This window comes from Danio aesculapii, chromosome 23 (genome assembly GCF_903798145.1).
Source record: "Danio aesculapii chromosome 23, fDanAes4.1, whole genome shotgun sequence".
Classification (NCBI taxonomy): Eukaryota; Metazoa; Chordata; class Actinopteri; order Cypriniformes; family Danionidae; genus Danio; species Danio aesculapii.
In genome coordinates, this window is record NC_079457.1 from 7,772,819 (window position 1) to 7,839,568 (window position 66,750).

The window sequence follows — 66,750 nt, forward strand, 5'->3', positions numbered from 1 at the left end:
GATATAAAGTCTGAATTTTAAGTCAGATTTGTGTGATATAAAGTCTAAATTAAGAAAAAAACTGAGTGGGAAGAAATAAAGTCAGGATTTTGAAAATATTAACCAGAAATGCAGTTATCATTCATTTTTCCCCTAAAATAAGAAAAATGTGGAATAAAAAAAATGCTGATAGAAGCTAAGATTTAGATTTGTTATCATTAAAATTTTCACCAAGTAAACGTCTTCATTTAGATTAAACACTGACGAAGAACATTTAGTGTAGTGCATGATTATGATCTTTAAATAATACCAAAAGAAAAAATCTGAATTGTAAGATATTAAGTCAGATTTGTGTGATATAAAGTCTGAATTCAGAAAAAAAAAATGGCAAGAAATAAAGTCAGAATTGTGGAAATATGAACCAGAAATGCAATTTTCATTTATTTTTTCCCCACAAATATCTAAACACTTACCAATTTATGCTTAAAATGAGAAAAATGTGGAATAAAAAATTTGCTGATTGAAGCTGAGATTTAGATTTGACAACGATTTGATATTTAAAATTTTCCCTTCAAGTAAACATCTTCATTTAGATCAAACACTGATGAAGAAAATTCAGTGTAATGCATGAATAATATCTGAATATCTAACAATTCTGACTTTTTTCGTCTTATTTTAGGTCAGAATTGTGTGATATAAAGTCTGAATTTTAAGAAGAAAAAACTGAATGGCAAGTCAGAATTGTGAAAATATCACTCATTTTTTCCCCACTCAAATATCTAAACACTTTCTTTTTTATGCTTAAAATGAGGAAAAAGTGTGGAATTAAAAATAAATTGCTGATAGAAGCTAAGATTTAGATTTGATAAAGATTTTATATCAATTAATAAAATTAGCTTCAAGTAAACATTTACATTTAGATGACAACACCGATGAAGAACATTGAGTGTCTTGCATGAATAATATCTAAATATCTAACAATTCTGATTTTTTTATTATTGTACGTCAAAATTGTGTAATAAAAAGTCTGAATTTTAAGAAAAAAAACTGAATGGCAAGAAATAAAGTCAGATTTCTAAACCAGAAATGTGATTATCATTTATTTTTCCCTCACACATATCTAAACACTTACTATTTTCATGCTTAAAATGAGGGGAAAAAATGTGGAATGAAAAAATAACTGATAGAAGCTAAGATTTAGATTTGATATTATAAAAAATTGCTTCAAGTAGACATTTTCATTTAGAGCAAACACTGACGAAGACAGTTTAGTGCAGTGCATGACTATCTTAATTTCTAACAATTCTGAATTTGTTTGGTAGCATTTTAGGTCAGAATTGTGTGATATAAAGTCTGAATTAAAACTGAATAGCAAGAAATAAAGTCAGAATTGTGAAAATATAAACCAGAAATGCAATTATTTTACCACAAATATCTAAACACCATTTTCTGCTTAAAGCATGGGGGAAAAAAAGCTAAATAAAAATTAAATTGCTGATAGAAGCTAAGATTTAGATTGGATAAAGATTTGAATAGCAAGAAATAAAGTCAGAATTGTGAAAATATTAACCAGAAACGCAATTATTTTACCACAAATATTTAAACACTTTCCATTTTCTGCTTAAAACATGGGGAAAAAATACTAATTAAAAATTAAATTGCTGATAGAAGCGAAGATTTAGATTGGATAAAGATTTGAATAGCAAGAAATAAAGTCAGAATTGTGAAAATAATAACAAAAAAATTGACTTATTATTTAGCTTTTTCTCCCTAAAATAAGAAAAAACAACATGAATACAAGAAAATTGCTGATAGAGATTTGATATGATTTTTAAAAAATTGATGACAAAACTGATGAAGAAAATGTAGTGCAGCACATGACATGATTTTTTTGTATTATTTTAAGTCAGATTTGTGTGATATAAAGACAGAATTAAAAAATAATAATAATAATGTCAAGAAATAAAGTCAGAATTATGGAAATATAATCTTTAATTTTTCCCCTACAAATATTTAAATCTTACTATTTTATGCTTCTAATGAGGAAAAAAAGGTGGAATAAGAAAAGTATTTAAGCATAAAGATTTGATATAAAAGTAAACATGTAGCTTCAAGTAAACATCTTCATTTGGATCAAACACTGAGGAAGAAAATGTAGTGCAGTGCATGATTAATATCTTTAAATAATACCCAAAACATCAGGTTTGCTAAAGGAGCCGGTCAGTCAGGGTTTGTGTGAACAGGTCTGGAGTCTGACGGTAAAATGACCCTCTGCTCGTCGATGCGTTTGGCTTGCGAGCGAAGAATGAGGCTGAAGAAGTCCTCATCAGGGACTGTAGGACCTCTGGTTGGAGGAGGAGGAGGAGCACATCTCTGATCATCCAGCCTGGATCCCTGAACGGTCACAAACAAACACGTAATGTCACAAGACGCTTTCAAAAGCTAAAATAGAAAGGGTTTCGCTGTTTTTTTTTTTTTTGTTTTGTTTTTTTGTGTGTAGGCTTGTATTTTAAAGCACTTCAAAAATGTCTGTCAATGTTTTCAAACAATTATATTTGATTTACCAAAGTCACACATTCATAACCAAGCTTTTTCCTCACAGCTAAATTGTCAAATAAAACCAATCATTTTTGTTCTTTACTATCTGAGAAAAGTCTTGTCTTGGATGCCAGTTGTTAAAAGCAGCAAATAATAACTTGACTTCTAGTTGATCCTTTGGAAAAGTGGCAATTTTTCTAATGAATCATCTGTTGAGCTGCATCCCAATCATCACATGTACTGTAGAAGACCTACTGGAGCCTGCATGGACCCAAGACTCTCACAGACATCAGTCAAGTTTGGTGAAGGAGAAATCATGGTTTGGGGTTACATTCAGTATGAAGGCGTGCGAGAGATCTGCAGAGTGTATGGCAACATCAACAGCCTGAGGTATCAAGACATTTGTGCTGTCCATTACATTACAAACCACAGGAGAGGGCAAATCCTTCAGCAGGATAGCGCTCCTTCTCATACTTCAACCTCCACATCAAAGCTCCTGAAAGCAAAGAAGGTCAAGAAGCTCCAGGATTGGCCAGCCCAGTCACCAAACATGAACATTATTGAGCATGTCTGGGCTAAGATGGAGGAGGAGGCATTGAAGATGAATTCAAAGAATCTTGATGAACTCTGGGAGTCCTGCATGAACGCTTTCTTTGCCATTCCAGATGACTTTATCAATAAGTGATTTGAGTCATTGCAGAGATGTCTGGATGCAGTCCTCCAAGCTCATGAGAGTCAGACACAATATTCATTCTGTTTCCACTGCAGCATGACTTTATATGCTATACTGGACATTATTTCTATTCAGTGATGTGACTTGTCCAAGTCACACTTAAAAGTCAGACCTTACTGTCCTAATTAAATCATTAAGAATCAAGGCATGATCATATTTTATTTGGGTAAAAGAAGCATAATCTAGAGGCCTTTGCCTTTCATACAAGTCACTTCTGATATCAAATGATCAACTAGATATCAAATGATTATTTGTTGTTTCTAAAACTTGGATAGGTGACAAGACTTTTGTCAGGTAGTGTATATTGAGCAGACTCTTATACCTCTGATTAGCATCGTTTCGTTTGAGTTGTGCAGTTTAATTGACAGAATTTCTTCAAAGTATGTTGTACACTGCAAACTCGCAGACTTTTCTAGTCACATCATCCATAATGCACGTTTCTTTTAATCATTTAAAATATAAAAAAAAAGGTTTACAGATTGATCTTTTTCTGGTCCCATAACTCTGTGGTCAGTAGTTTTGGAAAATATAAACCAATATTTCAATATAATGTCAACATATTCAATTCAATTCACCTTTATTTGTATAGCGCTTTTACAATGTAGATTGTGTCAAAGCAGCTTCACATGAAATATTATAGTAAATTGAAACAGTGTAGTTCAGTTTGTAGTGTTTAAGTTCAGTTCAGTTTAGCTCAGTTCAGTGTGGTTTAATAATCACTACTGAGAGTCCAAACACTGAAGAGCAAATCCATCAATGCGCGGCTCTACAGATCCCGAATATTTATACTTATACCGATCCCGAACATATACTTTCTATGTGAATTTATGTTAAGCTTTTACCACAAATGTGACATCCACAATGCTGGAACTGCCCATGTACAATACTAACATAGATTAATCGAAATGAAGTTGTAAATGTGACTGAGCAAAGCTGCGATCATGATGCACTACTTATCAGCAAAGATAAGCTCTTACATAGTCATAGCAGAAACGAAGCTTTTCAAAGCATCATAACAATTTGACCAAGATTCGTTGTTGTTAGATCTAGATCTTACAGAAGGATTTATTTCAAAAACATAAATAGAGTTGTGAAGTCTCATGTTAGTTTGGAGTACAAATATTATGTTATTAAAGAGATGACCCAAAAATGAACATTCGGTTATGATTTACTCACCAACTTGTTTTCAAAATTTTCAGTTTCCTTCTTCTGTTAAACACAAAAGAAGATATTTTGAAGAATGTTTGGAAACCTTTAACCATCGATTTCCATAGTATTGTTTTTTTCTACTACGGAAGCCAATGGTTACCAGTTTTCAGCTTTCTTTAAAATATCTTGAAGGTGAAGAAAATAGAAATTCAACAGAAGAAATAAACTCCTTAAGGTTTAAAAACAAGTTAATGGCAAGCAGGAGCTTTATTTTTGGGTGGATTTTCCCCTTTAATAACATATAATAATATTTGTATTATAAATAGACACTAATAAAGGTTTAAAACTATTTGAGGGTTAGTAAATAAAGACAATTTTCATTTGTGTGTGTGCTATCCCTTTGTACTATGTAAAAGATCATTTCACATACAAAGAGCCATTATTCACTTACAACCTATGCAAATTCATTATCATGTCATTGCAGAACGAATATCTTGATGTCATCACAGTCAGAATAATAAACTTTGAACATGATTTTGCATAGTTTCAGTGAACTATGACTCTTTAGTAAAAGCAGCACATGCTCTTAATTGGAGGTATTTACTAAAACTGGCTTTACTGACAAAACGCACCTGAAATCACACCTTGACTATGGCTTGGACTTACATGCAGCCTATTACTAATAATAAACAGCACTGACCTGGCATTTAATCAGCATGTCGAAGAAGTCTTCATCTGCCTCTCTGCTATTGCCCGTGGCCATGAGTTTGCTGAGGACGTCCTGGCTGTGGCGTTGATCCAGACGGAGACCCGGCAGACTGTCCACACTGACCCGCTGCTCGTCCAGCCGGCGGCTCTGAGAACTGGCCAGAAGGTCTAGAAAATGTCCTGGCTGTGCAGAGGCCTCGGTTTCGCACGCGGAAGTAGCTAAACAAAGTGAAAAACGGCTTTTAAATACTGTAGTCCATCCAATGATTACAGTACTGCACAGTACTGCTATAGGGACACTAAAGGTGAGATCAAAACTGAAACTCTAGAATGGGTGAGGTGGTGTTTCCAATTTGCATGAAGTTAATTTTAGCTCTTGCTGTTTTGCTATTTAAACAGCTGAGATTAACATTTCAAATTTCTAACTCATCCGTCAGCTTTAAAGAACCATCTGTCACACTCCGCTCAGACTAGTTTGACTAATATCTTGTTTTTGTTTTTATATACATATATCCAGTTATTTATTAAATGTTAGATCCATGTTAATCTGTCGATCAATTCATCCATCTATTACTAGGAACAGGACATGATATGTTCAAAGTTGTTAGCAGTACGTTAAATCAAACTATCAATGTGCTAAAACATAATAAAGCAAAATATGCTATCAACATTACAAAGCATGCTAGCATGTGTGCATGTTAAAACATGCTAAAACAATTACCAAAATTCACTCAACATGCTAAACCATACCAGCTAATATGGTAAATGCAAAGCATATACATGTAGACATTCTAACAAGAAACGATATGCAGTAATATGCATAAAATCCAGGTTAAACATGCTAGCAATGTGCTAGCAATGGGTAACACAAGCTAGAAATGTGCTACCAATGTAGTAAAATATGCATAAAATCCAGGTTATACCATGCTTACATGCTAAAATGTCTTAGTAGCATGCTAACAATCTAAAGACGTAGCAACAACATGCATAAATGTGTTATAATATGATAGCAAATTGTAAAACATGCTAGCAATGTGAACACAAGCTAGAAACATGCTAGCCATGTCCTAAAATGCGCTAAAAACATGTTAATCCTAGTACCATATTAGCAGTGTGCTAAAACATTGAGGTAAAATATTCTACCAACTTTACAAAGCATACTAGAACTTGTAGACATTACAACATGCTAAAACAATTACCAAAATCTAGTAAACATGCTAAATCATGCTAGTTAATATGCTAAATGCAAAGCATCCAAACACATGCAGACAACATTAGTACATTCTAACAACACACGATATGCAGTAAAATGCATAAAATCCAGGATGAACCATGCTAATGTGCTAAATGTGTTAACATGCCAACAATCTAAAGACTTAACAACAACATGCATAAATGTAACATCTTAGCAATGTGCTAAATCATGAAAGCAATGTGCTATCAATGTGAACACAAGCTGGAAACATGCTACCAATATACTAAAATATGCTAGCAATAGGTTAAACTATGGTTGTAAGATTTTAGCACAGAGCTATCATGATTTAGCACATTGCTATCAATATGAACACAAGTTAAAAACATGCTACCAATCTACTAAATACTTTAGCAATAGGTTGGAAGAAATGTCTTAATGTGCCGAATCATCATAGCAATGTGCTATCAATGTGAACAAGCTAGAAACATGCTACCAATGTTCTAAAATATGCTAGCAATAGGATAAAGTATGGATGTGACATTTTAATGTGCTAAATCATGATAGCAATGTGCTATCAATGTGAACACAAGCTAGAAAATTGCTACCAATGTACTAAAATATGCTAGCAATAGGTTAAACTATGGTTGTAACATCTTAGCAATGTGCTAAATCACACTAGCAATGTGCTATCAATGTGAACAATCTAGAAACATGCTACCAACGTTCTAAAATATGTTAGCAATAGGGTAAACTATGGATGTGACATTTTAATGTGCTAAATCATCATAGCAATGTGCTATCAATGTGAACACAAGCTAGAACATTGCTACCAATGTACTAAAATATGCATAAAATCCAGGTTATACCATGGTAACATGCTAAAATGTCTTAGTAGCATGCTAACAATCTAAAGACGTAGCAACAACATGCTAAATGTGTTATAATATGATAGCAAATTGTAAAACATGCTAGCAATGTGAACACAAGCAAGAAACATGCTAGCCATGTCCTAAAATATGCAAAAAAAAATGTTAATCCTAGTAACATATTAGCAGTGTGCTAAAACATAGAGGTAAAATATTCTACCAACTTTACAAAGCATACTAGCACTTGTAGACATTACAACATGCTAAAACAATTACCAAAATCTAGTACACATGCTAAATCATGCTAGTTAATATGCTAAATGCAAAGCATCCAAACACATGCAGACAACATTAGTACATTCTAACAACACACGATATGCAGTAAAATGCATAAAATCCAGGTTGAGCCATGCTAATGTGCTAAATGTGTTAACATGCCAACAATCTAAAGACTTAACAACAACATGCATAAACGTAACATCTTAGCAATGTGCTAAATCATGAAAGCAATGTGCTATCAATGTGAACACACGCTGGAAACATGCTACCAATAAACTAAAAGATGCTAGCAATAGGTTAAACTATGGTTGTAAGATTTTAGCACAGAGCTATGATGATTTAGCATATTGCTATCAATATGAACACAAGTTAAAAACATGCTACCAATCTACTAAATACTTTAGCAATAGGTTGGAAGAAATGTCTTAATGTGCTGAATCATCATAGCAATGTGCTATCAATGTGAACAAGCTAGAAACATGCTACCAATGTTCTAAAATATGCTAGCAATAGGGTAAACTATGGATGTGACATTTTAATGTGCTAAATCATCACAGCAATGTGCTATTAATGTGAACACAAGCTAGAAACATGCTACCAATATACTAAAATATGCTAGCAATAGGTTAAACTATGGTTGTAACATCTTAGCAATGCGCTAAATCATGCTAGCAATGTGCTATCAATGTGAACAAACTAGAAACATGCTACCAATATACTAAAATACGCTAGCAATAGGTAAAACGATGACAGTAACAACTTAACAATGTGCTAAATCATGCTAGCAATGTGCGATCAATGTGAACACAAACTAGAAACATGCTACTGATGTATTAAAATACGCTAGTAATAGGTTAAACCATGGTTGTAACATCTTAGCAATGTGCTGAATTATGATCGCAACAGATTAATACATTTTAAAACACGCTAGCACACTTTGCTACTGTAAATTAGCCTACCAATGTGTTTTCAATGTGGACAAGTTAGAAACGTGCTAGCCATGTACTAAAATACACTAGAAACATGTTAAACCATAGAAGCAGTTACATGTTAGCAATGTGCTGAATCATGATGGCAAGCAACAAGCTAAGAAGCAATAATGTTCCAAACAACAATTAGCTTGCTAAAAAGATGCTGCTAGCAATGTTTTATCAATGAGAACACTAATATTTCTAATACCAATAACACCAATAATCATTGTCTAATGTTGTTTAACATCTCAATAAAAGATGCTAAACAATATGAGTAACTTGAAAGCAATTTATGATCCATTGACAAGTGTTAGCAGTGTGCTAAAACACATTAGCAATGTGCCAAAACATTCTAGCAATGTGGTAAAAGAAGCATCGTTGTTAATGAATTCAACAACAAAATTAATGTTAAAACATGCTAGCATCATGCTAAATGACTAACATTTTAGCAACTTCCTATGGCATGCTATCAATGCACTTTTGCAATCACCCAGCAAGCCATAGCAAACAGCTAACAAGGTCCTTAAAACTACACAGAATGCCTTATCGCAACCACAAAATCTATATAAGAATTTGCAACTTCAATATACAGGTTTTTTTAGATATATATATATAATATTCAAGCTTTTAAAATGGCTTCTAGATCAACTACTTCAGACTGAACACCTTCAAACAATATGCTTTTTAAAACGTCTTTCACTTTTCTGGTGTTAGCACTGGTGTTAGCACTGGGCCTCTGCAAAGCGCAGCCAGTGTGAAAGCAGCCGAGGGAAGTTTTGCACAGGTCAGGGATGAAGAAGGACTCACGTTTCCTTAAGGCTACAGACGGGGTTTCACAGGGGAAGGAAGGGGCAGGAACACGGCGAGTGCCGTCCTCTAATGAGCACCTTTGGTCATCCATACGGCTCCCCTGAAAACGGCTGAGGAGGTCAAAGAAGCCATCGTCACCCAGAGTGTCTGGAGCACACTGTGGAAAAAAAACATTATGTAACAGTAAGGATGTTAATGCAAAAATAAATATATAGTGTAAAGCCACCTTTCCACTGCACGTGACATTTGGACACGACTGACGAAATACACTCTGTGGCAGACGCACAGAATTTTCAGTGTTGTCGTGCACCGTGGGAAAGAAGCTGATTCTTGTGGTGTCCGAAATAAAGTGCAAAAAGAGCCTTTATTCTCTGTGCTATTCTCTGTGCGTCCACCATGGTTGAATGAATGGATGAATGAATAAAATACTAGAAACTCATAGATGCATAACATTTTTTAAAGGGAATGTGGAGACAACAAAAGAAAAAATAAATAAATAAATAAAAAAAAATAATAATAAAAAATAATAATAATAATAAAATTATTACTCATTTATAAATAGAAATGTTTTTTTAATATAGACTTTTTTCTAATTAAAAAAAATAAAGAAAAAAAATAGTATTTCTCATCTCACGCACACGGACCTGCTTGGACAACACCATCACCTCCAGTCGGCCAGTCGCATACGGTCTAGTCCAGGGATGGGCAAACTCGATCCTGGAGGGCCGGTGTCCCTGCATAGTTTTGCATCAACCCTAATCAAACACACCTGCTTGTAGCTTTCTAGTGATCTTGAAGACACTAATTAGGGTGTTCAGGTGTGTTTGATTAGTGTTGGAGCAAAACTCTGCAGGGACACCGGACCTCGAGGATCGAGTTTGCCCATGCATGGTCTAGTCGCAGGAGCTCAAATATTTCAACGTATCCGCAGCTCAAATCGGATACAAATTTTCCACATACGGAGATGATCGGATCTCCACGCAGCTCCTGGACTACTCTCCAATGCAAATGAATGACTTCTGGTCTGTCGTTTGTCGTGTGCAGTGGAAAGCAGGCTTAACACTAAACTTATAATATGCTTTTGTCTGAGCTACAAATAAATGCTGTCAAATATTTTTTATGCATTTATTAAGTTTTGTTAAGTGTTTATTGATTAAAATGTTTGTTTACAGTACATTAAATGAGTTTTAAATAAAACAATTTAAGATCAAAAAACAACGGCAAAATACAGTAATTATATACAGTTGAAGTCAGAATTATTAGCCATCTTGAATATTCGAACACAGTTTTAATTAAAGCAGTGTTTTTAGATACCTGTGTTTCCAGAGGTGCTGAAGGAGTGCCGCTGCTACTGCTGCTGTTGTTATTATTCTCAGTAGGTGAACCGAGGCTTGAGCCGTTCGGTCTGTGCTTTTTACTTTTGAAGCGATTTATGAAGAAAAGCTTGGAAGAGGTCTTGGCTACGGTTGTTTTGGTTGGCGATTTGGTTTGTTGAGGGGTTTTAGTCTCCTCAGAGCTCTGACCCTAAGTAAAGAAATAGAAAAGATTTTATAGACACACTTTATGCAAAAGATTTCAAAAGGAAAATATTTACATGTGACAAAATGCACAATATGTGCAAATATTCATGCATGAATGTACAGTATATGAAAGTCTTTATTTCTTATTAAAGTCTAATATATGGGTCAGAAAAAAGCAGTTACAGAGTTGTAAATAATGCTCAGCTTTTTCCACAGACAATCATTTCATTTCATTAGACCTCTATGTATGGTCAGCAGCCCGAGGTAATCAATTTGTTTAGCCTGTATGTGTTTTCACTATAAAATATCAGAAGGCATTGACTTGCAGTTTATGAATCACCAGAGACCACAGTTTCAACTAAAAATCTTCAGTGCTCTACTGGAAAAAACAACAATCTACATCTAAGATGGTCTTAGAAAGAGTAAAATAACAACAAAACCTCCTTTTTGGATGAATTATCCCTTTAAAAGGGAAAATGTGTCATGTTTATGTTTTTTCTTGTTGTAAATTCATGCAATGAGTAATTGGGCTGAAAACTGTCATGAATTGGTGTCATGATATAATAATCATAACACATCAAAAATAAGTCTGATAGTTTGAGCAATAAAAAAAAAATATATATATACATATATAAATTTATATTATATAAGTTGTTTGCTGTTTGACTTATATTAACTATAATATATTATAATATTACAATTAAATTACTATTATAATATAATATATAATATAAAGTTGCAATAATACAAATTACACTCCTATTAGTGCAAAAAAAAATCAAACAGTTTGCAAACTGTATCAATTTGGAAAATAAGTGGAAAACATGGATGACATATCCTAATTCTTATCTTGAGGCATGACTGATTGTCTGAGACAGCGTTGTTGGGGGCTGAAGAGGCCAATATGGAAGAGGCACTCTTTGCCGCAGAAGTCACATTGATAGGTGGCTCCCTGGCTTTCGTTGTTTCACAACTTGTTTTAGAATAATAATAATAATACTAATAATAATATAATGATTATAACAACAACTTGTTGTTATAATCATTATATTTTTATTATTATTATTAATAAATCTTCCTAAATGGCTAGCCTTCTGTCTGTGATGTGCTGAAAGTCTCACCATATTTTTCTCTGAGGTCAGTTTCATGAGCTCCATGTTCTCCATGCTGAGTCTCCGGCTTCCTCTGGATCGTCCGTCTGCACATACACAAACAGCTGCTGAGAATCTCATTCTGCAGATCAGCTGTGCTAAGATATTATTGAAGCCACATGTTTTATTAGTTCAAAATGTAAAACTGTATGTTGTAAATTTCTTCGTTTATTCCAACATGATCCAGTAACGTGAAGGAAAGCAGATTTAAGCTAATAGATGCAGTATATGAACACATATATACAGCTTTTAACCAATAGGTGTCACCATTACCAAACCCATGCTAATCTCATGCATGATTGGAAAGCCAGTGTCTAGTTTATGGTTTTGAATAATTTAGTTTTGTACTGGTTTTAATGTGAAACGTTCTGTGCTGACATTTTAGAGATCTTGTATCTCAAATTGATTATCGTGGTAAAACATAGGACAATTTTTTCTTTAAATGTCAAAATATGGGTGAAATGATGTTGCAAACTACAAAATTAAAATTAACAGGCTGCAGTGATGGTTGACTTTCTACAACTCTCTCCCATCTCCTGATTGCATCTCAGGAGCTCAGCCACAGTGATCTTTGGGTTCTTCTTTACCTCTCTCACACCAAGGCTGTTCTCCCCTGTTAGCTCAGTTTGGCCGGACGGCAAGCTCTAGGAAGGGTTGGGTCATCCCAAACATCTTCCATTTAAGGGTTATGGAGGCCACTGTGCTCTCAGGAGCCTTAAGTGTAGCAGAAATTTGTTTGTAACCATGGCCAGATCTGTGCCTTGCCACAATTCTGTCTCTGAGCTCTTCAGGCAGTTCCTTTGACCTCATGATTCTCGTTTGCGCTGACATGCACTGTGAGCTGTAAGGTCTTATATAGACAGATGTGTGGGTTTCCTAATCAAGTCCAATCAGTATAATCAAACACAGCTGGCTCAAATGAAGGTGTAGAAGCATCTCAGGGGTGATCAGAGAAAGGGACAGCACCTGAGTTAACTAGATCAGAGTCACAGCAAAGGGTCTGAACACTGAGGACCATGTGATATTTCAGTTTTTCTTTAAGAAATCTGCAGAAATGTCAACAATTCTGCATTTTTCTCTCAATATGGGCTGCTGTGTGGACATTAATGACAAAAATAAACCTAAATGATTTTAGCAAATGGCTGCAATATAACAAAGAGTGAAAATTGTAAGAGTTTTTGAGAGACTTTGTGACCACTGTATGCATGTATGCATATAAATTTATATATATGTGTGTGTGTAAACATTTATTTTTTACAACTACAATTTAATCTTAAGTTAAACCACTTTTATATAAAAAAAATAAAGTGTACAAATAACAGCATATGTGGTTTGTGCAGTTACCGGTCAGACTGCTGTCAGCGGCCGGACTCCCAATTAACACAGAGCTGTTAGGGTTTGAGTTGTTTTGCACCAGTCCCAAAACTAACTGCAGATCAGAGACGTTCATTCTGGCTGTCAGCTCCCCACTGCGATCTCCAATCTGAGTGTTGAACACACACAAGAAGGAAAAAACATCAGTGAATTTGCATTATTGTTCCGCTAACTAAGCAGAAAAAAAAACCTTTTCTCTTCTGGAGATCTCTAATGCCCAGGCTTTATGTTCTAAACTAGTCAATTTAATAAAGCTGTATTCCAGCTGTATTTTAGTTCTGAATGTAACATTGTAAATGTCTCAATTATAAAGTCAGGACCCCTAGTTTTTCAGGATTTTGTGATCGCTGAATCCTACGCAAAATCAACAAAAAGTCAAAAATTTTAAGGATCCTGCAAAATTCTTAATTAAACACAAAACAATCACAAATAAAGTAAATAATCTCACAAAACATCCAATTCCAAACCATATAATCAAATGATATGTATTTCAGTTTGCCATTTATTGTTTTACATGACTTATAGACGTTGCATTCGCAGTGTTCGGGATGTATTTGAGTGTCTCTCGAAAAATCCTCACATTACATGGAAGGGGGGGAGAATTTTTTTGCAGCCTGTGCAGTAAGCAGACGCGGATGAAGTGCGAGTGATTTACATGTGAAGTCAATGAAAAGATTGGAATAGACATCCTCTGGCGCGAATTGGGCATTTTGTGAGTTTGACGTGCTTCAGACTGCAAAAGAAAGTGGGAAACATCTAACAAATGGAGCAATGGAGCAGACAGAACAGCAAACAGCTTATAATGAAGGAGATTGGTTAAAAAAATGACAGCCACTGGAGGTGACCAAATTGAAGGACATTATTTGTGTTTTAAATGTATGACTGGTTTTATGATGAGCGTTAAATCGATAAATTATTTTGTTTAACTTTTTCCCTGCAGTTAACGAGAGAAAGCACTTCCCTGTCATTGACGATATTTACAGCAATCCGTGTTTTAGGTGTATTGCAGTAGGGGAAGCCCTAACACATGTCCTGAGTGAAGTACATGTCAGATGCTCCGGGGAGTGAAATCTGAGAGTGAACGAATGAATCTCTTATTTATTTAGATTTTTTTTCGTTTCATTACATTAACAGAGGTGTCACTTTAAAAATGCACACATCTAACGTTATAATGAAAGCTTTCAATTGCTTTCCTAACTTTTTATGCTAATTTAAGACGAAATTAGTTGTTTGGAAAAAAAAAACCCACCAAGATCGACCACTTTAGATATTGATATTATTATTATTATTGTTATTGTTATTATTAATAATAATAATAATAATGTGTATATATCTGTTCAAACACGCACCTAAACCCAAACTTTCGCTCCGCTTCAAATTGCGTGCACAGAATCCTTTTGGGAAACAGCGTCTATTTATCACTATGGAGTGCGTCAGCTGACAGTCGTGCACCACTATATGACTGATTTGAGGATTGCATATGAAGGGAAGTTGGCACCTATAATGAAAAGGAAGGGGAATCCTGCCATTTTATTTTATTTCAAAGTGTTTTCATGCCTAAACAAAGCGAAAGCACAGAACAGACTCACATTTAAGACCATGGTGGTTCGGCGGTATGGGTTGCGTATAGGGAGGCTCGGCTCTTTAATGTTTATTTGCCACGCTTCAGAGAAAGACTGAAAATACGGGAGAAATACGGGAAAATACTTTTACGGGATGATAGTGGGATAGCACTGTAAAATACGGGAGAATCCCGGGAAAAATGGAAGGGTTGACAGGTATGAGATACAAATAATATAAATAATTATATTATGAGATATAAATATTTAAATAAAATTTTTAAAAAATGCTAAATTGTCTGCAAATTTCTGGGAATTACCACCACAAAATCAATTATTTTTAAATCGCGCAAAAACATCTGATCATGACAATAAATAAATTAATATTGTGTGATAAAGCACAAACAGTTCTTATTGCAAAGAAGAGAAATTTTAATTTAGTTTGTTTGTTTATAACCTTTAAAAATGTCTTCAAAAGTAAAAAGTCTCCAAGATCTGTCTGTCAAACAGCGCCTAAATACAGAACTAAGTCATCTTTAAAATCTGATCATAGAACCATCTCAGGGGTGATCAGAGAAATGGACAGCACCTGAGTTAACTAGATCAGTGTCACAGCAAAGGGTCTGAACACTGAGGACCATGTGATATTTCAGTTTTTCTTTAAGAAATCTGCAGAAATGTTAACAATTCTGCATTTTTCTCTCAATATGGGCTGCTGTGTGGACATTAATGACAAAAATAAACCTAAATAATTTTAGCAAATGGCTGCAATATAACAGAGTGAAAAATTTAAGAGTTTTTAAGAGAATTTGTGACCACTGTATGCATGTATGTAAATAAATTTATATGTATGTGTGTGTGTGTGTGTGTGTGTGTGTGTGTGTGTGTGTGTGTGTAACATTTATTTTTTACTACTACAATTTAATCTTAAGTTAAACCACTTTTATATAAAAAGAAAAAAGTGTACAAATAACAGCATATGTGATTTGTGCAGTTAAGATAAAGCACAAACAGTTCTTACTCCAAAGAAGAGAAAATTAAATTTAGTTTGTTTGTTTATAACCTTTAAAAATGTCTTCAAAAGTAAAAAGTCTCCAAGATCTGTCTGTCAAACAGCGCCTAAATACAGAACTAAGTCATCTTTAAAATCTGATCAAGCCAAAACACATTTGATTGCATCTAAAGTGAAAGTGGAAGGGAATAGTTGACAGAAAAAAGGATATGTGCACTGCGCAGGTCTTAAAGGGATAGTTCACCCTGAATTGAAAATGTACAGACTATTTATCTACTTACTACTTTCCCTCAAATGATTCCAAACCTTTTTGAGTTTCTTTCTTCTGCTGAACACAAAAGAATATACTTTGACGAAAGCTGAAAACCTGTAACCATTGACTTCCATAGTAGGCACAGTTACAGGTTTCTAACATTTAAAAAAGTAAATAAAGACCAGTTTTATTTTTGGGTGAAGTAAAAACGCTATAATAAAACTACAATACCCTTGGTTTCCACCACAGACCTGCATCATCACTGTCTAATTTTAACAATCAATTCAAATTCACCTCAAACTTTTATTTCTGTCAATATTTGCCCACTCTGATGATGTCCCTAATCTGTATTCATTCATTTCTTGTGCTAAAACACTCACAAAAAAGATAGAGAATCAATACAGAATCAGTAGAAAAAAGGATTGCAAAGCATCGATTACTTTTATTTATTTGTTTATTCCAACATTAACGCACGCACGCACCTCTTTGGAAATCTCCAGATGCTTTTCAGCAAAGCTCATGGCCTGTTCGTGGTTTCCCAAAGCGGTGTAAGCGTTCCCTAAACTCCAGCAGGCTCTTCCTTCACCAATCCTACACAGACAGAGGATCAGACATCAGAAACAACAGACACATACACACACATATACGCACAACCGTGGTCCTGTACCTGTCCTTCAGGTCCTGAGCGATTATCAGATGTTTGAGGTGATAGTCGATGGCTCTCTCGTAGTCCTGCAGGAGTGTGTATGTGTTTCCCAGACTGTAGCAGGCCTGAGCCTCCACTGCCCGGTCCTTCAGCTGACGCGCCAACTGAAGAGTCCGTCTGAGGAAAAACGGGAAAAAAACCACGCACACTACGTTTAAAAAGTGATGTGGTTTTAAAAGCTGCTGTTAAAACTGTGCTGTTAAAAGGATAGTTCAACCAAAATAACAAATTCAGTCATCTGTAAAGATTTCGAAGCTTCATGAAGCAGTTCCTCAAAAGCAGCCATCACTACTCTCACATGGAAAAATCAGAAAATCCGCATAGCGTTGCATTGTAATGATGTATAAATGTAACTTCTTTCAGTAAAACAGTGTGACTAATGAGTAGGGCCAGGACATTTTTTGTTATTTCTGCTGAGAATTTTGGTAAAAATCTGTGGATTTCTGCCTAATTATTTTGGGAGTATCATAACTAAAACCTTAATATGTGAAATAAAAAATAATATCTTTTTAACTTTTATTTAATGTTTAAAATGTAAATCCAACTAGATTTACTTTATTTGGTAAACAAAGCAAGTTTCACATACAATGTATCTACTAAAAGACAGAAACTATTTCTGTAGAAACTGCATTGTACATAAATCAGATGAACATTTTCGTATTAGTCAATAATATTACTGTAATTAATTTAATAACTGAATAAATATAGATTTACACACGTTTACTCAAGTAAATAAACAGAATTAATGGCGGGCTAAAACTCTGTGGAAATCTGCGGAATTCAGTGCAGATTTTTAGCCCATCATTACATTACAATAAAAAGTATTTGGAAATGCACAGGCTGTCAAAATATTGTACTGTCACCAATGACTCCTTGACAAAAAATAAATAAATGGAAAAAAAATAAAATAAAATAAAATAAAAAAAATAAATAAATGGGAAAAAAAAAATAAATAAATAAATAAATAAAATAAAATAAAATAAATAAATAAATAAATGGAAAATATAAATAAATAAATAAAATAAATAAATAAATAAATAAATAAAATCGCATTAATGGTTCTTGGCGAAGCAATTTTTTTTCTTTTTGCCCTGGAAAAGTAAATGAAGGCCAAAAGATTACATTTAAAATAATTATTGCTTTTGCTATTGTTTATCTTTGAATACTTTATTATATAAAAAAATTATGAAAAAGTAAAAAATATATAAAAGGAAAAACATTATCTGCGGTTGTTATTATTCCTTCCTTTGCATATTATGCTAAAAAATCTTGATATATTTAAGTCAAAAAAATAAAAAGCAAACTGACTTGTAATGCTCTGCAGCGACTTCAAACTTTCCAAGGAATATGTATGCATTTCCAAGATTGCAATATGCTCTCCTCTCTGCAGCCCGGTCTCCAAACTCCTTTGCAATGAGGAGACGCTGAAAAAAAAAGACAGCATTATTCATCTTTACATTAAGCCTGAATCAATAATAACCCATGCTGATATACACATCCTAAGCTGGTTCTGAACTACTGATATTAAATGTACAATTTCCAATTTATAGTATATGTATAGTTAGTACTTTTACCACTCTGGCATGTTAGTTATTTATAGGTACTAAAATAGCTCTTATGTCCAATGTCGTGTTCATATTTATGATTATGTTTATCTATGTAGTACTATAGTCCTGCGAGACATGACATTTCATTCCACTTTATGTCCACACATGTAGCAGAATGAAAGTAAAACTCAACTTGACTTGACTGTTGTTCTGCAATAATAGTTACAACAATTGTTCTGACCTTTTGATATGGCCGCAAAAGCATGTTTGTTTTCTTTCGAACACACTTAATTCCACCCACATTTATTCAATCATCTATTTTATTAAAATTGATCAACAAAAAATATCAAAATTAAGACAAATGATATCAAATTAAACCAAAAAACAAGTTTATTTCAGCAACAAAAATGTATGAAGTGGTCAAAAATTGTATTTGACCCACTTCCTTTCCTCCTGTGTACAATTTACCATGCTTCTGTCTCATGTAAAAGCCCTCTTCTCTCTATATGCACCAGACGCTTTACCTATAGAGAGTGTTCTTTACATATCGAGAGAAGAGGGTTTCTACAGGTGGTTTATCAAGCCCACTCACCTGTAGAAACCCTCTTCTCTTTATATGCACTCTCTATATGTAAAAGGCACTCTCTATAGGTAAAGTGACCGTGCATATAGAGAAAAGAGCATTTCTACAGGTGGATTATAAAGCCCACTCACCTATAGAAACCCTTTTCTGTCTATATGCACTCTCTATATGTTAAGTGCACTCTCTATAGGTAAAGTGACGATGCATATAGGGAGAAGAGTGCTTCTACAGCTGGTTTGTCAAGCCCACTCCCCTATAGAAACCCTCTTCTGTCTATATGCACTCTCTATATGTAAAGTGACGATGAATATAGAGAGAAGAGTGCTTCTACAGCTGGTTTGTCAAGCCCACTCACCTATAGAAACCCTCTTCTGTCTATATGCACTCTCTATATGTAAAGTGACGATGAATATAGAGAGAAGAGTGCTTCTACAGCTGGTTTGTCAAGCCCACTCCCCTATAGAAACCCTCTTCTCTCTATATGCGCTATATGTAAAGTAAACTCTCTATAGGTAAAGTGTCCAGTGCATATAGAGAGAGAATCGTGTTTCTACGGGTGGTTTATCAAGCCCACTCACCTGTAGAAACCCTCTTCTCTCTATATGCACTCTCTATATGTAAAAGGCACTCTCTATAGGTTAAGTGACCGTGCATATAGAGAGAAGAGCATTTCTACAGGTGGATTATAAAGCCCACTCACCTATAGAAACCCTTTTCTGTCTTTATGCACACTCTATATGTAAAGTGCACTCTCTATAGGTAAAGTGACGATGCATATAGAGAGAAGAGTGCTTGTACAGCTGGTTTGTCAAGCCCACTCCCCTATAGAAACCCTCTTCTGTCTATATGCACTCTCTATAGCTAAAGTGTCCGGTGCATATAGAGAGAATAGTGTTTCTACAGGTAGATTATCAAGCCCTCTCACTTATAGAAACCCTCTTCTGTCTAAATGCATTTTCTATATGTAAAGTGCACTCTATATAGGTAAAGTGACAATGCATATAGAGAGAAGAGTGCTTCTACAGGTAGTTTGTCAAGCCCAGTCACCTATAGACATCCTCTTCTGTCTATATGCACTCTCTATACGTAAAGTGCACACTCTATAGGTAAAGTGTCCAACACATAAAGAGAGAAGAGTGCTTCTAAAGGTAAGTGGGCTTAACAAACCACCTGTTTTAGGACGTTTTATGATATTTTCAACAAAAAAAAATTAACAACAAATCAAAACAAAACCACTAAGAAGTAATATTTAAACTAAATAATGGTACACTTAAAAAAAAATGGCTATAACATTTATGAAAAAATGTCACATCTTTTAATCAATTATTATATGCAGGGTGCCATCTTAAAAAGTACCACACAACTGCTGAGAGAGCCAATCAATATCCCTCGAAACTGAAAACTTAAACACGGTTTACTAATAAATTCAATTAAATATACATTTGGTTCACTGAGGCATATTAAACAAAATAACATTACTGAAATATCTGACCTCCCTCCTCGATAGTCAATGTATAATTCGCACCCTGATTATTTGCTCTATTAATTGAATAAATGTATTCAATTTATTTAATTATTTATTTTTAGTTTGTAACACTTAAAACATAAACCATATGCATGTTAATGATTAATCTAGCAAGTTATTTCAGTAGGCTCTCTCAGTATGAAATACCTGCTCATGTGCAAGAACAGCATCCTGGAAGTTTCCAAGCAAATAGTGTGAGTTGCCAAGGTTACCATAGGTCCTGCCTTGAGCCGCTCTGTCGCCCAACTCTTTCACAATGGCCAGATTCGCTCTTCAAAAAGAAACGTGCAAAAGATACAGCGCGAGAGAAAATTAGCAGTCGTCTGGACTTTCTCCAGAAGAAAAAATATTATAGGGAAGAGTGTGAAAAATTCCTTGCTCTGTTAACCAATGGCTGGAAAATATATATTATTAAAATAATATTATATATTATTAGAAATAAATATTAAACAGGAGGGTTAATTGTTAACGTTTATCCAGATTTTCACTCTATGGTACCTTTAATAAAAAAATAAAAAATAAAAAAACAAGTGTGTGTCTCACTCATATAACTCTGTCGCTTTCTTCAGCGCGATGTGTGCCTCTTCTGGAAATTCTCCAGGGTCCATCCCACTCCAACATATGTTCTTCCCTTTGGCGTGGTACACATTCCCATAATTATAGAGCGCTCGAGCCTGCCCCACCTAACAAAACCACACACAGACACGCACACGGAGAGATAACACACAACAACCACCCATTACACACCGAAGACGCAGTGACCGCTTGCATTTCAGACTATGTTTATGATCTGTGAAAATAGATCAAGTGGCGTCTTTGGATAACTGGACAAATGTGACATCCAAAAAATCAGAGGACATCTTGATTTTTAACCTTTTAGGGTGAATTCTAGGAATAAACGAATTTAGATGACATTTAATCAACCATCGAGACATTGTATTTCAATAATAACTAGATATTAAAGTTTGAGGACAAACTTTATGGTGGCTTGAAAAGCCGAGTCTGAATTAGCATGTTACTAGCATGAATTAGCAAGTAACTGGCATGATTCTAACATAAATTAGCATGTAACTAGCATGATTCTAGCATGAATTAGCATGTTACTAGCATGTTTCTAGCATGAATTAGCATGATTCTAGCATGAATTAGCATGTTACTAGCATGTTTCTAGCATGAGTTAGCATGTTACTAGCATGTTTCTAGCATGAATTACCATGTTACTAGCATGATTCTAGCATGAATTAGCATGTTACTAGCATGTTTCTAGCATGAATTAGCATGTTACTAGCATGTTATTAGCATGATTCTAGCATGAATTAGCATGTTTCTAGCATGAATTAGCATGTTATTAGCATGATTCTAGCATGAATTAGCATGTTACTAGCATGATTCTAGCATGAATTAGCATGTTACTAGCATGATTCTAGCATGAATTAGCATGTTACTAGCATGTTTCTAGCACGAATTAGCATGTTACTAGCATGTTTCTAGCATGATTTAGCATGTTATTAGCATGATTCTAGCATGAATTAGCATGTTTCTAGCATGAATTAGCATGTTATTAGCATGATTCTAGCATGAATTAGCATGTTACTAGCATGATTCTAGCATGAATTAGCATGTTTCTAGCATGAATTAGCATGTTACTAGCATGATTCTAGCATGAATTAGCATGTTACTAGCATGATTCTAGCATGAATTAGCATGTTATTAGCATGATTCTAGCATGAATTAGCATGTTACTAGCATGATTCTAGCAGGAATTAGCATGTTACTAGCATGATTCTAGCAGGAATTAGCATGTTACTAGCATGATTCTAGCATGAATTAGCATGTTACTAGCATGTTTCTAGCACGAATTAGCATGTTACTAGCATGTTTCTAGCATGATTTAGCATGTTATTAGCATGATTCTAGCATGAATTAGCATGTTTCTAGCATGAATTAGCATGTTATTAGCATGATTCTAGCATGAATTAGCATGTTACTAGCATGATTCTAGCATTAATTAGCATGTTTCTAGCATGAATTAGCATGTTACTAGCATGATTCTAGCATGAATTAGCATGTTACTAGCATGATTCTAGCATGAATTAGCATGTTATTAGCATGATTCTAGCATGAATTAGCATGTTACTAGCATGATTCTAGCAGGAATTAGCATGTTACTAGCATGATTCTAGCAGGAATTAGCATGTTACTAGCATGATTCTAGCATGAATTAGCATGTTACTAGCATGATTCTAGCATGGATTAGCATGTAACTAGCATGATTCTAGCATGAATTAGCATGTTACTAGCATGTTTCTAGCATGAATTAGCATGTTATTAGCATGATTCTAGCATGAATTAGCATGTTACTAGCATGATTCTAGAATGAATTAGCATGTTACTAGCATGTTTCTAGCATGAATTAGCATGTTACTAGCATGATTCTAGCATGAATTAGCATGTTACTAGCATGTTTCTAGCATTAATTAGCATGTTACTAGCATGTTTCTAGCATGAATTAGTATGTTATTAGCATGATTCTAGCATGAATTAGCATGTTTCTAGCATGTTATTAGCATGATTCTAGCATGAATTAGCATGTTACTAGCATGATTCTAGCATGAATTAACATGTTACTAGCATGATTCTAGCATGAATTAGCATGTTACTAGCATGTTTCTAGCATGAATTAGCATGTTACTAGCATGATTCTAGCATGAATTAGCATGTTACTAGCATGATTCTAGCATGAATTAGCATTTTACTAGCATGATTCTAGCATGAATTAGCATGTTACTAGCATGATTCTAGCATGGATTAGCATGTTACTAGCATGTTTCTAGCATGAATTAGCATGTTACTAGCATGTTTCTAGCATGAATTAGCATGTTACTAGCATGAATTAGCATGTTACTAGCATGTTTCTAGCATGAATTAGCATGTTACTAGCATGATTCTAGCATGAATTAGCATGTTACTAGCATGATTCTAGCATGAATTAGCATGTTATTAGCATGATTCTAGCATGAATTAGCATGTTACTAGCATGTTTCTAGCATGAATTAGCATGTTATTAGCATGTTTCTAGCATGAATTAGCATGTTGTTAGCATGATTCTAGCATGAATTAGCATGTTTCTAGCATGAATTAGCATGTAACTAGCATGATTTTAGCATTAATTAGCATGTAACTAGCATGTTACTAGCATGATTCTAGCATGAGTCAGCTTGTTTCTAGCATGAATTAGCATGTTGGTAGCATGATTCTAGCATGAATTAGCATGTTACTAGCATGACTAGCATGTCACTATCGTGTTGCTAGCACCTTTCTAGCAAGATTAGCATGTCAGTAGGATGTTAAAACTGTTAGCGTGTGTTAGAATAGCTAGTCACAGTCTCTGGGACAGTTGCTAGGGTGCTGAAATTGGTTGCTAGGGAGTGGCTAGTAAGTTTAAAGGTAATCAGTGATTGGCTGCTGGCTAGACTGAGTTGAATGAGGCCGGACTCTAGTCTGTAGGACAGTCTGATGCAGAGTTATGAGCTCACAAAGTTTGACCCAATGTTAAGTAAATGGGAGTCTTTTACAATGGAAGTCTATGGGACAGTTGCTAGGGTGCTGTAAGTGGTTGCTAGGGAGTTTCTAGTAAGTTAAAAAAGTCATCAGTTATTGGCTGCTGGCTAGACTGAGTTAAATGAGTCCAGTTAGAAGTCTGTAGGACAGTCTGATGCAGAGTTATAAGCTCACAAAGTTTGACCCAATGTTAAGTCAATGAGACTTTTGGGTTTTTTCTGGGTCGTTTTTCGGAAAACCCAAGGTCGGATCAGTTAGAAAAGATATAGCAACCCGAGTCAGACCAGTTTGAAGGTTTGACGAAAGTTTGAAGTATGTAGCTTGAAAGGCCTAGGAGGAGATACACTTAGAAATTAGTCTCAGAAGAAGAAGAAGAAGAAGAAGAAGAAGAAGAAGAAGAAGAATAGACTATTAAAGTTTGAGGACAAACTTTGAGGCTGGCTTGACAAAGCCTTGGTAATAGTTTATTTAGTTTAAACAGTTTTAAAATGTATATATTTAAAATAGATAGATAGATAGATAGATAGATAGATAGATAGAGAGATAAAATAGTTTGAAAAAGGTTAGATAGATGAATTAGCATGGTATTAGTCTGATTCTAGCATGAATTAGCATGTTATTAGCATGAATTTAGCATAAATTAGCATGTTACTAGCATGATTCTAGCATGAATTAGCATGTTACTAGCAAAAATTAGCATGTTACTAGCATGATTCTAGTATGAATTAGCATGTTACTAGCATGATTCTAGCATGTTATTAGCATGATTATAGCATGAATTAGCATGTTATTAGCATGATTATAGCATGAATTAGCATGTTAGTAGCATGATTCTAGCACGAATTAGCATGTTACTAGCATGATTCTAGCACGAATTAACATGTTATTAGCATCAATCTAGCACGAATTAGCATGTTACTGGCATGATTCTAGCATGAATTAGCATGTTACTAGCATGATTCTAGCATGAATTAGCATGTTACTAGCATGGTTCTAGCATGAACTAGCATGTTACTAGCATCATTCTAGCATGAATTAGCATGTTGTTAGCATGATAGATAGATAGATAGATAGATAGATAGATAGATAGATAGATAGATAGATAGATAGATAGATAGATAGATAGATAGATAGATAGATAGATAGATAGATAGATAGATAGATAGATAGATAGATAGATAGATAGATAGATAGATAGATAAAAACAGTAGATAGATAGATAGATAGATAGATAGATAGATAGATAGATAGATAGATAGATAGATAGATAGATAGATAGATAGATAGATAGATAGATAGATAGATAGATAGATAGATAGATAAAAACAATTTATAGATAGATAGATAGATAGATAGATAGATAGATAGATAGATAGATAGATAGATAGATAGATAGATAGATAGATAGATAGATAGATAGATAGATAGATAGATAGATAGATAGATAGATAGATAGATAGATAGATAGATAGATAGATAGATAGAAACAGTTGGTAGATAGATAGATAGATAGATAGATAGATAGATAGATAGATAGATAGATAGATAGATAGATAGATAGATAGATAGATAGATAGATAGATAGATAGATAGATAGATAGATAGATAGATAGATAGATAGATAGATAGATAGATAGATAGATAGATAGATAGATAAAACCAATAGATAGATAGATAGATAGATAGATAGATAGATAGATAGATAGATAGATAGATAGATAGATAGATAGATAGATAGATAGATAGATAGATAGATAGATAGATAGATAGATAGATAGATAGATAGATAGATAGATAAAAACAGTTTGAAAAAGGATAGATAGATAGATAGATAGATAGATAGATAGATAGATAGATAGATAGATAGATAGATAGATAGATAGATAGATAGATAGATAGATAGATAGATAGATAGATAGATAGATAAAACCAGTTGATAGATAGATAGATAGATAGATAGATAGATAGATAGATAGATAGATAGATAGATAGATAGATAGATAGATAGATAGATAGATAGATAGATAGATAGATAGATAGATAGATAGATAGATAGATAGATAGATAAAAGCAGTTGATAGATAGATAGATAGATAGATAGATAGATAGATAGATAGATAGATAGATAGATAGATAGATAGATAGATAGATAGATAGATAGATAGATAGATAGATAGATAGATAGATAGATAGATAGATAGATAGATAGATAGATAGATAGATAGATAGATAGATAGATAGATAAAGCTCACCCATAAGTATGACAGTCTGATGGAAAGCTATGAGGTCACAAAGTTTGATCTAATGTTAAGTCAATGACAGTCTTTTGCAATGGAAGTCTATGGGACAGTTGTTGCTAGGGTGCAGTATCTGGTAGTTTGGGTGTGGCTAGAAAGTTAAAAGCTCATCAGTGATTGGCAGTTTAATAGTCTGAGTTAAATGAGCTCAGCCATTAGTCTGTATGACAGTCTGATGCAGAGTTATGAGCTCTCAGAGTTTGATTCAATGTTAAGTCAATGGCAGTCTTTTGCAATGGAAGTCTATGGGACACTTTCTAGGGTCCAAAAGTGGTTGCTAGGGAGTGGCTAGAAAGTTTAAAGGTGATCAGTCATTGGCAGATTGATAATCTGAGTTAAATGAGCCCAGTTAGAAGTCTGTGCGACAGTCTGATGCAGAGTTATGAGCTCACAAAGTTTGATCCTATGTTAAGTCTATGGGATTTTTCCGGTGGTCCCGGGACGTTTTTCGGAAAACCGAAAGTCGGATCAGTCGGAAAAGATATAGCAACGCGAGTCAGAATAGTTTGGAGGTCTGGTGCGAGTTTGGTGGTCATAGCTCGAAAGCTCTAGGAGGAGATAGTCTTGCAAATTTAGTCTCAGAAGAATAAAAAAAATAAAATAAAATAATAATAAGTTTAAATAGGATAACAGTAGGTTGGCTTTGACAAACCAGCCTAATAAGTTTAAGATAGATAACAGTATGCTGGCTTTTCAAGCCACCATAATGATATTCATTCATTCAAAGTCTTAAGTCTCTATTTTAGAGGTTACCACAGCAGAATGAATGCCAACTAGTCCGGCATATGTTTTACACAGCAGATGCCTTTCCAGCTGCAACCCAGTACTGGGAAACACCCATATACACACTCATACACTTCAGCCAATTTATTCAATTTACCTATTGCACATGCCTTTGGACTGTGGGGGAAACCGGAGCACCTGGAGGAAACCCACACCAGAGAACATGCAAACTCCACACAGAAATGCCAACTGGCCCAGCTGTGACTCAAACCAGCGACCTTCTTGCTGCGAGTCAACCGTGCTGCCTGATGATTTCATTATTATTATTATTATTATTATTATTAGAAACGAACACTCTTAGAAACCCTGTAATGTAATTCACTCTCATCCACCTCGACCACATTAGCATTCATCAATTCATAATACAAAAAAAATATATAGTAAAAAACTAAATTATGAAATAAGGTCTGTTTTATACTTATTTTTTCGAATTATTCTTCATAAAATTAAATATAAATTATAGCCCAGATAAAAACACTAGTAGTGTAACACTGTGCTGGGCAAAATGATAGAACTTTCTAAAAGGAAACGAGTAAATATAATTGTTGGTTATAAATGTATGTATTTATATATTAGTAAATTATATGTGAAGTTTATTTTTAAGCTCTTTATTGTATATATTTTTAGACTATTAGACCGCATCAATAAACAGATATCACAGATGGATAGATAGAACACAAGAATGAACATTAGAACAAAATAACGAAAGAACAAAAGAATGAACAAACAAACACAAGAACAAACAAAAAAAAGAACGAACGGACAAAAAAAAACAGAAAAGAACAAGCGATTAAGAACAAATGAACAAAAAAAGAAGAACAAACAAACAAAAGAACAAACAAAAAGAACAAACAAACAAGAAAAACAAGAACAAACAAAGAAAAGAAAGAATGAACAAACAAGAACAAACAAACAAAAGAAACTAACAGGAAAGAACAAAACAAGTTAACAAAAGAAGAACGAACAAACAAAAACAAAGAGAACAAACAAAAGAATGAACAAACAAACAAGAAAGAATGAACAAACAAACAAAAAAGAACAAACAACAAGAACAAACAAACAAAAGAAAAAACAAAAGAACAAACAAACAAACAAAAAAAGAGCAAAGAAACGAATGAATGATGGAACGAACGATGGGACGATAGAACGATAAATAGAAATACAGATGGAAAGACAGAATGATAAATAGACTGAACGATGAATAGAACGAAACAAAAGAATGGAACGAACGACAGAACAATAGATAGACAGAACAAACAAACAAACAATAGATGAACGAAAAAAAGATCGACAGATAGAACAATAAAATGAGAAAGACAGATAGATCGACAGATTGGATGGATAGACAGATGCTCAGATATAAAGCTTCTTAAACATAACTATTTTTTGGTTTATTTTTATTCAACAATTCATACTTCATTTATTTACACATTTAATTCATCAATAAATACAATAAACAGTTTATTACATCAGTTCTGCACATCTTTTTTAAAGGAGTTCAGCAGAATTTTTTTGTCATTTTTTAGCTCTGCAAGCACAGTGACCTGGAGTTGGCAAGCTCCAAAAAAAGGACAAAAATTGCCCTAAAACCAGTGAATACTTTTCAATATGTGATATTCTCAGCCTGAAGACTCCATATGACGGCTTCTGCCATGGTTGACAAATCTTATTCACACATTCACATCACACTCATGTATATTGTGTCTTGACACGCCAGGTTTGACTTCAATACACAACGGTATTGAACCATACTGTAGATTCTTAAAGATGTATATATATATATATATTGTGTCAGGAGATAAATTGTTCTTTTAACGTCCCCCTTTTTAATTAAAAAAGGCACAATTTTGTTTTGCAATTTTGAAGTATTTATTGTTTATGTTTTTTCAAGCACATTTGACAAGAGCCAATATTCACACAATATAACTGTGATGAAATTGAAATGCATGAAATTTTTATATGGTCTCTTTAAAATACATGTTCATCCCAGCACTAATAGCTTTAAGACTTAACAGGCTATTATTTTCCACACAAATGATTTATGTTATTCTTACTCACATGTTCACACTAGTGATTGATTGATTGATTGACTAATTGATTTATTAAAAATAAGCTTCCATCAGTTAACATTAGATAGTAAAACTAAATCAACGATGAAAAGTACATATAAAACACTTATTAATCTAAGGTGATGTTAATGCTTAATAATAACGGTTTCATTTTAAAAGTTAAATTAATAACAAAGGTTATGCAGAGTCACTGATTCGATCTAAGACCAACGACGAGATGATCCCAAGGTTTCCATATCTTGGACCAGGCCGTATCCTAAGCAGCTACTGTGGTGGTCATGAAGGAGTGGAGAACATGAGATTCCTGTGACGCTTCAGGGACAGACGAGTCTTCGCTAAGGCCAGCTTCCAGCCTCCGCCGCTGAGACTGCAGCTCTGCACAAGACGTTTGGCCAGTGGAGAAATTAAAATGGTCGTGCCCAAATGAGTCTGGTTTCTCTCAAGGTTTTTTTTCTTTCTTTTCGCCAATTAGTGAAGTTTTTTTTTCCCTCTCCGCTGTCGCCACTGGCTTACATGGTTCGGGATCTGTAGAGCTGCGCATCGTTGGATTTGCTCTTCAGTGTTTGGACTCTCAGTAGTGATTTTTAAACCACACTGAACTGAGCTAAACTGAACTGAACTGAACTGAACTTAAACACTGAACTACACTGTTCCAATTTACTATGACCTTTTATGTGAAGCTGCTTTGACACAATCTACATTGTAAAAGCGCTATACAAATAAAGGTGAACTGAATTGAAAAAAGTTTTATTTATTGGAGCTAATAAATAATGAGGTTCAAATTTTACTTTAACATAAGGATCTTCACTTTTGGTGTTTAACTAACATTCACTAATGAGACATTTTTTTGCAAAGGTGGAATTTAATTGGTTTGAAACATTTGTTTACTCTGAAAATTTACATAAAATAAAAACACAGAGTTCATTTTTGCAGCACTGATAAAATTGGGGTCTTTAATACCATATATTGTGACAAAAGCTTGAACAATTATTACAACAAATAAAGATACCTTTAAATGCCTTATGGACATCATTTTTTTCCATTCATGGTTACATTCATGGTCCATTCATGGTTACTTTATTTTATCTTCTCTGATTGGTGTTTACTGGTGCGAGGTGGAATCAAATATGCAAGATCCCACCAATAGCAAACTACCATGTACTAAATCAAGTCCTGCCCTACATTTGTTCTTGTTCCAAATACATCTTTACTCAGATATAGATCACAACACTGAAAAGGAGATTATTGTAGCTTCGGTTTCATTACTCTGGTGAAACATACCTTATCATGGAGCGTCCTGGCAATATCCAGGTGTCTTTGGCAACAAACTGCTGCTTCATCATAGCGACCGAGAACCTTCAATGTATTTCCAAGGTTACCGCTGGCTTTAGCTTCTCCCAGCTGATCTCCAATAGTTCTACAAGAATCAAAACAAAGCTTACTTTAGATTAAGATATAATCCTAGTGGCTTTAAAGGGGTCATGAACTGATCACCAAAATTCCCTTAATCTATTGATATATAAAAAGTCACTGCACTTGTAAACATCCTGTAAATTTCAGAACTCAAAACTTCACAGTTAATCTATAAACCTACATTGAGCTTATATAGAAGAAAAAACAGTTATGAATGAGCTGCTGTTTTATGTAAATAGTGACTAACCTCCGCCTCCAAAGAGCAACACCCACTTCTTTACTGTACTTTACTGTATGTTTAGCTCCACCCACCAATTCACACTATAGTTAGTAAGCAATGAGAGGAAATGTGGATCCACAGAAAACCAAACTATTAAAATGTTCTATTTTTTTTTTTACAGTTTGTCTGATATGCACTCAGTATAAATGTGTTTTAACTTAAATCACAGCTTCTTCCCTCGACGAAGGATGTAGGCTGTCAAACATACTGTACAATAGAGAACTTCACAAACGTTTTACTTCACATAAGTACTTTCTATATTTATTGATTGACAGATGTCTCATCCAATCAGCAGTAATCTATTCTCAAGCTACGAAAAAATAAACAAACCAAAGAAAGACAAAAAGAAAGAACAGAAAAAGAACAGAAGAAAAACAAAAAGAACAATGGAACGAATTATGAAACAATAAACAATAAAACGAACAAACAAACAAACAAACAAACGCCAAACAAAAACAAACAAACGATAAAACAAATGAATGATAAATAGAATGAACGAACAAAAAAAACAAAGAACAAACAAACAAACAAACTGAACGAAAGAAAAAAAACAAAAGACAAAAAGAAAGAACAGAGAAACAGAAAAAGAACAAAAAAACTATGTAACAAATCATGGAACCATAAAACTGTAAATAGAACAAACAAACTTTAAATAGAACAAACAAACAATAAAAGAATGAATGATACATAGAACAAATGAAACGAACTAACCGAAATGATAAAATGGAACGAACAAATGGAACGAGCGAATGATAAGATGGAACGAACGAATGAACGATAAAACAAAACGAACGGACAAACGATAAAACAAAAAACACACGATTGATAAAACAAAATGAACGAACAAACGATAAAAAAAATGAACGAACAAAATGAACAAACGATAAAACAACAAACTAAAACAAAACAAACGAACAACAACAAAGCGAACGATCAAAAAAAAAAAAAAAAAAAAAGAACGATCGATCGATAAAACAAAACAGACGAAGGCTAAAACAAAACGAACGAACCACAAAACAAAACGAACGAACCACAAAACAAAACGAACGATCGATAAAACAAAACGAACGATCAATAAAACAAAACAAACGAACCATAGAGCAAAACGAACACACGAACGATAAAACAAAATGGACGAATGATAAAACAAAACAAACGAACGATAAAAAAAAAGACGAATGATAAAGCGGACGAATGATAAAAAAATTAACTAATGAACCATAAAACAAAACAAAATGAACAAACGATAAATAGAACAAACAATACAACAAATAAACGAACAATAAACAATAAAATGAACAAATGATAAATAGAACAAACAAACAAATGAAAAGTTTAACAAACAATCAATAGAAAGATCGATTGAACAAACAAACAAATGAACGTTCATTGAAAAGCTGTTCACTGATGAATTTTTAATATTCAAAACTTGGCCAGTCGATCGGCACATGCCTAGTTCTTCATTTGTTGATGTACGAGTTGATGCAGCTGTTTGCAATACATATTTTTCCTCACTGGGGTATTTTCTGTGTTATTGATTAACAGAGGTCTCGTCCAATAAGCAGGTAGTAATCTATTATTAAGCTATTAAATTTGCATTATGCAATTAACATTACATTAGATGTGGAAATGCTGTCATCAAAAACAGTGAACTCCTTTTTTTTAGGCTTGAGGCTTGTCACTACGTTTACATGGACATCAGTAATCTAATTACTTGCCTTAATCTAAATAAGACAATAATATGATTAAGGTGTTTACATCAGTTGCTTTTTGAATGTTCCTTTCAAGATTCTGTGTTACATATTATAAGTACAAAAATACATTAATGACGTCACCATGCTATCCATGTTTCCTCCATAGTTTCAGGTAATTTTAATAAAAAAGAATTCGACTTAAATTGCAGTTCTGCAGTTTCACTTTCATTCAGGAAGATTTCATTCATGTCCCTATGACAAACTGAGGTATTGGATGTGAATGTGAAGTAAGGACTGGTTGAAGAGTGTTGTTTAAATGGAATTTAATACCGCACGCCGAATGGAAAGAAAAAACCTCCACATTTCGTGGCGTGGGTGTCTGTGGTCCTTTAAGGTAATCAAAAATCACTGTTTACATGGTAGACTCTTAACCAGAGTAGTCTTAACCATATTAAAATTGGAGTATTGAAGTCCATGTCAGTGAAAATGCTAGATGATGTCACAAGCTGTCAAAGTCTGCCTTGATTCCATGTCCCCTCAAATTTAATAAGTTTGATGTGTTTCCCCCTTACACGCAACTTTTGCAAAGCATCTGCTACACGTTGCTGTTACAGAATCCTTGCTTTTAAAAAAATAGCCATACTTTAGAATGCTTAGCTTAAGCAAACTAGATGAATGCGATAATGCGTGTTGATGAAGGGAGTCGCTCACCGGATGCGATGTACTGCGCACTTTGCCTTTCATATCGAAGCAACGAAAACAGACGCCTAACATTGTTGACTGTGTTCGTATCTCTCAAAGTTGTTTAGATTTTAATCTTTAGAGATGGTGTAACGCAATCCATATGTGTGCCTTTGATGTACCACCTGACGCTTCTTACGTCCTTGTCGCAGCACCAGTAGTACCAAAATTAGGCACAGAAATTCATATGCTGATTTGGTCCGGTGCATACAGGTTACAAAGGTACCGGTGCCATAATGGTAATAATGGCCATAATTCGGTAGCCAACCCCACTGTTAGGTTGTAATAACTCTCCCCAAATTATTTTCCTGATCTTTCCGAACTAAATGCCTGCTTTACTACATCCAATCAGCTCGCAGTAGAAAAAACAAACCACACCCACTGTTTTCTCATTTAATATTCAGTTTGTCTAGGAACTGCATCACAATACTAAAAAAAAAGAAAACTGTCGCAGCGTCTGGTTCATGCGACTTTGAGAAGTGACAGATTCATACCTGGTGAGTGTGAGGTCATGCCGATGGTACTCCAGAGCCTTATTGTAGTCGTGCAGGTGAAAGTAGGCATTGCCCAGCTGACTGTAGATGGCGCTCAGAATCTGCAGGTCTTCAGTGCCCACCTGGATGGCGGACTCAAAAAACGAGACGCCCGCACGGTAATCTCCCACTTTACACAGACGCTCACCTTCCAGAGCCAGTTCCAGACACGAGGCCTCCATCCTGCGGGAATAAAGACGAGTTCTAATCACTCTACCAAAACATTACAGAGATGGTACCCCCAAGTTTCTGGGCATCATCGTAGGACCCCTGATCAACCTACCAACCTTGTTATCCTCTTCCTTCCATTCCCCTTCACCCCACTGTTCCCTTACCACTCCTTTTCATCCCTACAATAATGTCTAGCTCAAGATGTGACATGGTTTATGCTGGTGAAAAGCATTTTAAAGGCTAATATTAATTATTGTTGGTCAATTTATTGTCACTCCTTAAGCAATATTTGTTTTCAATTGTTTACAAAACAAACCACCGTTAAACAATGACTTGCCTAATTAGTGTAACTTAACCTAGTTAAGCCTTTAAATGTCACTTTGAGCTGAATGCTAGTATCTTGAAAAATATCTAGTCAAATATTATGTACTGTCATCATGGCAAAGATAAAAGAAATCAGTTATTAAAACTATTATGTTCAGAAATATGTTGAAAAAAATCTCTCCGTGGGGGGGAAGATATACAGTGGGGCTAATAATTCTGACTTCAACTGTATTTACATAATACACATCTGCATTTATTCATTCAGCAGATGAGTTCATGCACAGCGTCTTTAAGAGAAGCACTCCAAATCACCAGAAAACCAACAGTTCATAGATGCTGTGACAAGTTCTATTTTATTCATATCCATTTACCATTATTATCTGTAATGCTGAATGATGTGTTTTGTATTTTCACATTTGTTATTACAAATGTAATCTGAAACATAATAGGAAAAAAATCACTCTTATAAATTTAATTTGATGCAAACAACCAAATTTGAAGGGTGATCATTTGTACTTGATGTTAATAATCAAATAATATCTAAAATTAGATTTTTGATTTAGTTTACATGTATACAGTTTTTTACATATAGACAGTGCTCAGCATGAGTACAGCCCATTTTGAAAATTAATATTTTTCTCTATTTCTCAGTAAATATAGGCTATGCATTTTGATGCATTAAAACAAAACAGATTTATTAAAATAATATTTTAGTCAAACATATTTAAAAATTGAAAAACAATTGATTTCAAGCAAAATATTGCAAAAATAAATAAATAAATAAATTACAACCTACATAATTTCAACTACATTTTTCAATTGCTTTGCTTCTTTAGATTTTTCCTCTTTTTTTATATTCATATTTAATATAGTTTCTATAACATATAATTTTGGGTGTACTAGTTTTTTGGCCTCCCACCAGTGCTGAAATGCAGCCATATTGCACTGCTACTCGTTTGAGATTATACATATATATATATATATATATATATATATATATATATATATATATATATATATATATATATATATATATATATATATATATATATATATATATATATATATATATATATACACACACACACATATACATACATACACACACACACATATACATACATACATACATCGATAGATTGATAGATAGTTAGTTAAAGTCAGAATTATTAGCCACCCTTTTTTTTCTTTTTTAAATATTTACCAAATGATATATAACAGAGTAAGGAAATTATACATCACAGTATGTCTGATAATATTTTTTCTTCTGGAGAAAGTCTTATTTGTTAAATTTCATCTTTTATTCTACAGAACAAACTATCGTTATACAATAACTTGTCTAATTACCCTAACCTGCCTAGTTAACCTAGTTAAGCCTTTAAATGTCACTTTAAGCTATATAGAAGTATCTTAAAAAATATCTAGTCAAATATTATTTGTTAAAATATTTATTAATATATTATTATTACTGTCATCATGGCAAAGATAAAATAAATCAGTTATTAAAAATGAGTTGAAATGATGTTTAGAAATGTGTTGAAAAAAATTCTCCGTTAAACAGAAATTGGGGAAAAAAAATAAACAGGGGGGCTAATAATTCAGGGGGGCTAATGATTCTGGCTTCAACTGTATATAAAATAATAAAAGAAATTAAATGAATTAATATATATAAAAAAACTAATAATATTATTAAAAAAAAAAAAATAATAATAATAATAATAATAATAAACAAACACAAAGTTTATTAGACACAGGATCCTGGCCACTGCACTTTATCAGCACCATTGGTTCCAGAAATATTTTTCTCCATTCGTTTTCATTCACAGGCCATAAATTAAACCAAACGGCTTTAGAAAATTCCAATAGTATCAAACTCTGATTAAAAGTAAAGTATAATTAGGCCCAATCCTGATTCTATTCTTGTACCCCTTCCGCTTTAAAACCGAGTATGAAGGGGAAGGGCTTCAACATTTACACCTAAGAAATGGGACAGCACTTCAGCACCTGCACACGTCATCATATATCATCGCGATCTCATGCTTCATATGAGATCAGACGATGGGGACTGCTGTAGTTTTTCCAGTTGTGTTATTTTTTGGTATTTATCTTCAAGAAATCACTGAAGGTGTATATTATGTAATCATAATGATATAATTTGGCAATAAGATCGTAACTGTACTGCGCATTTACACAGTGGCCACATTCATCAATGTAAACACACCAAAAACAACATTAACATTATAGCAGACACTGTAAAAGGCTCATTCCCAGCCACTAGACTTTTCTGACAGGATATTCAAGTGTCATCGAGTGACAGAATGATGTGCGACTGCCGTACATGAGTTATGGTCAGGGATTATAGAATATATATAGCCAAATTTAGCGGTTATTATTTTAGCTTTTTTTTTTTTTTTTAAAGCATGTTGGTTAAACACAAACAGTTATGAATATATCAAAACTTGTGCTTGTTTGTTGTAAAAATTAGAAATAATGAAAAAAATATATATACTGATTTGTGCATCTCCTGACTTCCATTTGCAGCTATCCTGCTGTTGTGGCTGGTGTATTCTGGGCAATTTTCTTACTCCTTGGTTTCGAGTGTGTTTCTGAAAAATCTCGCTTTCAAATGCCATCTACCCCTTCCCCTTAGTCTTCAAGCTAAAAAGAATTGGGACACCCATACCTCTTCACGGGAGCGCGAAAATGAGAGGTAGGGGTAAGGGGTAGAATTGGGATTGGGCCTTATAGAGGGAAAAGACCACAAACCCATGAAGAAATATAAACGACCCAACTGTATTAAAACAATAGATAAATAGACAATGTACTGATTATATCTACATAAAAAGTGTTCTGAGATTGTAGTAAGATCGACTAGATAACAAAATTTGCTTAATGTCAGTGGGCAGAGCTAAAGGGCTCCTCTGGCTTACTGCAAGTCTGATTGGTGGAATATTTAATAGAGAATCATGAGAAACTGTTTTTCTGCACACATTTCACTGTTAAAAGACAATAGTTTTAATATAAGCTGAACGAAATGGTTACAACGAAACTAAAAGCAACCAATTTACATTTGAGCTCACAACAGGTCTGTCAGGGTTCCTTGGTTTTTGTTCAAAATATTTTTCTCTCTGGGTAAAATGAATGGAGCTTTTGTTTTTGTTGTATTGTGTTCCATTACAAAAGTAAAACCACATCAACACAACACAAACAACTTTGGATGAGACTTCACATTAGACTTTCCCCCTCTATTTTGGTGTCCATTTTAAAAGACCTATTTATTTTCGCTCGCATTTAATATTGCTTGATTATTGTTTTTATTTCATTGCTTTTACTTATTAATTTGTTAGAAAACTTGTATTTTTTCTTATATTTTATTTTATTCTGTCTTTGGTACTCACATGTACAGCACTTTGGTTGTTTTCAAATGTGCTTTATAAATAAACATATGTTGAATTGAAAACACATACATTAGATAATGTAAATATCCCACACACCATGTATCCACAGTAGAAAGTATACACTAGTACTAGTACAAAGTATAAAGTACAAAGTATACACAGTACTGTGCAAAAGTCTTAGGCCCCCAGTTACATTTGTTGTTTTAGTAAGGGTATAATGACATTATATTTTACCTCTCATTCTCTATTAAAAACAACTAGAAAATACAGGTTCTAGTTGGATTTTTTGGGTCTAATTGTTTAAGACATATGAAAGGAGTTAGAGAAAGATAGAAGAATGAATGATTATCCAGACAGAATATCTACAGAGTCCAGACCTGAATATTATACAGTATGTATAGGCAAATTCATAGGCAGTATGAAAATTGCCTGGACAGAAAAGAAAAATAGAAGATGCTAAATCTAGGGAAGAACTCTTAGAAATGCTGAGAGATGCTTGATATTAAATAGCACATCATTTGAAAAAAGAATGAACAAAAAAAGGTCAAGTTGTTACTTGGTGCGAAAGAGGTCACGTTAAACACACTTTTGATGCTTGTCTTAATTATTAAAAATGTGTTAAAACAGATTGAAAAAAAAAACACAACAGCAGACAAATTCTCGCTTAGGTACCACTATCATTTATAAACCCTTAACAAAGACTATATATAATAATAATAATAATAATCATTCCATAATTTGGTTCATTTTTAGAACATGACACCTAGTAAATCACCATGGCCACCAACCACCAATCACCTAGAAACCATTAAACCAAAGAACAAATGAACTAACGACAGAAAAAAAAAATAGAACTAACAAAAGTAATGATAAAACTAATGATAGAACTAACAATAGAACTACTGATAAAACTAACGACAGAAAGAACAATAGAACTAACGATAGAAAGAACAAAAGAACTAACGATAGAAAGAACAAAAGAACTAACGATAGAAAGAACGATAGAACTAACAATAGAACTACTGATAAAACTAACGACAGAAAGAACAATAGAACTAATGATAGAAAGAACGATAGAACTAACGATAGAAAGAACAAAAGAACTAACGATAGAAAGAACGATAGAACTAACGATAGAAAGAACAAAAGAACTGACAATAGAAAGAACGATAGAACTAACGATAGAAAGAACGAAAGAACTAACGATAGAAAGAACGATAAAACTAACGATAGAAAGAACGATAGAACTAACGATAGAAAGAACGATAGAACTAATGATAGAAAGAACTATAGAACCAACGACAGAAAGAACTAACAATGCAAAGAATGATAGAACTAACAACAGAACTAATGACAAAAAGAAAATAAAACGATAGAACTAACAATCGAAATGATCGAAATAACGATCGAAAGAACGACAGAAAGAACAATAGAACTAACGATAGAAAGAATGATAGAACTAACGATTGAAAGACAAATAAAACGGTAGAACTAACAAACGAAATAACAATAGAACAAACGACAAGAACGATAGAACTAATGACAAAGAACAACAAAATCAATGACAAAATAACAACAGAAAGAACAACAGAACTAACGACATAAAGAATGTCAGAACTAACGACAGAACTAACGACAGAAAGAACGACAAAACTAACGACAGAAAGAATGACAGAACTAAATGACAAGAATGACAAAGATAGATAAACAAGAAAATTAAAAGAATGATAAAATAAATCACACAAGTATAAAATATAAAAACAATAAGGAATTAAATTGATTAAAAACTATTTAAATGTGTTAAATTAAAAATGATTTAAAAAAGAACGAACGACACAAATTCACGCTAAGATACAATTCCTGTCATTAACAAATCATTAACTCTTATTTAATCGGATTATTTTTGGAACATGATGCCCAGTAAAATTGCCATAGCAACCAACAACCAATCGCCTCGACCACCACCTAGAGAAACTATGCACGACCCAGCCCACCTCACCTTTTATCTTTTTTCTTTTTGTAACTTTCAGCGCAGCTTCTGAACATCTCAACCTTTCGGATGACTTTCTCTCCTCGGGTCTGATAGACACGTTTAATCCTCCAAAGGACACAGCAAGAGACCCACGGCTTCAACCCTCTCAAACACATCCTGAAACCGACCCACTCCGTCCAAAAGACACCAAATAACCATGAAGACCCCCCTCTGTGAGACCTTTGCGAGCCCTCTGCCTAACCCAGGCTTTAACAGGGGAAATGTGTAGTTGTTGTGGTGCTGTAATGGGTAACGCAGGGTCCCGTACACATGAACGGAGGGTCACTGGTAAGCCTGCTGATAACAGATGCAGTTCTCCTGTCAACTACGGCCACCCGATGGCAAGTGTCAATTCCAATTATGAGTGAGAAGACACACAGAGATTATCACGCGTTAAGGGGAAACACACACTCGCTCTAATGTGCTTTGAACAGACACTAAACTCATTACGGTTGGGTGGGTTAGGTTCAATTCAATTCATCTTTATTTCCATAGCACTTTTACAATGTAGATTGTGTCAAAGCAGCTTCACATGGAAGATTATAGCAAATTGAAAGTGTCAATCCAGTTTTCAGACTTGAAGTTCCATAGGTCTGTCATGATAAATAATCATTTTTTTGTTGTGATATATACAGTTGAACTTAAAATTATTAGGTCTCCTGTGAAGTATTTTAATGTTGAAAAGAGAAAGGAATTTTCCAAAGTATTTACTATAATATTTTTTCTGATTTGTTTTATTTTGGCTAGAATAAAAGCAGATTTTCTATAAAACCATTTTAAAAGGTCAATGTTATACATTTTTTTCGACTGTATACAGCAGGGGTGCCTAAACTTTTCAGTTTGCAACCCCCAAAATAACAATTCCAGTGACTCGAGGCCCGCACTATCCTCGGAGGTGGTTATAAACATACAAACGTTGCACACAATGGTAAACATACACCAAAAGGAACTACATAAACATAAGCGTATTGACAACACAAAGTGCAACAGTCTAACAAACTTATATTTTATAGCCATTATTCATGTCTAATTTATTATTAACCTCACTGAAATGAGACAGGTGGGCACAATGTTTAAAGCACAAAACAGTTCTTTGTTAAATTTTCTTTGTACCTATTTTACGTCAAGGCATATGGACAGACAGAACTAACAATAGACAGAAGGATAGAACTAACAATAGAAAAAAAAATAAAAAGAACAATAAAAAGAACAATAGAATGATAGAACTAACAATCAAAAGAAAGATCGAAAGATTGATCAAAAGAACGAGCGAAAGAACAATAGAACTAACGATAGAAAGAACAATAGAACTAATGATAGAACAATAGAAAGAATGATAGAACTAACGATAGAAAGAACAATAGAACTAATGATAGAACAATAGAAAGAATGATAGAACTAATGATAGAAAGAACAATAGAACTAATGATAGAACAATAGAAAGAATGATAGAACTAATGATAGAAAGAACAATAGAACTAATGATAGAACAATAGAAAGAATGATAGAACTAACGATAGAAAGAACAATAGAACTAATGATAGAACAATAGAAAGAACAATAGAACTAATGATAGAACAATAGAAAGAATGATAGAACTAATGATAGAACAATAGAAAGAACAATAGAACTAATGATAGAACAATAGAAAGAACAATAGAACTAATGATAGAACAATAGAAAGAATGATAGAACTAACGATAGAAAGAACAATAGAACTAATGATAGAACAATAGAAAGAATGATAGAACTAATGATAGAACAATAGAAAGAACAATAGAACTAATGATAGAACAATAGAAAGAATGATAGAACTAACGATAGAAAGAACAATAGAACTAATGATAGAACAATAGAAAGAATGATAGAACTAATGATAGAAAGCTGGTTATAAACATACAAAATTGCACACAAGGGTAAACACACACCAATAGGAACTACATAAACATGAGCGTATCGACAACACAAAAAATTGCAACAGTCCAACAACCATTTCATATTTTATAGTCATTATTCATGTTTAATTTAATATTAACCTCACTTAAATGAGACGGGTGGACACAATGTTTAAAGCACAAAACAATTCTTTGTTTAATTTTTTAAATTATACATTAAAATTTTTGGTGACGGAAATTAAATTGAAAGAACATTTTTTGTTTCACGTCATTACATTCAATATAAAAAATTAGATGAAAGACTTAAACGTACTGTAAAAATGACCTCAAGGGCATTTAATTCAGTTAGTTGTCAAGGCAGGATTCACAAAAATTGAATATAAAATCATATAAAATGTTCTTTGTAATTAAAAAAAAACTAATGAAATAAAGAAACATTATTAGATTCAAATTAATGACTAACTAGAATAAGTTAAATTGAATATAAATTAATAGCAAATTAAATCCAAGTAGAAATATTCAAAGACATATTCAAATGATCTAGCATTTAAACTACATAATAATAATAATAATAATAATAATACATTGAAATTTGCTTGAACGAAATGTTATTAGAAGAAAAGCAAAACAAAAAAGCTAAACATGCATTTACACTAAACAGAAGACCGAAACCATGACTAGTCTCTGATTACTGTAGTAAAACAGCCCAGTCAGCAACTTCTGCACAGACACAAAGGGCACAATTGTCCTCAAAACATGCAAACATAGTGACCGTTTCCATCGATATTAAAGAGAAATCAAATAGGAAATCTTTGGAGCTGCATCAAGGACATAAAATAATCCAAGAAAACCTGCCAGAATGAACTAATCTTCCGTTAAAACAGTGAGACGTTGTAAAGAATTGACTCCAGTCACAGAAACAGTCAGATCACCAAGGCCACGCTGGGAAAATCCATTAGGCGGAGTTAAATCCTGTGCTTTGCCCAGAGTGTCCTCGACTGAAAGCGTTCACATCTGCTGATTTCTTTATCCTCCGTCAAGTGGGACTCAGGCCGAGTGACTGACACTCTTTCTCCACTGATCAATGACTAATTCACACCATACATGAACTCATAATTCACATGAACTGCAGTTAGTAATAAACAGCAGGCATATGTTCCTCATTATTTCAGCTCACTGATGAAAGCCTGACGTCACAAAAGCGGGCCTTTACTCATTCACCCTCATGCCATTTGATGAGTTCTGAGCAGCTCAAAAGGAAAGTAATTAGCACAATGTCCATTTACCATGCAATTAAATGTGGTGAATGGAAACTAAATACACTTGGCCAATTGCAAGACCAACCCAGGATCATTGGAAATATGTTCCTCAGCTTAAATTTTTGCGAAACGTAACATGCACTGCGTAGTACGTTTCAGATGACAAATCCACTAGAGAGCGCTTACATTTTTGCAAATCTGAAATACGTTTCCTGCAGTACGTTTTGTTGTACGTTACAGATACACATCTTTGTACACCTCTATAAATTATCGTTTATTGTGATAATACACTGTAAAAAATATTGCTACCTTAAATGTTTTTTGTTGAATCAAATTATCAGGTGTCAAATCAAACTGACGAAAAAATTAAGTTTAACTATATTTAAACGAAAGTAGTTGAAGCCTGATTAACTTATTAAAATAACTTAAAGCAACATTGTCTTGACTTTGTCATAAAATGTTATACAGTGTATTTATGATATATAAAAAAGCTATTAGTAACTAATTAATTAGTTAAAGTATACTGTAGCAACTAATAAAGTTATGCTAACTAATAACTATTTTGATTGTAATGCAATAATTGTGCACTTTTGTAAAGCTGCTATAAAACAATTACTATGAAAAGCGCTACACAAATATACTTCAATTGAATTTAATTGAATTGAATATGTTCCTCAACTTTTGCGAAACATAAAATACATTGCTCCGGGTACATTGCATTGCACGTTTCAGATGATAAATCCACTAGAGGGCGCTGTCTACATTTATCCACATGCGAAATATGTTACTTACAGTACGTTTTGTTGTACGTTACAGATACACGTCCTTGTACACATCTATTACTTATCGCTTATTGTGATGATAATATTTATGAGAATAATATAAACGTTTTAACTGCAGGCGTATGTTGCTCATTATTTCTGCTCACTGATGAAAGTCTGACATTACATAAATGTAATCAACTCAGCCTCTTTCTGGGAGTAAATTAGTAATTAGGAAACTAATAATCTTATTACATGACTTTACTGATTTCCACAAAGTGAAGTTTATTTATAAACTAATTTCGAGAGGATCACGTGTTTATGATTGCTTGTGGCTTGTCCCGCATTATTCAATTTATGATTCACCAATCGGACGATTGCTAAGCCATATAAGAGCAATCTTCATTTTGAAGAATCCCTCCTTCCACCCCTACTCCTTTCCTATATGGGTGACACGGTGGCTCAGTGGTTAACACGGTTGCCTCACAGCAAGAGCGTCACTGGTTCTAGTCCTTACAAAGCCAGCCAACGTTTCTGAGCAGAGTTTACACGTTCTCCCTGTGCTCACATGGGTTTCCCCTGGGTTCCTGGTTTCCTCCAAAAACATGCAACTTTAGTTAAATGACTAATCCAAATCAACACCATAGACATGCTCCTAGTAAGTAGTTATCTCTTAAGAGCAATCACTATCTGTTCATTAGCTACTACAGCAGGGGAGTTCTCCAGAGCTACCAGAGCACAAACTCTCACCTTGTAAATGGGAGGGAGCCCCGGGTTCGAGGATCTTATGAGCTCAGGGCTCTCTCCCAGGACAGCATGCCAAACAAGCTTTATAATCAATCATCAGCTAAGTGTGAACTCTTGAAATTGGACTATGCAAAGAAATGAATTCTGACATTCTGAATTCTGGAAAGAGGTTGAGATATGATGCAATAATGGTTTTTATTTTTATTTTATTTAAACATTGTCATGCAAATTGACAAAATGTTTGCATTTTCAGCTTAGCAAAAAATACAACAAGAATAATAGCTGAACTCAATTTAGCTATACACTTTGAAAAAACAAAAACAAATAAATAATAATATTAAATCGCAATAACCGTTTCATCTCGATAATTGTTTTGTTTTTTATCTCGATAATTGTTTTGTAATGCGATGAAATTAATTCAGACTGCTGAAATGGGATTGAAGTATGATGCCATAATTGGTTCATCTCGATTATTGGTTTGTTTGTTTTTTTATAAAGACTGGATAAAATTAAAATTGAATTTTGATTACTTGCACAAGCTTAGTAAACACTGCTTCATCGTAAAAACAAATGCTAGAGATTTACTACTGATCATAGAACTGGCTTCCCAGACAAAATGCGCACACAATTAACTTCAATAAAATCACGCAACCATATCCAACAGGATTATGAAAAACAAATTAGGCCTGTCACGAAAAGTTCTTTTTGTTGTGCGATATATTGCCATAGAAATAATTGCAATGATTGTTATTGTCATTTTAAGACCAATTTATTTCTGTGCTTATTTAATGAGCATATAAACGGTCAAACACATTCAAGGGACAAAAATGACAAGTAAATGTGCATGTAAAATGGCTTTAAACGATATTCCTGAATCGCCACTTTTCTAGAAGTGGACCAGAACTGAGCTCATTTGTACACATTCTTCTAAACCTGTCAATAGTTTTCAAGATAATGTGAAAATGCACCTTTTCTTCACCTGCTAGTAAGCATTTTTATAAATGAGTTGAACCATTAACTCACTGACGCCCCCAGTGGAGATTAGATGAGATGACAAAAGCTGCGCAATTAGGTAAAATGTTGAAGACATTTCATTTTTATGTAAACAATGGACGATATACAGTGGCGAAAGTAAGTATTGAACATGTGACCATTTTTTCTCAGAAAACATATTTATATAAGTGCTGTTGACTTGAAATGTTAACTTGGGGGGTATTCCAGAAAGCAGGTTATGTGACATACCCAGGTAAGTTTGAGATTAAGTAAGCAGATAACCTCAGCTTTGGTTCCAAAATCTGAGGTAACTTCTGGGGTATGTTAAGTAGCCATAGCAACTTACTCTCTAAAGATAACCTGCTCCGGAGCAGGTTATGTTCCAGAGTTTGTCTGTTTCAGAGAGTTTACTGAGCATTGCGTGCTTTTTTGATGAGAATATTTATGGACAAGTTTTTTTGTTGTTAGAGTGCATAGTTCTTTTCATAACCAAATGTATATTCGAATGAACGTCGTTGTTTTTCAAAAGAATCGTTAATGTATTTAACAAAACGTTTAAAATCAAATGTGACAAACCGCGGGTCGGCGCTTACTATAGAAAACATTCAGTGCAGCTCTTTGTATTCGTGTCAGGGCATTTTAGGCAACTGTACAATGTGGCGATAGCGTGTAGGACCTGTTTTATACACTTTTGTACATAATTTTCTACATTTTGTACACCGTTTTACACATGTTTTGTACACTTTTGGTCATAAACCACTGCGTATCATTACACCGATGATTCAGAGCATTACAATAGCGTAGTGGACAATGCGTCATTAAAGAACAACGGAGCGCACAGAGGAGTGATTTCGAATCTCACATAGAGATCTCGTGTTTTTCTCTCTCATTCTGCACCCCTCACATTTTTTCTGTAGCTTATAATATTATAAGAAGTGCAGCTTTGTCTTTTGTAGGAAAATATATCCATATTTTAAGATGTAGGACGTCGTTCATATGTATACATCTATTCTCGCACACACACACACTTTATATATTTTTTAATATCATATTTTTTTCAGGGTTTCCAAATGCTATTGTGAGCATTAATTGCAGCCTATTTTAAAGCTCCATCAGTCAGGACACTGATAATATGAAATCTGTCCATAGTATAAATGTGCAGGTACAACTTAATTTTCTGTCCTTAATCTTTTGGTGTTTCAACTATTAAACTCATTACTGCTTCCACTAACTAGCTCATAAGTGATGATGACCCCACCTCATCACTATGTTGAGGCTAAATGTCTGGTTTTCTGGGAGTAAAGATTCAATTGTATAATACAAATATATTAAAAAAACATTGTGTAAAGCATGTCGCTATATTTGTATTATACACTTGAATCATTACTTGGCACAACATTGTTACTTACTGGAGGACAAAGGATACCCTTTTCTGCCTTACAAGATGACACCCTACCTGCAGCCTGGCACAGAGGAAACCTCAGTGACCCAAGCAGACCAAAGAGATGGAAGAGTGCTAAGAAATATAATGTCAAAAAAAAAATATGTTTAAGCACTGTTCATTTCTTTATTTCCTGAAATAAAATTAATGATTTGATTTTTACATTGGTTTATACATGCACACGCACACACACACACTTCAACATGTAACATATTTTTCCTTTACATTTCTTACCTTAGGATGATGTTTATGTGACTTTATTTGTCTTTGAAGATCTTATACAGCTTATATAATCTTAGACCTTATACAGCTACTTTAGAATTAAAATAAACGTGAAATTCAAATATGGAAAAGTGCAGACAAATTCTTGCACTGCTTGTTAGTTGAGGCAGAAGGAACTTCATCTGCATGCAGAACAAAATGCACAAAAAGAACCTAAAGCTACCTGACAACAATCACTTACATCAGTGACAGATTGAGTGGTTTAAGTCAAATAACTCAACCACCGATGAGCCTTTATTAAAGGACAGAGCAGCTCCTCTAACTGGTGGGCCACAGCAGTTAGACAGACCTCAGCATCCTTTCTATTAGCTACATGACAGAAATAATATTCTAGAGTGTTTAATACAGCTCCAGTAATCAAATATTACATTTTCAGATTACATTATTTCTGTGTTTGATTATGACTTTGGACAGAGTTATTCTAGCTCCAGAAGGATTACAATTTCTATAAGCTTTATATATACACACACACACACACACACACACACACACACACACACACACACACACACACACACACACACACACGAGTCAATACACATTTGTATTGTGGCCTTAAGAAATTAATGGCAAGAAAATTAAATGCATGAATGGTTACATAACATACTCAAGAAGGATGTTAAAGGGAAGTTAAATTTTTCAGTACAATAAAAGGGAGGGTGGCATGTGCAATTTAATGAACTAATTAATTTTCTTATTATTTATTTTTTCTTTTCTTATCTATTTCTTATCTTATATTTCTTTCTTTCATTGTTGCTGATGTGTAATCTGTGATTAAAACCTCCAGCGCCGCCTCTGTAAAGTGCGTTGCCCTTTTTTCTCATCGTGACTTTCTATGGTGACTTGTGAATTCGGCGATCTACTAAAAATGCCTTCAGGTATGCGTCGTGCGCACGCATTAACCCGTGGTTATCTTCAGGAGGTTGATTTACCTAACTCTTATCAGCTGTTTTGGAACCGACATACTCGCGGTAAGCAGGTTTTGGGTTAATCAACCGAGAGTTCAGGGTTTAGCAGATCGTAAGTTAACCCAGCTTTCTGGAATACCCCCCAGATGTTTATCACAACCAAAGAAATTAATATATGCAAAGAAAACAAATCTAATCAGTTTAAAAATGAAGTTATGTGTAATAAAATGAAATTACATAGGGTAAAAGTATCGAACACATGAAGAAAGGGAGGAATAGAAAGGCTGTGAAGGACCAGACAGCAGCTGAAATCTCTCAGTAGTTCTTCAGCCACACCCTGCCCTTCCTTACTGTAAATAAATATTAGCTGCTTTAGTCCAACATCTACATTAGCAGAAGGATGAAGACGAAACCAGGTTGGACATTTCAGAAAGACAATGATCCAAAACACAACCAAGGAAGATGCTTTAGATGCTTTCAGAGAACGAAAATAAAGCTGTAGAATGTCGATTACTTATTTCCCCCACTGTGTCAATGAACATGTATTGCATAAGTCGATATATTGATTATTTTGACAGGCCTAAAACAAATAACTTTATACAGTATAAACTCAAATGGAAGTTTCATCTTTACAGGATTATTTGTAGGTAAAAAAAAAATAGCTCAACAGGAATAACACTGGAATACAAATATTTTTCCAAGTAAAAAGGGTTTGCAGTTTCGATTCAGAGTGAGGAAGGGACTTGGAGTAACAGAAAAAAAAGTTCCTAAGCACTGCCTTTGACTCACTCACGTTTCATATTCAATGCATGACAATCCAGCAGAAGTTCAGGATGTACCACATGAACAAAAAACAGTGCCAACAACAGATGACCCCTCCTATTTTAATTTTTAAACAGGCATATTAAAAATTCACAAAGAGGAGATCTCACAACAGCCCGAGCCCTCATTCACTCGCCTCCACCCAAAGCATTGTGTTACATTTCAAACCGCGCTTATCTGATGGAAAAAACAAGTGCGCGTCACTGGATCGTCTGCTAAAGAAAGACAAAATCTAGCGCTGAACAGCATATTTGAGGTCTTTTGGGTTTAGCAGCAAGACCGGTTTCTTAAAACATTCCACAACCACTAAAAACTGAGATAAAAATAAAGAGGATCAAGACACACAGCACAATGCAAAACGAAACTAAAAACAACAAAACTAAAAACAGTAAATACAAAAAGGTTTTTAGCAATTGAAATTACTCTAAAATAAACTAAATGGTAATAAAAACATATACACTCACCGGCCACTTTATTAGGTCCACCCATTTGTTAACGCAAATTTCTTATCAGCCAATCACATGGCAGCAACTCAATGCACATAGACATGTAGACATTGTCAAGAAGATCTACTGCAAACTGAGCATCAGAATGGGGAAGTAAGGTGATTTAAAAGACTTTAAACGTGGCATGGTTGTTGGTGCCAGACGGGCTGGTCTGAGTATTTCAGAAACTGCTGATCTACTGGGATTTTCATGCACAACCATCTCTAGGGTTTACACAGAATGGTCCGAAAAAAGAGAAAATATCCAGTGAGCGACAGTTCTGTGGGCGCAAATGCCTTGTTGATGCCAGAGGTCAGAAGAAAATGGCCAGACTGGTTCCAGCTGGTAGAAAGGCAACAGTAACTCAAATAAGCACTCGTTACAACCGAGGTATGCAGAAGAGCATCTCTGAACCCACAACACGTACAACCTTGAGGCTGATGGGCTACAGCAGCAGAAGACCACCGCGGGTGCCACTCCTGTCAGCAAATAACAGGAAACTGAGGCTACAATTCGCACAGGCTCACCAAAACTGGACAAAAGGAGATTGGAAAATGTTGCCTGGTCTGATGAGTCATGTCGGATGGTAGGGTCAGAATTTGGTGTCAGCAACATGAAAGCACAAATCCATCCTGCCTTGTATCAACGGTTCAGGCTTGTTGCGGTAGTATAATGGTGTGGGGGATATTTTCTTGGCACACTTTGGGCCCATAAGTACCAACTGAACATTGTGTCAATGCCACAGACTACCTGAGTATTGTTGCTGACCATGTCCATCTCTTTATGACCACAGTGTACCCTTCTGATGGCTATTTCCAGCAGGATAACACGCCATGTCATAAAGCGCGAATCATCTCAGACTGGTTTCTTGAACATGACAATAAGTTCGCTGTACTCAAATGGCCTCCACAGTCACCAGATCTCAATCCAATAGAGCACCATTTGGGATGTGGTGGAAAGGGAGAATCACATCATGGATGTGCCGCCGACAAATCTGCAGCAACTGCGTGGTGCTATCATGTCAATATGGACCAAAATCTCTGAGAAATATTTCCAGAACCTTGTTGAATCTATGCCATGAAGGATTAAGGCAGTTCTTAAAGTAAAACAGGGGTCCAACCCGGATCCAGTAAGGTTTACCTAATAAAGTGGCTGGTAAATGTCAAATATTAAAAACTAAAGCTGAACAGAAATCTTACCCTGTACAAAATGTAATAAGACAACAAATATTTTTATGGTTATTTGACTTGTTTTAATGAGGTAAATCAAGTTTCAACTATTTTTTTTAAAGTTATACAAAGTTTAACTTAATATTGAGTCAGTTTGAATTAAGTTGAGACGACTAGAAAAGTTAATTCGATTCAACAACAAAAAAAACTTGAAGTTAGCAAGAATCTTTTTACAGTTTAACATACATGACAATAACAAATAAATAATAAATATTACATTTATGCAAATACATTTCTGTAACTTGAAAACCTCAAATACACAGAATTATATTTGAATGACATTAATATTATAAACAAAGACTAAATTTAACAAGTTATCTTTTAGTTTTTAAAAGACCTGTTTCTTAAACCATTTTATATTCAATAAAACCAAAATAAAATGTTAGTACAGAATGAACGCACGTCAGAAACAGCTGTAAAATTATTTTCTTAAAAGTTGATCGGTGCACCATATGGCAACCCAAGTCTTTTCCTCCTACCTGGAACGAACATGAAATGCCTGATCCTCGTCTTTTGTGATCACATCCATTTACGTTCATAATAAAAGTCCACGTTTATGTCAAAAACAAAACGCTAGAGGTTACAAACAAATCTAATAGCATGTCGTCATAACTCTAAAACCATAAAAATAGACAAAGATGGAGTAAAGACGTCCATGTTTTCACCGCATCTAAACCATCTGTCAAGCGAGCCACACTAAAGAAAGAGCCTAAGAAATATGAGCCTCCCTCTTTTTCCCACACACACACGCACCGAACATACACACGGGTGTAAGCAGCTAATGATTTCACTAAGAAAACACTCATTGACAGATTAATCACAGTATTTCCACCCAACATACTCATTCTGACTCTAAAATGTTTCATTTATTCGGACGGTAAACATGAGGAAGTCGCCTGATTTCCTCATGAGGAACACTCCATTTATGATGACACTTTTTTCCATGACAAAGTTGATTTTGAGCTTCAATAACACAACTTATAATTAACAGTCAAAATGATTAGCCCTGCTGTGAAAATATTTATTATTTTTCAAATATTTCTGAAGCGATAATAGATTAAAGAAAATATTCACAGTAATTCTGATAATATTTTTTCTTCTGATAATATTTTTTACAGCTAGAATAAAAGCAGTTTTTAAATTTAAAAAAAAATAATAAAAACAAACAAACACACACACATACGCACACACATACATACATACATACATACATACACACACACATACATAAATACATACATATATCCGTTCGGTACGACATCCACAGTTCAATACGCACTTGTTAATTGCGTGTTTATATTTGGGGGGGGGGGGGGGGGGGGGGGGGGGGGGGGGGGGGGGGTTTACATTTAAATAATTTCTGTGCGTTTTATTGCGCTCCAAATTGATTGTGTGTGCCTGTAATGCTGCGTTCACACCAGACACGAAAGAAGCATCAAGCGCGGGTGATTTACATGTTAAAGGGCACCTAGGTTACCCCTTTTTCCAGATTTAATAAGTCTTCTGTGTCTCCAGAATGTGTCTGTAAAGTTTCAGCTCAAAACACCCATCAGATTATTATTTTAGCTTTCAGAAGTTTCTGATTTTTAGCTTTAAACAGCTTGTTGCTGTTTTTGTGAACTGTGCCTTTAAGGCTAGTCCTTCACGCCCACCGTTTTCACGTGCCTGTCAGTGTGCCTTAATCTCCTCCCTCGGCTGCGTCAGACAACAGACAGACATAAAGGAAGCTGATCTCACGTAACGTGTGTGAGAAATACTACAGTAAGAACTTTACCAATGAGTATTTGACGCATTTGATGTGGAGTTACAACGATGAGTCACACACAATGTCGTTACAAAGTTCAAGCACACACGGATGGATACACACACACACACACACACACACACACACACAGTGCGGACACAGACAGACAGTGCGCATAGTTTTGCACCCTTTTTTCACGCAAATGGGACAAGATACAGGTTAATATCCACAGCTGTATGAATATCTGTTATGTTAATGCACTAAATAAACCTGATTTAATGTCAACAAACTGGGATTAAAGCGCCCTGTATTATATTTGTTCTGACACGCGGCTGTTGTGATGAATTAAATCTATAGTAAATCACTGTAATTCATTAACATGCACCGGTTTAAAACATCTTAAACTTGGAAAACTCACTCTTGATCAGAGACCTATAAAGTACTTGAGACCAAGACTTAAGTAAAAGTCCAAGTGCTCTATCAAAAAATGACTTGAGTAGAAATTGAAGTGCTCTTTAAGCACCATACTTGTGAATCTACACTGGTCTCACGATTTGGTTCGGTTATGATTATCAAGCCATCGATTCAGTTCAATTCGATATCTCGGTGCATTGACGATGCTTTCCATACATAATTAGATTTTTTCTTCACAACACAAGAATTTTTATTAAAATCTATAAATATGTTTATATTTATTTATTACTTATAGTACAATTTTATTCTTTAACACAGCAGTAAGATATATGAACTGTACCCTTCAGTTGACCTGCTTAAAGTATACACTCTTTCTGAATGTATCAAACAAAACTCCAATACGTACACAAAAGACAGCATGAGCATTTATAGCAAATAAACTCATGTAAATATTATCCCGCTTGATTTTTGAGCGCTGACAGGCAAGGTCCTACACCTCTTCGATTGGTTATCGTCTTCACCTGCTCAACAGAAAGGGCTGTGATCGGCTTTAGAAATTAAAGCGCTGTTCATCGATGGCGGGAAGAACAGCCGCGGTTACGTCTGTATGCGCATAATACGCGGTTATCACAGTGGAGAAAACTTGCACCACAAGCACGCTCGTGTCAGGATCCACAAGTATTGTTTTAACAGCCAAGAGGAGAGGAAAAGTTACCTCACAAAAGCCAGCGGGACAAATGTCCAAAGTGAGAGAGAGAGGTAGAGATGGAGTTTCAGCCTTTCTTCGTAGTAGTGAAATAGTTGCTTGTGTGCTGTGCCGCCTTCATTGTAGTAAGAGCGTTATTTACTCGCCCCCTTCGCCATAGTATTCTACTGCGACATCGCGCATAGGAGATAAATGACGTCAGTATGTAATAACCGGTTATAATCTATTATGATCTGAACCAATATCAATAATTTTGACACCCCTAGTAACGAGTAACAATGCAGCACATAAAAAAAATAAAAGTGGAAGTAGGCAAAAAAAAACAATACTCCAGTAGAGTACAGATACTGCCTTTTAGTACTTAAGTACAGTAGTGAAGTAGTTCTACTTTGTTACTATACATTTCTGCTCTTGATCACATCTGATGATGATTAATGATCCTAGCAAACTGAACAGACCTTTTATTCCCGGTTGCTTTGCGCACGTCCTGTCTTGTTGACATAATTATACGCATTATTACGGAGACACGTTAATACGCAGCTGTCAATTAATTCCGTGGGCGATTGTTTAGTCTGGTGCAAACAGCCAAATTGCTGCAAATCACGTCACACAGCGTGTTGTTAGGACACGGGGTTACAATGTAACCTGCTAACCTAATGTTTAGGTTGGTTATATTTATATTATTTGCTATTTAATAACCTCATGTGGAACTCTGAATCTGCGTCTCATTTCGGAGTCTGCTACTGTCCACCAGAGGTCGCATTTCAGTCACAGATGCATATTGAGAGCCTTTCTGACTGAATGAATTAAATACGCTGTTTTCCAACAAGGAAACCCGGGGTGCTGAAATATAATTAGCTAAACTGGCATTGGGCAGGTTAAATGACCAAAACAAAGACAGTCGTTCTGTCATGTATCGGACATTTTCATAGCAGGATATCTGACTTTAGCATTGTTTTTCAAATAAACAAGAATTTTAAGAAAACTTGGCATGTTTCTTACATATCTGCAAACATATTAAGGTATTTTTATGCTTTAGAATAATAAAGTCTTCAATACAGCACCTTTAATCAATCATAAATATATAATTGTCAATCATCAATATATGATGGTCAATATTTTTTAAAATTCTCATTGTGATGCCAATGCTAAAACAATATATTGTGCAGCACTAGATCAGTTTGAGACGCACTCCGAGCCTAAATTCATCTTGGGAAATCACACAGGAAAATACGTCAGAAATCATATTTGTTTGTACTTCAGGAATTCCTTGTATTGAGCAGAAATCTAAAAGCATTGTTCACATCTTCAAAACTACATCAGTGGACAGTCTCAGGAAAGGGCCAGAACCTCCATTTCATCCAGCATAAAATTGATATCATTTGCAAACACTTCTGAATTTAGACCACATTTGGCCAAACACAGCGGTTCTGTGGCTTTTTTCCTAAAACGCAGAGCCAGTTGGTGCAGAAACCCAAGGCCACGTCCAACTGTACGTTTACTCAAGCGTGCGATAAAGACACACTGGATGAATTTTTCCATCTTGTTTGACATTTAACTTCCTTGCCAGTGTGATTTCACTAAACAAGCAATACCAGTCATTTTAACCAATCACACACTGCTCCGTATTCACATAAAGAAACAACTGCATCATTTCACTTCATTTTATTCATGCTAATAATTCAAGTCTCATTAGGCCACTTACTATTTGAGCAGTAGTAGTCCAGATTAATTGAGGTAAAGTCAGTTTTATATTCAGACATTCATTCATTCTCCTTCGGCTAACTCCCTTATTTATCAGAAGTTGCCACAGTGGAATGAACCGCCAACTATTTCAGCATATGTTGTTTGCAGTGGATGCCCTTCCAGCAGCATCCCAGTACTGAGAAACACCCATACACACTCACATTCACACACACTCATACACTATGGCCGATTTAGTTCATCCTATTCACTTATAGCACATGTGTTTTAGACTGTGGGGGAAACCCACGCCAGAGAGAACATGCAAACTGGGTGTGCCGACTGGCACACCCAGGACTCGAATCAGCAACCTTCTTGCTGCGAGGTGACAGTGCTAACCATTAAGCCACCATCCTGCCTCGTTAAAAGATTTATAAAGTGAAATGCAGACAAAAAGGTGCTGTGTAAGTTCTGTCAGACTGAGCCTCTCCAGGTGTTTCTCATAAAACCCCATGGGAAACTTTCGAAAGCAGGGAACTTTTGGGAATTGCTTATAATAAGATGAGAAAAATACAGGAGGAATAATATTTGAGTCATATTTCACTCCAAAATCAAGTAAACAAACAAATAATAATAAAAATTAATTAATATCTTTATTTATTTATTTATTTATTTATTTATTTATGTTTTAATGCCATATCAGCAGCATTGGCTATATTCATGGCATAAACTAATAAATATACAATATATTATCATATAATCAAATCAGTTTCTGAACAAACATACATTGTAAAAAACAACAACAAAAAGTATACAAGTAGCAACAACACGCAATAGGTTCATATACAATCTTTTGATTGATTAAAGATAAATATTCTAAAAGTACTCCAGAATGCATCTTTTCAAACATTTCACTTTAAATATTTTCTGAATAAAAACATTCTCCAACATCATTTAAAAATACACATTCTATTATAATATGTTTTATCGTCAAAATATTCTTAGACAAGTCAGATAGGTTTTTCTTCCGCTTTCAATAAATATGCGTGTGCAAGTCTTGAGTGTCCTAATAAAAATAGATAATAATGCGATTATTTTGTATTGCACAGATGCAACCATTACATTGTTTACTAAAATTGAACATATACATCATTAACTCAAATATTGAGTATTAATAAAATAAAATCGTGGTCTTAAAATGTATGAAAGTAAGAAAAAGTGCTTTGTTTTAATAAACAGAAAATGACAATACATTGAAGTAAACTAAACCGATTAAAATAAAGCTAAACAGATTTTCTCTTGTTTATTTATTATAAATGACAATAAATAATGTAATTGTTACTTTTAATTTATTAAATTAAATACCACACAGAAATAAAGTACTAAAACATGAACTAAAATTGAAACCCCTCAAACTGAAAGAAAGAACTCTAAATATTAATGATATATGAATAATAATAACTTTAAATCTTCAAACATTAAGTGAATGGTCACATTTTTCCCATTTAATCATACTGCATCTCACCCCCAAATCAATTTTTTTTTTTATAAAACACTTTACATAAGGAAAACAAGGCCTATTATTGCACAGTAATACATTTTAAATCTACATATAAGAATCAGAACAAATCTCATATTGATGAAACTAAGTTTTTCTTTGCATTTCTAACTTGTAATCCAATTTATCAAAGTCATCCGCTTTGGGCACAATTAAGCAAGCACTGCACATAAGATAAAAACTTGGTCCCATTTTTCACATTTCAGTGACTTCTTGCCACCAAATCATCATTAAAAGTAATATGATGTTTTATATAAGGAAAATCAAGCCTATTATGCAGCTTTATATTTTATATTTACATATATTCATAAGAATCAGATTAAATATCATATTGATGAAACTAAGTGTTTATTCACATTTCTAACTTGTTAACTTATCAAAATCATCCTGTTTGGACACAATTAAGCTAGTTTTTAATTCACATAATACATAATTTAATACATTAAAAAAGACAAATCACACATTAAAAACATTAACTAGAATTTAAACCCTTTAAACTACAAGAAACAACTCTAAATGTTAATATAATAATATATAATAATAAAATAGCACTGTACAGAAGACAAAAATGGTCCCATTTATCAAACTTCAGTGACATCTCAACACCAAATCAAAAATAAAAAAACATTAAAGGTTATTAAAATGCTTTATATAAGGAAAACCAAGCATATTACTACACAGTTTTGTATTTTATATTTACAAATATTTATAAGAATCGTATTAAATCTCATATTGATTAAACAAAGTATTTATTCGTATTTCTAACTTGTAATCTAATTAAATCACCCTGTTTGGACACAATTAAGATGGCTTTTACCATAACCATATTAAAATAGAGCTAAATAGATTTTCTTTAATAAATAATTTGTATAAAACGACAAATCACACATTAAAAACATTAACTAAAATTTAAACCTCTTAAACTGCAAAAAAAAAAAAAAACTATATATTAATATAATAATATACAAATGATTAACATTAAAGGTTAATAAAATGCTTTATATAAAAGGAAAATCAAGCCTATTATTGAAGTTTTATATTTACATATATTCATAGGAATCAGATCAAATCTTATATTGATGGAACTGAGTATTTATTTGCATTTCTAACTTGTAATCTAACTAAAATCATCCGGTTTGAACACCATAATAAAATAAAGCTAAATATGTTTTCTTTAATAAATACATTTGTATAAAAATACACATTAAAAACATTAAGTAAAATGTAAACCTCTCAAACTCCAAGAAAGAACTATATATATTAACAATATATAAATAATAATAACAACTTGAAATAACTTGAAGTGAATTGTCAGATTTTTCACACTTTAGTCTTATTTCAACCCCCAATAAAAAATAAAGGTTAATAACATACTTTACATAAGGAAAACATGGCCTATTATTGCACAGTAATAGATTTTGAATCTACATATATTCATAAGAATCGTATTAAATCTCATATTGATGAAACAAAGATTTTCTTCACATTTCTAACTTGTAATCTAATCAAAAATCATCCTGTTTGGACACAATTTGCTTTACCATATTAACCATACAAGTATAGTAAAGATGTATAAACACAATTAAAACTTGTGTTGTTCTGAAAAATTTGCTTCCAAGTAAACTGAGGCAAGTTAAAGTTTTTATATAAGTTTTATATTCGCACATTTGTTCAGAGACAACTTTTGACATGCTCCCTTTATTTTTACCATGGCACTTGAAATATTTGGTCTGAAATCACAAGTATGACTTCAAAACAACATTAGCATCATTTAGGCTAATTTCCTGTTAATATTTAATTTAATGTTGTATTTTTGATAGTCTTTAGGTGCTAATATGAGTTCACTATTTAGTATTAGCAAATAATACTTAAAGTCAGAATGTGCGAATATAAAACCAAGTTTACCTCAATCACAAGTCACATCTTTTATCATTTATGCTGCATATAACATAACTTGTGAGCGTTTTCTTGACACTGCTTTGACATAAGTGCTCATGGTCACAGTTTTCTTTGAGATTAACTATAATAAAGCTGTTTTTTTACACCTAGAAAGTGGTTTATTTACAACTTCGAGCTGCAATACAAATGTAAAATCATTCTCACGAAAAACAAGCCAAGGAAGCGCAGGAAAACAGAAACAGAAACGCTCAGTGGAGAAGCTGTTTGAGCTCGAATAAAACGCCGAAAGAGAAATCAAAATCATACCTTAGACACTTTCAGATTTGTACCGCTGTAAAGTGTGTTTAAGCCGCGCTACATGTCCTGCGGTCGGAGAGTTTCACGCGTTGGCAAGAAGCATCGGTGAATTTGTTTTTCTCTTACTCCGCCATGTTTTCTCAAGACACTTTCCTTTCCTTACTTTTTTTTCGGAAAAAAAGGAAAGTTTTTTTTTTTGCTTCGGCACGCCAATCATTGCACAGGAGTTTGTAAACGCCACGCCTCACCATCATGATGACTCTGTGCTGAAGTTTCGCTCGGTCCTTTAAAGATATTCATATGAATGATTCAACTGAACCGATTCGCCAACCGACTTTATAGATCGTTTTCAAAAAGAGATGTTTTCATTTTCTAACAACGCCTTATTTAACGTATTTTAAATTATTTAAAACTCAACATTTATTATTTTAGGTGCAACATTTAAAATAGTATCGTTTGAAAAAGGTTCTCATCTAATGTTTACATTTTATGTCAGCCGATTCGCCAAAAGTGACTCTGTTGGAGGATCTGGTGAAGGATGATAGCCTACTGTGAAGTACTAACTAAATATTATAAATTATTATCACTGATTGATTAGTAAACAATTAAAAACAAGCGAATAATATTTTGAATGTTTGGTCGAACCAAAAAATAAATTAATAAAAATAAGTTTTACACCATTAATTGTTATAGTTAATAGACATTTTAACAAGGCAAAAGAGAAAAAAAAAACATTTGAGGGATGACTCGTGGCGAATCGGTTCATTGAACTGACAGTTGGAAAGAATCAATTCGATTAAATGAACTGAACTGCATAGCGCTCGAAGGAGCAAAATGCATTGTTACTTATTTTACTTATTTATTTCTATTCTCCGTCTTAAACTAGCAGCAACCCTTTGACAGTAAATGATCAACAAGATTATACGCAGTAAAATTATTTTAATAATATAGATAATTTAGATCAGGGCGCCCAAACTTTTTCTTATGAAGGGCCAAAAACCAAACTTGATTGGGGGCTGTGGACCGAAGGTAAATAATGCAAACTGTATTACATTAAAGTTTATTCATTCATTTATTTTCTTTTCGGCTTAGTCCCTTTATTAATCAGGGGTCGCCACAATGGAATGAATTGCCAACTTATCCAGCACATGTTTTACACAGCGGATGGTCTTACAGCCGCAACCCAACACTGGGTAACACTTATACACACTCTTTCACACACATACACTACGGACAATTTAGCTTATTCAATTTACTGCATGTCTTTGAACTGTGGGGAAAACCTGAGCACCCAGAGGAAACCCACGCCAGCACAGGGAGAACATGCAAACTCCACACAGAAATGCCAACAGTTGACATGAGTAATTTATTTTCCTAATATTAAAAAAAAACAGAAAACATTGCTTTATATGAACGAATGCTGTATAATTAAAATAATTTAGTAAATATAATAAACTAATTACATTAAAAACGAAAACAATCCTATTTATTACACAATGGATTGCCAAATAGCTACACAAGTCAAGCTTTTGCGTTGATTTGCTCGTGATTTTTTGTGCACTGTCCTCTATTCGTCGAGTACTTAAAATGTTAAAAATTCGATCCATTTACAACATTTAATTAAAACGTTTAATTTCAGATCACCTTTTTTGAAGCTCAACTATAAAGCAAACAAAAAAGGTTCAATTTAAAATGACGATCTCTGTTAAAGGGATTCTCCCCAACACTCCCCATCATTCTCCTTCTCTTCTCACATGGGCCGGTGGGCCAAAACAAAGCTTACCATGGGCCAACTTTGGCCCACGGGCCCTAGTGTGGACATCTCTGATATAGATAATGTAATATAGTTCACCCAAAAATGAAAATTCTGTCATCGTTTACCAGTGGTGTAAAGTAACAAATTACAAATACTCAAATTACTGTAACTGAGCAGTTTTTCCTCAGAAATTGTCATTTACTAAGTAGTTTTAAAAATGTGTATTTTTACTTTCCCTCGAGTACATTTTTAGTGCCGTATCAGTACTTTTACTCAACTACTTTCCTTCAACCTGCAGTCACTACTTCATTATTTCTTGTCTATGGGGATTGGCTGAGTAGCCTTGTGATTTCTGTCCAATTAAATTTCACATAGAAGGTAAATCGCATCCTAATGAACTACCTTAAAACATAGGCGATTTAAAATTGCAGCAAACTGTTTGGAAGAAGTAAAAGTGTCTAAAACTTTTCTGACCACATTTCTAGAACTGCTCGATCTTGCAGATTCGCACTCTATAACATCAGAAAGGTCCGACCCTTCATATCTGAACATGCAGCTCAACTCATTGTTCAAGCTCTTGTTCTCTCCAAACTGGATTATTGCAACTCTCTACTAGCCGGGCTTCCAGCTAATTCTATCAAACCTCTTCAGCTGCTTCAGAACGCAGCAGCACGAGTGGTCTTTGATGAACCCAAAAGAGCACATGTCATTCCGCTACTCACCCGTTTGCACTGGCTGCCAGTTGCTGCTTGCATCAAATTCAAAGCTCTGATGTTTGCTTACAAAGCGACCTCTGACTTTGCTCCTTCGTATCTGCTCTCACTTCTGCAGATTTATGGGCCCTCCAGAAACTTGTGTTCTGTGAATGAACGTCGCCTCGTGGTTCCATCCCTAAGAGGGAAGAAATCACTTTCCCGAACTCTCGCATTCAATCTGCCCAGTTGGTGGAATGAACTCCCTAACTACATCAGAACAGCAGAGTCACTTGCTGTCTTCAAGAAACGACTAAAAACTCAACTGTTTAGTCTCCACTTTCCTTCCTATTCTGCAACTGACTCTCTGGCTATACCACTAACTGTACTCTCTCTCTCAAAAAAAAAAAAAACATTACTAATACTTTGCTTCTTAGACTTTACACACCTGAAACTTGTCTATAGCGCTTGTTCACTGCTGCTCTTATAGTTGTGTAAATTGCTTCCTTGTCCTCATTTGTAAGTCACTTTGGATAAAAGCGTCTGCTAAATGACTAAATGTAAATGTAAAAAGATGTCCAAAATCTTTACACGCATTGACCCAGAGACTGTTTAGATGCATGTCACTGATGAGAAGATGATGGATGTTGTATGAAGACTAAAATGACCTTAAACACCAAGCAGGTACAGACCGTCAACATGACATCAGATTGATGTTGTACCCCCACGTTGAGGGGACATTGCATTTTGTTTGGAAATGAGAATTGGGTTGACATAAGAACCCAACATCCAACCTAAAATCAACCAAATATCAATGTCTAATAATGTTACAGCTTGACGTTGTGTGGATGCTATCACTATGACCTCTATCAGACGTTGGATTTTGGCTGCCATACCTGAGGAATAAATGTCAGTATTCGACGTCAATATGATGTTGGTTTAAGATTTTGGCTCGACGTTGGATTTTGGTCACTTTCCAACACAACCTAAATCTTTAAACACTAGCTAGATATTGAATTTTGCTCACCTGATGTCACAACGTCCACAGCGAAATGAACGTCCACCTGACGTCACAACCTAAATATAACCTAATATTAACGTCTTACAGCGTTGTGTGCCTGCTGGGCAGTAACAAAATGCACTACAGAATGTTACGTTTACACACATGCACAAATTACATGTAAATGCATCAGCTTTTTACAGAGTAATACTCACTACTCTTGAGAACTTTTGAAAGGGGAGGTATCTGGATGCAGACCTGGTGCAGTGCAATCTGAGCTGCATCCAATGCTTTTAATTGTGCTCACCTAACCCCACCCGCCATTGAGTGCATTGTGTCTGACATTGCATCGCTGAGTGATGCAATCTCAGCTTGCATCATAAAGGCTGCATCCAGATACTATTGTTTGAAAGGGCTACTTTTTACTCATGCTTCGAGTAATATTTACGACAGATACTTTTACTCTACTTGCGCTACATTTTTAGGCAAGTAATGGTACTTATGTATGCTGTTTTAATACTCTTTTCACCACTGTCGTTTACTCATCCTTTACTTGTTTCAGCCTGTTTGACTTTCATTTTATTGTTGAACACAAAAAATATATTCTTTAAAAAGTGGGAAACCTGTAACCATTGACATTCATAGTGTTTGTTTTTCCTACTATGGAGGTAAATGGTTACAGTTTTTTCAGCTTTGTTCAAAATATTTTCGTTTGCGTTTAACACATTAACGAAATACATAAAGGTTTGAAACCACTGGAGGGAGAGTAAATAATGAGTAGACTTTCATTTTTGGATGAACTACCCCTTTAGCTTCCTAATAGTGATTAATACGTATTGACCAGCAGAGGTCAGTGTTTTTTACAGACAGACAAATCCAGCAGTACTTTAAATATTCCTAAAGTTCATTTATTTTTTCCTGTTTTAATTAAAAAGCATTTATAATACCATATAGACATTTAAGAAAATTATCAGCACTTGAGATAAAACATGACACAAACAAAACAAGCACATCATCAGCTGAATATTGCACTACTGAAGTGGAGAAAATCCACACAGATATAAAACATCACGAAACATCATATTTCCATTTCTGTGATGCTTTAAAAGATTTAAGGTCACTCGAAATGTGAAAACGGACAAGTAATGCATTAGAAAATACATATAGAGTAGCCTATTATACAATACAAAATGTTTTACGGGGATTTACATACCTGTTGACAGTATAAATGCACATTTGGTGAGGAAGATAAAGCTACATACTGTATGAAGCAACACAACAGTCTTTGGATGCACCTTTGACATATGAAAATACATCTTCAGTGAATTAACACATTTAGGAGGAACAACAGATGCTGTAATAACTTTTTTTTTTGTTTGTTGTAACATTCTGGGGAAAATAAGACATACAGTAGTATTAACTGCTCTTATGTCTTGAGCACCCTTTTAATATTCAATTATAAATACAACTGGCACATTTTTAGCTCAAACTAACAAGTTTGAGCATCAGTTTAGTTTTGAAACTCAATATATGTACACTGTTAGACTCTGCTGCAATGACTGTGATTGGCCATGAGGGTCATTAGTCAAACTCACCACTGTTTACTGAGTGTAATTACAAATACAGGGACACTGGAGTGTTTTAAAGCCGTGAAGATCAGTTGGTTCATCAGCGGATTGCACGTATGTCAGCTTATAAACAGACCAGCTGATCTTTGCGGCTTTAAAATGCTTCAGTGTTCCTGTATCTGTGGTTACACAATCAGTAAACAGCGGTGAGTTCAGTGATGACCTTCTGATGACCTTCACGGCCAATCACAGTCATTTGTGTTGAGCACGTGAACAAAACGGCAGATCAGCGCCGTTTAAGAACGCGTTCAACAGCGCTCAACTGTTAGCGGGAAATGGACATTTTTAAAATATCAGTACCAACTGATATCGAATTTCAGTATTGTGGCAACACTAGACCATTTTAGCATCACTGAGATAATATTTTAGTTTATATTATAATATGAATTTCATTTATAGTTTGAATTAGCTAAACATGAAGATAAAATTAACAGACCACTTCAAACTTCTATTTTTTTCTGGTTTACTGAATTTATTTATTAATGATTTAAGCAAGATGTTAATATTTGTTTTATTCCATAAAGGTCTGATATAATTTTTTCATTCATTCATTCGTTTTCGTTCAACTTAGTCTCTTATTTATCAGGGGTCGCCACAGCGAAATGAACCGCCAACTATTCCGGCAAATGTTTTAAACAGAGGATGCCCTTCCAGCCGCAACCCAGTACTGGGAAACACCCACACACTCTCATTCACACAAACTCATACACTACAGCCAATTTAGTTTATACAATTCACCGATAGCGCATGTCTTTGGACTGTGCGGAAAACCAGAGCACCCGGAGGAAACCCACGCCAACACGGGGAGAACATGCAAACTCCACACAGAAATGCCAACTGGTCCAGCTAGGACTCGAACCAGCAACCTTCTTGCTGTGAAGCGACAGTGCTGAGCCGTGCCACCCAAAATGACAAATCGTCAAACTGAAAAATGTTTAAGCCACTAAAAATGTCGTATTTTTTACATCCTGACAAATTGTATGTTTTTTTTTTCAAACTTAAATAAATAGAATTTAAAATAAATGTTCAGCAGTAGTTTGCAAAATAATTTTTTATTTTACTTAAATACATAACTACTGTATAAATTGAATTTTATGCATTTTTTTCACAATAGTAAGATTTTTTTCTTTTTAATATATTTTATAAACCACCTATACATTTTACAGTGTTTATTTTATAATTTTTTTCCCAGCAAAATGTAAACATTAATATAATTATGAAATAAAAATTTTAATCATTTCAAGCCACAGTTCTGACCAGCAATTATACATAAAATAAAAATTATATAAAATGACATGTAATGTAAAAACTTGCCCTGTTTAAGCAACTAAAAATTTATTTTTTTATATTCTGACAAATTATAATTGTATGCTCTAAATCAATTTATTTTAACTTAAATTAAAAATAAATTTACAATTTTTTACTTTAGTCAAAATCATAACTGTAACAGCAACTGCAGTTTTTGTATTATTTTATTTTTTAGATGTTTTAGGTGTTTTTTCTTTTTAATATAAATAATATTTCATAAACCCCTATTCATTTTTTCCAGCAAAATTAATAATTGTAAAATGTAATTATTAATATAATAAAAAAGATTAAAACAATTTAAATTCTATTGTAAATTGAACAAGAATTAAGAATGAATTGAATTAAGAGTAAATGTTCAGCAGGAGTTTGCTAAATTATTTTTATAGTTTACTCAAATTCATTCATTCATTTTCCTTTGGCTTTGTCCCTTTATTCATCAGGGGTCTCCACAGCGAAATGAACCGCCAACTTGTCCAGCACATGTTTTACGCAGCGGATGCCCTTCCAGCTGCAACCCCATTACTGGGAAACACCCATACACACTCACTCACTATGGCCAATTTAGTTTATCCAATTCATATAGCGCATGTGTTTGGACTGTGGGGGAAACCGGAGCACCCGGAGAAAACCAACATGCAAACTCCACACAGAAATGTCAACTGACCCAGCCGAGGCTCGAACCAGCAACCTTCTTGCTGTGAGGTGAAAGTGCTAAATATTATTTTATGAACCATGCACCTATACATTTTTTCCAGCAAAATGTAAACATGAATATCATTATAAAATAAAAGTGAAAATTATTTCAAGCAACGGTTCTGATCAGCTGCAACTGTACATAAAACATCTTCTAATTTATCTTCTCTGTGCTACGGGGGCATCTGGGATAAGTCTGTGGAGAGCTTTTGAGAAACTGGCGGAAGAGGCAGAGAAGGCAAGTTACTGTATGTGGGTAAGGAGGAGGGACAAGAATTGGGGCGTAGTACCCTAAAGGGCAGCTGCAGGGGGTGACAAGGAGATGTTCCAGCAAACCATTGCCCCCCCACCAGGATATTTACTGGGTAGGGGTGAAACATTAGCTGACGACCCTGCAGCTGATCCAAAAAGTGCAGTCGAGGAGGTGTGGCAGGCAAGAATGTCAAGCAGGTGATATTACTTGCACGTCGAAAAAGCTAATACTATAAAATTGCATGTAATGGGTAGGCCCATTCAGAATCTCACGGCAATTCATAACTTTTTGATTTAGTGGCTAATTCGTATGAATTCGTACGATCTAATTCGTACAATTTAGTACGATTTGCTCATCTCCCAATGACAGTTGGGTTTAGGGGTGGGGTTAGGTGCCACGCCTCCTTTTTAAAATCGTACAATTTTGTACGACTGAACTCGTATCAATTATCCACTAAACTGACAAAACGTAAAATACTTACGTTTTCTCGTGAGATCAGGCTGGTGGGCCCATACAGAATCTGCACGCGCAGAACAGATTTTT

At 34.3% G+C, this 66,750-nt stretch overlaps 1 protein-coding gene across 1 annotated transcript; it reads right to left on the minus strand.

The window, feature by feature from the left end:
• Positions 1-1,913: 1,913 nt before the first annotated feature.
• Positions 1,914-59,030, minus strand: gpsm2l (G protein signaling modulator 2, like). Its single transcript, XM_056449239.1, has 14 exons — positions 58,887-59,030; positions 33,791-34,012; positions 30,450-30,585; positions 21,002-21,141; positions 20,606-20,729; positions 18,112-18,227; positions 16,765-16,920; positions 16,580-16,688; positions 13,244-13,382; positions 11,870-11,946; positions 10,543-10,752; positions 9,226-9,385; positions 5,100-5,326; positions 1,914-2,373 (listed from the first exon to the last, which is right to left on the minus strand). The coding sequence occupies exons 2-14, from the start codon at positions 34,009-34,011 to the stop codon at positions 2,200-2,202; spliced, it is 1,989 nt and encodes a 662-aa protein (XP_056305214.1). The 5' UTR covers position 34,012; positions 58,887-59,030; the 3' UTR covers positions 1,914-2,199.
• Positions 59,031-66,750: the final 7,720 nt, after the last annotated feature.

Bases quoted from the DNA above. Each gene is read 5' to 3' on its own strand.
- gpsm2l (XM_056449239.1), bottom strand. From the start codon at position 34,011: ATGGAGGCCTCGTGTCTGGAACTGGCTCTGGAAGGTGAGCGTCTGTGT. The intron at 16,689-16,764 runs GTACAGGACCAC...CTGTCTGTGTAG, and splicing joins GCTCAGGACCTGAAGGACAG to GATTGGTGAAGGAAGAGCCT. The intron at 9,386-10,542 runs GTATCTAAAAAC...TTTTTTCCACAG, and splicing joins CAGCACCTCTGGAAACACAG to TGTGCTCCAGACACTCTGGG.